The following is a 72089-nucleotide window of genomic DNA, read 5'->3' as shown; positions in this document are numbered from 1 at the left end:
GAAAAACAAGCAAGCAAAAATCAATACGTGCCCTTCGAGCTTTTAAGTATGCGAAGCACCATGCAGCATGTCGTTTCAGGAAGCAGCTGCACAAAAGATAGCAACGTGAAGATAATCTTTCAGCATTTTTAGACGAGCGTCCGTATCGTCTAGGTGTGCGAACAGCCCCCCTGCTCACATCCCCTACGTCAGGATCAGAGAAAGTCAGCGAAAGAGAAATGTAAGCTGGGTAGCTTCTCAGCCATCTGCCAATAGCGTCCCTTGTATGAAATCAACTGGGCAAACCAACTGAGGAAGCATGTACCAGAAATTAAAAGACCAATTGTCCGCAGAAACCCGCGAAGCAGCGAAAAATCCGCGATATATATTTAAATATGCTTACATATAAAGTCCACAATGGAGTGAAGCCGCGAAAGGCGAAGCGCGATATAGCGAGGGGTTACTGTATGGTCTCGGCCACCGTGCTGCAGCTCAGTTTCAGGGTGTTGGCAATCTTCTTATAGCCTAGGCCATCTTTATGTAGAGCAACAATTCTTTTTTCAGATGGTCAGAGAGTTCTTTGCCATAAGGTGCCATGTTGAACTTCTAGTGACCAGTATGAGAGAGTGTGAGAGTGATAACACCAAATTTAACACACGTGCTCCCCATTCACACCTGAGACCTTGTAACACTAACGAGTCACATGGCATCTGGGAGGGAAAATGGCTAATTGGGCACAATTTGGACATTTTTCACTTAGGGGTGTACTCACTTTTGTTGCCTGTAGTTTAGACATTAATGGCTGTGTGTTGAGTTATTTTGAGGGGACAGCAAATTTACACTCTTATACAAGCTGTACTCTGACTACTTTGCATTGTATCAAAGTGTCATATCTTCAGTGCTGTCCCATGAAAAGATATAATAAAATATTTACAAAAATGTGAGGGGTGCACTCATTTTTTTGAGATACTGTAAAAGGACAAAACTAGAATTATTTTGATATGTCATATCTAGTGACAGTAATGTTTGTTTAGTTTAGATGAGCATAATTTTCCATGCTGGGATTGTGCTTTGGCAGATGAGAGCCGTTTGTGGTGTAACACTGGCTGGATGTTCTGGATTTTGGGAGGATGTCCTAGTCAGGACGAAAGAGTTTAGTAGATCCTGCAAGTTAGAGGAATGCTGAAGTGAATTATAGAGCTTAGGGAAAAGACTTTGACTGTCTTTTTTAAAATGCTTTAGGGTGGGGGTGGGTGGGGGCAAGAAGATGTGTAGGCGCAAAAGTTTTACTTTTTTTGTGCACTTTTTAATTATGTAATTATAACTGTTATTTATGATTAAATGATGTCAGATGCCAAGCTATTTTGCTTTTTGCCCTTGTTCTTGAGTTGAGCTCTTAGTTCAGAACTCACCACAGACTTTCCAGTATGCTGAATAAAGTTAATATATTTTTACTTCAACTGTTTGAATGTGGATTTAATAAAGTAATATTTAGTTAATAAAGTAAACGGTTTGTCCTTAACATTTAATGGTGGAGAAAAATGCTCATATGCTGTGTTGTATTTTTTTAAAAGACAAAGTCATGTATGTTTCCCTTAATCTGTTATATTTTATAAAGTAACATTTTAATAAGGCAACAGTGCAGTTTGCACTCACTCACAAGGTGTTGTCTTAAGTGATAGAGATAAAGTACAGACAAGCAAAGTTCTCTCTGTCTGCCTGCTTTGAAGTTTTGTCAAGCACAGAATTCTAACATCAAAAAGAATTCTGCAAATGAGCTTTGCATACCACCCAGAGCTGTGCCATTACTGTTAATCAAGCTCACCTTGAAAAGACTTTACCTTCCAGCTCAGATACAGAATGTCTGCACCTAGAATTGTTCAAAATTTTGTTAGTATGTGGATTTGAAAGCCATTATCAGTTTGTGTTGAAGGAGGGTTTCGTCAGCATGTGTCTGCAAAGAGAAAAAGTATACACAAAATAAAAACAAGGCCTCAACAAACAAAACATACTATTTTTAAGATTGTTTTTTAATATGGCAGCAACTTCAGGGCATTGGTTTGTTTACCAGCATCCATGTCTCTGTTGCTTTGTAATGAAAATCAGTGACTTGGTTGAGTCAGAGTAGTGTTTCTTCTGTTAATGTTAATACATATTTGTTACATTATGTCATTTGACTTTTAAAAACATTTTTGTTTTACAAGTTAATTCTCATTACACTTAAAACATCATTATAATACAAATGTAATCTTCTGTACCAGTGTACAGAAAAATGTAAAACAGTGTCAATTACAGATCACAAAACCTCTGAGTGGCAAAGTTTATATAAAAATGGAAATGATTGTAGGACGTTCCCTGTGTTTTGATTGCCTTACAAACAGGTGTTTTCTTTATTGAAGATCAATGTTGCTAACTTATTCTCCTGTTAAAGCCAACTGTAACAACACGTGTTTGGGTACATTTTTTTTGCCTGCTACAACCATGAACAGAAATGCCACTTGTGTTTAATCTTGTATATGATTCCCCATACTCTGGGAAATTGTTTCTATGAGAACAGCTTTTTAAGTTCAGTCCAAAATACACAGGAGGATTTGAGCCTTAGGTACATTAAAGCAGAATTAGCTTATTCTTAATTGTGCGTCTACCGTTTAGTGTGAAGTGATTTAATATGTATGTTAGATTTTCCCCTTTCTGTGTTATCTTCTTTGGATTTCAGTGTATTTGTTTAGCACAGGAATCCCAAGTCTACGATTTAGAAGTATTGAAACATTTGATTTTTTTTTTCCTCTCCCTTTAGGAATTGGTAAAGTGAAAAGGAAAACAAGCATGAGGGAGACTGCTTCCAACGCTGACGCTGACTATTTCTCGGACAATGGTGAGAGACTGTATGATTTGAACATGCCAGCCGTGGTGAAGTTCAGCTACGCAGCTGAGAGGGAGGACGAGCTGTCCTTGGTGAAAGGAACAAAAGTCATTGTAATGGAAAAGTGCAGTGATGGCTGGTGGAGGGGCAGCTACAATGGACATGTGGGTTGGTTCCCTTCTAATTATGTGGTTGAGGACTCGGATAACACCTTCTCAGAACCTGTCAGCTCACTGACTGAAAAACTAGCAGCAGTGGTTCAAAATGCAGGAAACAGTCGTGTCTTGCACGTAGTGCAGGCACTTTACCCCTTCAGTTCCTCCAATGATGAGGAACTCAACTTTGAGAAGGGGGAGGTGATGGATGTTGTTGAGAAACCAGAAAATGACCCTGAATGGTGGAAGTGTCGTAAAAGCAATGGCCAGGTGGGACTTGTTCCAAAGAACTATGTGAATGTAGTGCAGAACTCGACCAACAGTGCCGGGCCCCCATTGCCAGATTGTGACTACATTCGCCCTGCAACTAGTGGAAAGTTTGCAGGCCGTCAGTGGTACTACGGCAAAGTGACAAGACATCAAGCAGAAGTGGCGCTGAATGAGAGAGGAGATGAGGGGGATTTCCTCATCCGGGACAGCGAGTCCTCGGTAAGTAAAACCATTGTCGTCATCATATGAAGCTAGCACTGACTCATAGAAATGGAATGGCTAGGTAGGGCTGTTACTGTGTTTCTTCCTAGCTCAAGATGAGCACATTTAAATAAAGAAACAGGTTAATCCTCAGGGTAAGCTGTTAGTTTGCTGTCGTCTCTTGCTAATGAATGGCATCTAGTGGTTTGAGCTCCAAGTGGAACCTTGAGTAGCTCCTTGCTGCCGTGATTCATCTGAAATGTGGACTACCTTATTGTGTTTAGAAGCGTTTGAAGACCTGTTTTGTATTTTTCTAAGTGCTAATGGTTGTTGATGCTAGATTCTTTATGTAGTGAAAGTAAGGCTTGTTAGTCTTGTGCTTTATTTACTGAAATGGTGGCTTACTCTTAAAGCCCACAGCACTTTTCTCTTGGTTTGGTAAACTGCTTATAACACTTGTTTCAAACAGCCCTCTTAAGTAATGCACACTCAGTTATGTTGACCTCATTTGTAGCTCACAATGTGGGTAAAAAGCTGTCTGGTAAATGAAGAAAAGTAAATGTAAATACAATGAAAAAGTCTTCTAGTGCACAGTCATTAGACTGGAAGAGTGTTGTGTTTTGCAGCTTCGGAGTTTAGTTCATGTGCAGATGTAAACTGTAAATGATTTCTTATCGGTATTGCCACTTGTTGGTACTGGGCCAGCTGTGAGGCCTCCATATGAGAGACGAATGTCATGCTGATGTAGAGTTGCTTTCTTCTGTAATCTTTGAACTTGCTGACAAGTAATACAGAAAGCAATGATAGGCTTATCTTTGACCACGTCGTTCATGTGCAATTCACATGTTTGTGGCAAATTGTTTTGGGTGAGGTGACTGTTAAACTGTTTTACTAAATCACTGTTACTTGCAAAAGAATGGCACTAAATTGTAACATTTTAGTAGCTGGACAAAAGGATATTGTATGCCTAATAACTTCTAATCTGCAGGGTTTATAGCTAGTGTTGCTTTTGTAGTTTCCTGTGTTTATTCCAGTGCCAATTGTGAAAAAATGTCAAATGAACTTTCTTTTCGGCTGTACTGTTACACTTTCATATGCTTTTATTTAAATGGCTAATTTGTTTCAAACTCTTCTTTAATTGGGTTTAAAAAGATGTGGCGTTTCAGACTTTTGAGGTTAGAGACTCATGTTTCAAGTAATTTTAACTCATGTTCGCTGTTACAGAATACAGTGCCAAGATAGTGTGCATTCAGTAGATTGTCTTATGTGTCATGCTTTACAAGGAGCTATTTACAAAGTAGCACTTCACAAAGTATTCAGCCTAAAGGATTATATGAAGACATGGTGCATATAGAAAGAACCTTCTGTGGGACTTAGAAGCCGAAAGATCCAAAACATCAAGGAATGGATAATTAAAGTTTGTTTTCTTGCCTTGTACATAAAAGTAAACTTTATACTTCCATTTTTCTGAAGTCATTTATTCCATCACATGGTCAGATGGGGTTAAAACCTTTTTCTACAGAATCCATTGCAATGCAGCAACCGATGCTGAATACACCGATACGTCACTCCCAGTCATTTTTATAGTGCCAATTAACACTTGGCAGTTAACATTACACACTTACTCGAAGAAAATCGACAAACAGGAAGAAGATGCAAATTCCACACAGATGATGTCTAGGAGATCAAACCCAGTTTTTTTCTGGAGCTATGAGGCATCCACATTAACTGTGGCACCATCATGGTTTCCTTTTTCCTGTTGTCACATTCTGCATGAATTCTGTCTCTGTCACATTCCTCCAACAAATTTTCATTAGGTTTTCATAAGCTTTACTCAGCTTGTAAAGTACAGTATGTTTAAGGATGCTTCATGGCCAGAGATTGAAATCGGACAAATTGGCATATAACAAAAACTGATATTTTCAGCCCCTGCTTTTCTAAGCTTTACGGTAATTTAGTTGCAATGTTCCTTTATGGAACAAGTTACAGTATTTTTATTTCACATTTAAAGCAAACTTCCTGCAGTGTAAACAAAGAGCAGCAAGTGGAAGCTTGTTTTATCAGTAAATGAGAGACAATTGGTATACTAGCCTTTACATTGGAAGAAAGTGGAGTGATAAACAGAAAAAAAAGTAATTGGAGAAGTCGTCCTGTGCAACTAGGCCATAAGAAAGGAAAACTACTTTAAGGAATTCAGACCTTTATTTTGTCCTTTAAATTAAAACGGAAACCACTTGAGTTTGGAAAGAGTGCTTTTTTAAAATGCAGCAGTTTACACTTTTAATGGAAAAAGAAAAGATAAAGACGTATTAGAAGTTGCTGCTTAGTAAAAAATTTTTTTTTTTTTTTAAGATTTGTACTGTATTTTGTGTTGCTGTGTTCCATACAGCTTGCAATTTGGTAAGAAACAAGTACTACATAATTAAAACTGTCAAGTCAGGTTGGGGAGCATGCACTGGTACAGTGCATTGTCGCACTCACTACACGACAAAACAATTCGGTATCCCGGTTGGCAACCCCCCAGGCAGACACGCGATCCAGTCCAACCCTCTGGAAATGACCCTCTCTGTCACAGCCAGGTGTTATTCGGGCGACCCCTTTGCCTGGTCCAGCCACTCGGTTCCCCAACAATGAGGATCTTACAAGCCGGATCACCCTCGGGGAAATGTGCCACATGGCCATAGTGCCGTAACTGACGGTCCTTCACAATGCAGGTAATGTGCCTCATTCGGGACTCCATGAGCAACCACTCATTCGACACAAAGTCAAACCAACGGTACCCAAGGATTTTCCGGAGAGACACAGTAAAAAAGGAGTCCAGTCTTCGTCTCAGGTCACTGGATAGTGTTCATGTCTCGCAACCATATAGCAAGACAGGAAGCACCAGGACTCTAAAATCTTCGACCTTTGTCCTTCTGCATAGATAAAGGGAACGCCACACACCCCTTTCCAGCGACCTCATGACCCCCCATGCTCTCCCAATCTGTCTACTGACTTCATAGGAAGAGTCACCAGAGACATGAATGTCAATGCCAAGGTAAGTAAACCTCTCGACAAGGTCAACGCTCTCTACGCAGACAGACACACACTGTTGATGGCTGTGCCCAAGAGGTCATTAAAGGCCTGGCGCGTGGTTTTTATCCAAGACACTCACAAGCCCAGACACTCGGACTCCTTGCTCAGTCTATCGAGCGCCCCGATCAAAGCCTACATTGACTCCACGAAGATCACAGCGTCATCAGCAAAGTCAAGATCCGTGAATCTTTCTTCACCAACAAATGCCCCACAGCCGCTGAACCCCACGACCTTGCCCAACACCCAGTCCATACAAGCATTGAACAGAGTAGGGGCAAGAACACACCCCTGATGAACACCAGAATCAACTATAAAAAACGTAGAGGTCCTACCTCCACTCTGCACAGCACTCACAGTACCAGTGTATAGGACGGCCATGATATCCAGCAACCTTGAGGGGATCCCACGAACCCTCGGGTTGTCCCACAGGGCAGTTCGATCAACTAAGTCGAACACTTTACGAAAATCGACAAAGGCTGCAAAGAAACTCTGCCGATTTTCGCATTTGCGCTCCTGTTTTCCAGTCAGTTGGGATGATGCCAGTCTCCCAATGGAAGCAAAGATTGCTTGCAATGCCAGGAGGACAGCCTTACCACCAGCCTGGAGAAGTTCACCCCGGACACCACAGATCCCTGCAGCCTTTCCCCCTTCAGCTGATTCACCACCTGTGCAATCTCAGTGAGATTGGGTGGTTCACAGCTAATTGGAGGATCAGCCTCAAGAACTGTGGACCCAGAGATATCCAACGTCCTAGCCGGAGGATCAGCCTTGAACAACTGTTCAAAGTAGCCAGCTCAGCGGGTCAAAGCTGTAATCCATATTTTATGTGTGTGTGTGTGTGTATGTATGTATGTATGTATGTATATATATATATATATATATATATATATATATATATATATATATATATATATATATATATATACATACACACTGTATATGTGTGTGTGTGTGTGTGTGTGTGTATATATATATATATATATATATATATATATATATATATATATATATATATATATATATACATACATACACACTGTATATGTGTGTGTATAAAAAAAATTTTGGTAGAGAAATGGTGAAACCTGCACTTTTTAATTAAGATAGGTATATTACAGAAAAAAAAAAACTATATAACAGTATGTAATTATGATAAGCATTTTCTTTTATGTCATATGTATTATGGATAAATATTTTTGTACGTTTCATTATTAAATGTTAGTATTTTAAGGAAATTTTATTTTAGTATCTTATGGTCACTGAACTAATACAGAATTTCATTTTTTTAATAAAAAAATTATAAAAATACACTTTAATATAGAGCATAATTATTTTTGTATGGTTATGCAGGAGATTAGTGTAAAAAGTTTTTAAAGGAATAAAGAAAAAATTGGAATCAGAATTGACCGATGAAGTAACATGAAATAGGTGATTGGTATCAGCCTTATTAAACCCTATTGGAGCATTCCTGTGCTCTGCCTCTCCTGTCTTAGGCTAATTGTCTATCCATCCATTCGCTGGACTTCTTCAGTCCAATGCTGGCAGTACCCAACCTTGAGCAGGCTGCTGGTCCATTGCAGGGTGCAGTTACATACTGTACATAACCACACTCACTCCAAGATGTACAGAACCTCCATGTTGGAGAACACATTTTCTGCAATGTATTGGAGCCAGAGACATAGTAGAGTTAAACGTCACTCCACTGTGCACCCCCTTAATGTGTAGTTTAAACATTAAAACAAATTATTCACAGTAGATATATGTGCCTTTGGAAAGTCTTAATTTGTTGTATGAGGAACTGATTTTTTTTTGCTTTGTATACACTTATGAGATCATTGCTTTATCATGGCTGCTCCTATGCACACTAATGCTGACTAAAATGATGCTCAAGTGATTGAACAGTAGAAAGCAGACTGTTGTCTGATAAATGAGAGAGGCTACCTTGATGATCCTATGCTGACAGCTACCATTGCCTGCTGCTTAATGTACTTTTCGGATTCTTTTGCATTGTTAGTTATTTTTTGTCTCTTCTGTTGCAGCCAAATGATTTCTCCATTTCCCTGAAAGCCCAAGGTAAGAACAAGCATTTTAAGGTGCAGCTGAAAGATGCCCTTTACTGCATTGGACAGCGCAAATTCAACTCAATGGATGAGCTGGTAGAGCATTACAAAAAAGCCCCCATCTTCACGAGTGAGCATGGAGACAAACTTTACCTCGTCAAGGCCCTGTCCTGATCAGAGCATCAAAGGTTTGGACAGGACTGTCAGTTGGAGACCGGCATGCAAGCTCAGCCATCGGGTGACAAGGAAATGCCAGCTGTTGCCAGCCAAGGTGACATTCATGCTGACTGCTTGACTCTTTCCATTTGTCCTCGTGTTTCTACATTTGCCACCCGTGCTGTATTTATGAAGCTATACTGGATATACTTCTTATTGTTTTCATAGATTTGATAAATTCTGCATTTATGTTCTGGAAGATCAAAACTGTAATAAATGTCTTGAAGCTGACTAGAAAGCTTGATTTTTACTTGGACGCTCTCTCTGCCTGACTTTTCAGATGGCTACTTGCAGAACACCCTGTGTGCTGCTACTGCTGCTGCTTAATTTTTCAGGATTACCATAGGCTTTTCACTGAAGAAAAAAAATAAATAAATAAGGCACACTAAAATGACACACTGATTCACTGGTGCTGGGAGGGATTGGGCTTCATTTTGTTCTGCTGACCTCTCGTCACTTGTTTATTGAAAACAAGCCTCTGAGAAGATAAATTAGTCTTTTTAAGGAGAGCGGGCGACAGCAGCCCGCATCAAAGCACAGAGCAGCTGTTATCTGTTACTGTCCCAACATTTATTCATTTCCTCCGTCTCAACTCGGCTTTTGAGCAGACTGGATCAATAGCCAAGGGCTGCAGGCGTCACCTCATTTCAGCCTTCCTCTGAGGCAGGCTTTAACAGAGGAAGTGAATTTGGCCGCCTTTCTTTTTTATAGCAGAGTGTGACAGGAAGAGTAGGAGGCGAGGATGCAGTCACCTTCCTCAGTGACAGATTGGAGAAGTACAGAGAGGAGTGAAATTACCACAGTATACATACACAGGGTCTTTTCAGTTCTGTCCCAAGAAATCCCCGTATTTCATCGTTCAGTGTGTTTCTAGTTTAATGTTATTGCTATCGTTCACAACCCAAATGTTTGCTTCTGTGCAGTCTGAAGGAAATGCAAGATTGCAGTTCCACGTGAATATTTCACATAATGCTTAAAACGATGTGATTTACAAATGGTTCCTTTTATGTGTGTTGTTTGTTTTTGTATGTTTTGTCTCTTGGTTCCTCTTACTGTAATAAGTGCTTGACTTGTGGCATGCTTTACGGGGAGTCAGTACAAATGACAGTACTGCACAGATCCTGGCCTAATGGGTAATTTATTTTTCTTTCCAACTTCCTTTACAGCATGCTTTGCCAGAAATCGGAGCCAGTGAAGCCTCAGCACAGTCACTGACTTTGTCATTTCCCTCTTTTGCCTCTGTATGTTCCTGGCTGCTGTTGATCCACCAAGCTGGGTTGTAGCATTTCTAGTACAGAGGCTCGTGTCCATATGCATCATGCATGAAACATCGAAATCTTCTCAAGTGCCATACGTTGGTTAGCCTCTTTCGTAAGTCTCGGACACTTTGATATCAGTGGGCTGTGATGCTGGCACTGTAGCTCATGCTTTCTTCTGTCCCTTCACCCCACACCTACTTGCAGCTGCTTCATAGATTAGGATTCATATGTGAAGCTCATCTTTGAAACATTTTTCGGATCAGTTCGTTCAGTGTCACGGCATTTAATGGTGACCCACATGTTTTTAAAACCAGATAGAGAAAAAAAGTAGTCTTCAAAAATAGACACGCCAAGGGAGAGGTGTGAAATCTTCCAAGGTCTGTTTTTTCCTGGAATGTTAGCGCATTTCCTTTCATTTTGGCAGGAGGCCTCAGATGGTGTCAAGTTTAGAGAGTTTTTTAAAAAATTTTTTGGATTCCAAAAAGCAACTTCTATTTGAGGAAATATCCATCCATCCATCCATTTTCCAACCCGCTGAATCCGAACACAGGGTCACGGGGGTCTGCTGGAGCCAATCCCAGCCAACACAGGGCACAAGGCAGGAAACAATCCCGGGCAGGGTGCCAACCCACCACAGGACACACACAAACACATCCACACACACCAAGCACACACTAGGGCCAATTTAGAATCGCCAATCCACCTAACCTGCATGTCTTTGGACTGTGGGAGGAAACATGGAGCGCCCGGAGGAAACCCACGCAGACACAGGGAGAACATGCAAACTCCACGCAGGGAGGACCCAGGAATCGAACCCAGGTCTCCCAACTGCGAGGCAGCAGCGCTACCCACTGCGCCACCGTGCCGCCCTTGAGGAAATATAGTTTAAGATATCAGGGCTCTAAAATGACACAGAGCTTTGGTTTATCACATGTTAATTGTGGATACAAGAAAGTGAATTTAAAGTGTGATCCCAGTTTGAAGACTGTGTTAACCAGACTGGTTGGTTTGAAAAGTTTCTTTTGGTCACCCCAAATTAAGTATGGGAGCCACTTATCCATCCTGAATCAGGCGTAATGCTGTGTCCTCAGACCAAGAGTACCTTTTTGAAAATGGTTTGGTGTAAAATGGAAGTTGGGTTTAATTGTGAGCCTTTGTTGGAGGTCCTTGCACACAGCAGCTGGTTCTCTGTTGTGACCTGTAATGGTGACTGAGGGATTTTGATTCAAGGAGAAGGGCAGGAGAAAGTTGTGTAGAAAGTGGAAATTGATCAGTGAGATGTGAAAAAAAAAATTAAATTAAAAGTATAGGTACAAAGCCGAGTTTGTATTGGGATCTTGCATAAAAAAGACTTTCACGAGACCACTTTGGCAATGCTCTTGTGCCTTAGCTGCTGCCAAATTAAACCAAAGGACCGACCAGCGTGATGACAAGGAGCTTCTCGTTCCCTGCCCATGCACTCTGGCCAAAATGTTTGCTCTGCTATTATCTTTCAGTTTTTTGTTATATAAACTTTGACATATTTAAATTATTGAGCACGTTTAAGCTCCTAGCTCTTTATCATTATAGTGACTGTTCATCCTTGTTTTAGAGGTCGATCTATTTTGTGTTTCTTTATCCTTACTTAGAAATATGGAAGTCCAATAATGTTCATGTTTAGGATCAAGTGGCTCTTTCCCCCGTCCCCCCTAATATTTCATGCTTCATGTGTGATTTCCATCTAAAATAGGGGACTACATATATTATTTATATAGCAGAAAGACTTTTTTCCTCGTTTTCGTGCTTTACATTATTTGCCACACATTCCAGCTCAAGAATGAACTGTGTCACCTGCTGAGGTTTACCAAATGGAGCCAGCGCAAGTCACACAGCCCTTGGGGGGGTCTGTCAGGGCGAAGGGGGAATGTGTGTGGCTTTCTGAGGAGCTGCGGCACCAACTCACAACTTAATAAATTCAAAGGTGTTGACTTTTGACCACCAAAGGGTGCTTTGTCCATATGCGTATCAAAATGGCCTCTTGTGAATTGTGTGTGTCCTTTATCATTTAAGACTCTTAGTCATTATTTATATAAATCAGAGATATCTTTCTGCAGATTTATAGGATTTTTGTTACTGAAAATATACGTTATTTAGTGCATTTTAATAAGTATAATTTATTTGCAAATTTAAAATATATATTATCTGCAGACGAATTTATACATGGTCAAAAGCAATGCTGAGCGTTCTTTTCAAGGTATTCAGTCCATCAATAGGTCTTTCACATTTGTCAAGTGTATGGAGTGGGAGAGTTGGGCAAACTGAGCGAACATCCTTAACATGACTGGTGAACAAAAGTAAAAAAACAAAACAAATGGCAGAAAACCGGTTCTTGAGCAATGGAAAGGAATGGCCTGTACTGTGAAATTACTGCATTGTATTCTTGTTGTTAAGGGGAATAACTACTCTTGTGATATTTTTCTACAAAAAAAAGTTTTAATTCGTCTTTTTAAATCATAATAAAACATTAACTATTTACATGCCTTTTGGTTGAATTTTGTTTTTGTTTTTTTTGTTTTTTCTAAATGTTTTTATTGTTGATTTACACTGCTGAGTGCCAGCCCTGGGTTTTTAAGTCTGGGGGGATAAGCTGCTGCAATAACGTGTGTTGTTTTTTTTCCTCTCACGTCTTCAGGGTCCTGGGTTCAAATCCTGGCCCTAGGCACTCTGGTTCTCCTTATTGGCCCCGGTACACTGCTTGGTTCGCTCACTGAACCCAGTACTGGCCCAGCCATCCTGAAGTGGACTCAGCAAGTTCAGTAATGGAAAAATGGACGAGTGGTCAAATAGCTGAATGTGACAAATGTAGAAAGGTGGTCGGATGTGTGAGCTTGTGGTGCAGAAGACCATCCAATTCACAGCTAGTCTGGATTGAAATCGGGAGGGAAGCTGAAGCAGGCTGTCCAAGGTTTATTTCACAAGGCCCTTGTGGTAGTCCCTTTTCTGCTTGAGGGTGTGCACCGATATTAAAGCACAGACGGAAACAGGACAGTCACCAAGTATGTACTGTGGATTTTGTTCTTCATATACTTTGAGCTGTCCTACATTAAAAGAACTCGTTAGAACAATAATATTGACACACAGTCTCCCTCTCATCTTGTAGGTGAGCCTCATTGGGATCTGCAGATGCAGCAAAGTGTTTTTCGTCATGGTGGTTTTAATGTACGATATTGTCTCTTATCCAGAAAGCTGACTTGGTGTCTTTTTTTTGTTGTTGTTTTCCTCTGCCCAGCATGTAGATTTAGGCAGTGGCCCCGTGTCATAGCTGGATTGACGTGGCTTCCAGACAGCAGGACTTGGTGGCCTTCTGGTGTAGCCTCATCTGTTCAGAGCTCACTCCAAGGGTTAACTGCTTGGGCCTGCAACACCTCCAGAATCCCAGTGCTGATCTCCTGAGACCTCTGAAAATGTCCTGCTGTGTACTGTTGCCAGTTGGGGGACGCTAGATGGTCTCCACTGGATTTCTGAGATGTCAACTTATCTGCTTGTCATTTCTCAGCCCTTGAATCAAGTGGAGGAACAGCTTCTTTGCCACTGCTGGAATTCTTGAGGCCAGCTGAAATTTTCCAAACGGCTAAATGCGTAGGAAGGCTGAAGTGTCTGGGGTGGGTTTTGGTCCTCGAGCTAATTGGGTACTTGGAGCGGCTTTTGTCATTTTTTTTCTACTGTTCAGTTCCTTTGTACAGAAGGTTATTTCATCTAACTAAAAAGGGGCAGAACTGCATTATTTTGTAGATTGTGTTACATTAATGTAGCAAATACCATTATAGTCAGAGGAAAAAAAAAGTTCTCTTTTTTTAAACAATTTACATTATTTCCCCAATGGAGATGGAAAGCTGTTGTCCCTTCGCAAAATGGTGTCAGTTTGTTTTTTTGTTATTTTTTTTGCCCTGTGACCAGCTTAATACAGCGAGCAATTGCCACCTGCGATAGACGCACACACTGGGCAGATGCTGAATGGAGCTCCTTTGAAAAGGCAGACACAGTGGTGGTGTCAGTGACTGGCCGAATGTTGCTGTACTTGATGCCTTGTGTGGAGGCCTGCTGCACACCCTAAGCCGACAGACAGCGGGGACAGTGCCAGGCCCCACACACGCACACACGTGCAGAGCTGCTGATGGCATGCCTTCTCACCTGACCAGGGATGCCCTTTTCCATTACATCTAGAGACGAGACCCTCTACTTGCCAGTGGCAAGCGACTCTGTCAGACCCTTCTGCTGGAATACGATACTATCCCACAACCACAGACTTTGGCACTGCATTCACCTGAGATGGCAAGCAGTGGTGGCTGCAAGAGGCTGTCATCCGAGGCCCTGGGTGTTGTCAAACACTATTGCTGATGCAGCAGTCATCTGTTTTTGTTGTTTTTATATTGGAGTTTACAAAAACAAGTCAAAGTGACAAAATGATTTAAGTATTCAGTGGGCCAACCACTGACTCCGTTAATTTGCCATAAGTCAGAGCACATCATGGCTATTACTGAGAGTGAGATGAATGAGGTATTGGTACAGTGCAGAGGCAACACATTCACACTCGGCGAGAAGTGCTAGTCAGCCCGGCCGTGTGTCTTTGCATTGCAATTCTCGGGACCTGCAGAAATCAGCAGTGCTTCAAAACCAAACTTCTCACATAAGGCCTGGTTGGGTTTCAAGCACAAATTAAAAAAAAAACAAAATGTGAAGATGATGATGACATCTGGTTGCAGTTCATTTAAAAACAAAAAAGAATGCCTCCAAATACGTATGTTTTACTTCATAAGAAGCTTTACATTTCTAAGATGGGTTGGAGTCTCAGTAATCAACAAAGACCTCAGTGTTGATGTTTGCATTGTGTCATCTATTGGAATATACAGTACTTTATAATGCATGTTGGAATGACAAATGCAATGCATTTTATTACAACAGAGGGTGCATCACAAACAACTGTAGTAATAAAATACAAATATTTGTGAGGCGCCATGAGTTGGAATGACAAGAGCATACAGTATGTCTGTTATATTCTATTTGGTATGGGATTTCTAAAAGCAATAATGTCTGTGATACATTGCATTTGTCATTCTAACAGATGGTGCATTTTATTACTGCTAATGTTTGTGATGCACCATCTGTTGGAATGACATGCATACCATTGGGACAGACAGTTCTTTTATTATAAGGGGGATTCTATATCGTGGAGCACCTTTTTAAATTATCGTTTATTACTAATTTAAAGGCGCTGGTGCTCATTTATTAAAGTACTGAGCTCAAATTCAGTCTTTCAGGGCAAATGCTTTCTTCTGTATATAAAATTCTAAAGTTTGTTAAAAGCAGCCTACCAAACTATCAATGCCTAAGGTGATCCAGGTAGGGTGTGGATGAAGATTTAGACAGAAACCAAAACATTACAAGGGTGAACGTAGGGAATGATGGGAAAGGGGGAGCTCTGAATTAGCATTTCAGAAAAGGAATGGAATCGAGCCATTCCTAACATACACTGCAGATCTGTGTCCCCCCCCGACTACAGATTGTTCATCAATCACATTTATCTAATTTTTAAGACGTACCCAGGGCAAGATCCAACCTGTGAGCGCCGTCATCCAGCTCCAGCATTACTGGGTCGCGAGTCTGGGGATGTCCTACAATTGAACAGTTTGGTTTAGCTCTCGGAGTGTTGGACTGAACATCACTCCTAATGCCTCAACAGCAATAGTACTACGAAAAATCACTTGTGATGTCCTACTCTGTGCTACTGCTCCGCTGGAAAAAGGTGTTGTGCATTGAGAAACATTTTCTTGAAGTGGCTCTATTCAGAATTATTTTTTTTAAACTTGGCATTAATCTAATTCTAAAATGTCCACCCCCAGCCTGTACTCGTCTCTTTTCTATTTGCTGTTTCCTCCTTTACAAAAGAACCCGCACTCCTCCCATCTCCATCCAGGTCGAGGTGGTTATTTTAAAATGACAGTTGGTAGCTTGTTAAGGGGACATTTTGCACAAATACTGGAGTGGAAGCCGTTTCCAAGTAGTGGACTGGATGTTATGTCAGACATTCTGGGCGACTGGGATGGTGCTGAGCCGAGTTCCAATGAGGGCTGTGTGCTGAGTTTCGTGGATACTGCTGTATTTACAATGTTTTCATTTTTATTTATTTTTTTTAATTAGGATGAGTTCTGCTTACAAATAAAGACCTTAAATGTCTTATCTCGGCACTATTGGGTCTCCTTCCTTTTGGACTGGCATTCATGTAAAACTGGCACATGAAGCTTGTATCCTGGGTAGTATGTGAATGCAGCAGAAGAGCGCCTAGCAGCCAGATTTAAACATTTAAGGAGTATTTAAAATTTTTTTTTGGCATACAGTCACTTGAGTATTTGTCCTCTCATTGCACACTCTTGAAGACGTAAATCTGGGAGTATTCACGGCAGCTTCATGGCTACCGCTCGAAAAGGCTGAAAATAAACCACAACTCCATCCTGCATCATTCTTCCTTTGTGGGCGAAGCATGCAATCCTTGTTGTCATTTAAAAAAAAAAAAACATTATTACAGTTTGGTGGCGGCCAATCCTTGGACACGTTTAGACTTTGTGTGCCACCAGGTGAGTTTGTGGAGAAATTCTTGAAGATAGAATTGAGTTCAGCAAACGGAGTAAATCGGACCCCTGGCTGTAACGTTTGTTTCCTCTGCCTGCCCCCTGAATGAGCACAACGCTTTGAGGCTTCAGCCGAGTGCTCACCAAATACTGTAGGTGTTCTGAAGGGCGTCCAGGAGGCCTTCTCTAGAGTAGGGGTCACCAACTCCAGTCCTGGAGGACCTGCACAGTGGCTGCAGGTTTTCATTCTAATCCTTTTCTCAATGAGTGGCTTGTTTTTGCTGCTAATTAACTTCTTTTGAATTCATTTTAATTAACTTGCTCTTGAAGACTCAGACCCATTGATCTTTTCTTTTTCCTTAATTAGCAGCCAAACAAAAATGAGATACAAAATGAGCCAAAACAACTGGTGTCCATCACACAATATCTGACAATAAAGAAAGGTGAAGGTCTCAGGAATGTTGATCTGCTCAGGTCCCCAAAACATTTGAACAGTGCTCTTAGAAATGGGAAAATCAACCATTTTGGAAATGTCTGCTAATGCACTATGAGAGCAGCAACAAGCCACGAAATTAAAGAACGGGTTTAAGTAACGACAAGACTCGGCACCTCATTTAGCAACTGGTTGGAGTCTGAGGCCCTGACTTAGCTGGTCTTCTGTTGGCTCACTCACTTCACGTTTCATTTCTGTTTGGACGCCGTTTAAGGAAAAAAATGAAGCAATTCAATTAAAATGAATTCACAAAAAGTTAATTAGCAGCACAAACGGGGCACTCATTAAGAAAAGGGTTAGAATGAAATCCTGCGGCCACGGTGGTCCTCCACGACCGGAGTTGGTGACCCCTACTCTAGAGGATTTGGTGGTCTAAAAACCATCCTGCCATATCTCTAAAGATGTGTATGTGTGTGATGGAGGTGATGCTTTCTTTTTTTTTTTTTTTTTTTATTAAATTATTCTTTAAAATGTCAGTGCTGGTTCATAAATCAAAGAAGCAGTGGCGGCTTACGCTTTCTTTCTGCATGAACTCCTTCCATTCTTTCTGCTCTTTAAAGAAGCTGTAGGCCATGTCCTCCTGCAGAACTACTTTTGGAGAAGTCAAGTCACATTAGCTGGCATTTCTAAACGGACTGTGAAGGCAGCAGGAGAGCATGGCGGCTGGCTGCGAAATACAGCTTGGCACCCAAGTGACTGCCCTTTACTTGGAGGGCTTGGCTTTCGGTACACATAAAAGTCAAGTTCTCGAAGCTTATTGAGACATCAGAAGGACACAGCAAAGTAAGAATCTGTTGGGGGTGTTTACTCATCCACTTTTGCATTTTAAGGGGGCATTCCGGGCACTGCCAGGTGACTTGTTACATCGCCAGTTTTCTGAAAGAGGGACCCGGCCGGAGCTCAGAGCAGCAGTACTACAATACGGGTGGCACCCCATTCTGGCTCCGTGAAGTGCATTGGCCCTCCTGTTGAAGAAACGAGAAGTTTGGTGGCCAGTGCAGCTCACTCCATGGACCCCAGCGTGGAGTCATCACACTTTGATGCTGTCGCTTCTGTTCTCCCTTGGTATCCCCGCCTAAATGACACCTTAGGCCACTGACTTTACAGTTTATGTCTGTTGTTTATCATTTGATTCAATTTCCTATAATGTGGTTCTGATGAGGGGTCCTGCGATGAAAGGGTTTACGAAACAAAAGTTCTAAAGACATTTGCATTAAGATGAGAATCAATCTACTTTTTTTTCCCCCGGATGGGGTGACAGTAGTGGGCACAAGGCAGGATCCACACCGGCACAGACCCCTGACTGTCAAACGTTAAAAAGCCGTGTGTAAATAATTGAAGTCACCTTGGATAAAGGAGTCCGCCAAAGCTCATCATTTTAAGGAGTAAAGTCTTACCGTAGACTGTGACCCTTTCTCTTCTGTGATGTAAGATATTTTTAGAAATCACTCCGCTGCTAAAAGAGCCTTCCGTCCCTCCCTCCTCCCCCAGCTCCTCTGCGTCACGTCGTCCTCCTCTTCTAGTTCGGCACTGCCATCTGCTGGAGGAAAGAGGGAAAGGCTGATGGAGCAGAGAGTCTCGGCTGTTAGGTCAGCGTCTGCTCTCCACAGCAGCAAACAGAAAGCCGGTGCCATTTTCCCAGATGTTTCTCTTTGGCTTTCCACACTGTTTAATTTGATGTGGTCTTCAGAAGAAGAAGAATAAGGTAGAGTTACCCAAAATCTGCGGCTGGATTGAAATACTGGCGTATACTTAATTCAGTTTCCAAAATGCATAAATATCTTTTGATGTTTAATTGAAATATGATCAAAATATGTTGTAGAAAGAAGCACCACGTGTGCTTTGCTTTGTTTCGTTTTACCTTGGAGCTGACAGCCCCGTCCTTCAGTTGTCACTGATACGTTGAAATGTCTACCTGTAGCTGCTCCAGTTTTTGATCTTAACCCAATTCTGTAATACAGCCGCGGCGTTTCTTAACTAATGAATTAAAAATATAAGCCAAGGCAGGATGAAATGCACTAGCAATGGCCTACAATGGAAAGACGCCTCTTACTACTGTCTGCATAGGTAAGACTCGGGGGGCCATCACAGCTTCAGAGGTGAACGGACTAAAGTGAGAGTTAATGAATACAAATGTCTGCCCTGAACATCACCACGATCCAACTAGCTGCACTGGAGGGCCCAAAGTATACCGTGGAACTCTAACCTCAGCAGCTCTCTTCACTTCCGGAAGACGCTAAAGACATTTGTGCTTCTGCCCGCCCGAGCTGAGGGTTAGCCCCGCGGTCACCATCAGACTGAAGCGGGCGTCAGATCAGCGTGTCCCCTAAAACTCGTCGTCTTGTCCTGCACAGAACTGATTTGAAGGTCTAGTTACAGCTTTAGAGATACTGTACAGTATATGGCCTTCTTGTACTATTATGACTACTAGTACTATTTGTGAATTTCCCCTTGGGATTAATAAAGTATCTATCTATCTATCTATCTATCTATCTATCTATCTATCTATCATAGAGGTACAGTCACTACTGTTGTTATTGGATACTATTGTGTACTTTTAATATAAGTCCAGATATATGTTTAGATGTTTTATTTGGGTGTGGTTTTTACAGGGTCACATATTGAATTTCATTGTGAAGATATTCTGTACAGATATACTGCTGCATCTTCCAACATCTCATTTTTTATTATTATTATTTTTACTTGTGGGTACATTTCATATTTTTAGGAACAATGGGAATCTTACAGACTACAGGCATGTAACGTTCTCAGCGTACATGAGGTTTATGTTACTAACATATCTGAGTAATCTTGCATTCTCCAATATCGGCGTCCCCCTAGGGAGAAGCCAACTGAACATTTTATAAATTATCTGCTCATAAAAAAGTGTCCCACACTGCATTTGCATGTGCAGACCGAGGAAGAGGAGATCCACATCACAAATGAGAAGAAAGATCTGACTTGGAGGTAACATAACCTCTTTGAGGTTTTTCCTCCTACAAACTGTTACGTGCGACTGAACTGTCTGAATTATTATGTTTAGGTGAGTGTGTGGCGGTGATGCAGTGGAATACGACAAGATGGTGCAGGTTGTGAGGACGATGCCATTCTTTGCAGCATTACTGAGAAAGTGTGAAACCTCCTGAACATGAGATGGTGAGTGGATTGGTTTTCAGGCTTCTGTAATGGTAGATTCAGGCAGATGGACTCCCTCCGAGTATTACATGGGTGAAGTGGGCACGTGTTTTTGTAGCAGTCACCTATCCTATGTAAACGTATATACTCAGTTTGCATACATAGAGACTCAAAATGTAAGTTAAGTGATGAGTGGAAGAGGGGAGTCGATGCTTAAGATGACTTGGGCTGTGAGCCAGCGGTCTACGCTCGCCCTCAACTTCTTTTAAATTTTAGACATGGAAGATGTCTAGAGGCGAACTGGACTTCCAAAATGACAATAAGGCCTCAATGACTATAAATATGAATTATTATATCAGTTTTGAAATGCAGAAGCTTTAGAAACTTACTTTTATTCTTTTTAAGTGAATACAATTAATTCAATGAAGTCACAAAAACAGGCCTCACAAAAATCCTTGCACAGCAAATGCCATATGAGATGATAAAATAATATATATATATTTTTTTTTTAGCTGATCCAGCCGTATATTTTAATTTTGACACACGACGCTATGGCTTCAAGCTCAGATACTGTAACCACAGACTTTGGGTAGGGAAAAAATTCCTAGGCTGGGTGACACTATGTGCTGTTGTCCCAGGCCTCGGGCACTGACTTGGTTTATTATGGAAATGATATCAAGCAGAAGATTTGGCAACTTTTCAGATATTACAAGGAGAATAAGGCCTTCATTCATCTCTCCACAATGATCAAAAAAATGCCAAGCCAGGCTTGTTAAGAATGCAAATTCATACAACTTTCAGAATGTGGGAACGGAGCCACCAGCAGCTGGACGCTTCTCTCAGACATGAGGCTGCTTAATCAGGCTTCACAGGCCCCCGTCTTCTTTCTAACCATTTATGCAAAATGGACACAATCAGCGTGCAGTTGAATGTCGGTGGATATTTGCATTTCATTTTTCCCTTACCACCTCTCTTTTTATACCTACAGTAGCGTTCCAAAGTTAAATGCTGAATGTGTCCGTGCGTTTGTGATACCCAGCCAGTTGATACATTGGACGGTTTGCTCATAAACTGAGGTGGCACAGTGACGTACAGGTTAGGTCTGATGTTTCACAGGTCACGTGTCCATGGGAGTTTTCATCATAAAGACGTACTTGTCAGTCAGGCCGACTGGTGACTACAAAGCGCCCTCAGAGCCACCGTTCATAGCGCTAAAGAAGCAGCACCTCAAAAACTGCTTCAACAAGCTTGAGGTACAATGTCGGAAGAAGTTTCAGTACTAAACAGTGCAAAAATGACAAGCTTGAAACAAATGGCATTTCAGTCGCCCCTTTTAGGTCTGCTGGAAATAAACATCTTCAGATATAAATGGCGAGTGAGCTTGTCAGACGCTTGTAACGCACACAAGTACACCTGCTTATGGAATGGATGCAGTCTTATGTCCTAACATTTTGCTCTAGACTAGGGGTCTGCAGCGTCGGTCCCGGAGGGCCATAGTGGCTGCACTTTTTGTTCCAGTTTCTTAATGAGAAGTTAATTAGTGCTGTTAAAGCACTCATTGCTCAAACAACATTTTCATTCTTCATTTTATTTGCCTCACTTGGTAAGACTGCCCATCCTTAATTACTAGTTTGAGTCTTGAATGACTGGATTCACAATTTTTAATGGCCGTCTATTGGCAATAAGATGCATCTGACTAACTTTTTTCCATCTGCGTGTATTCATTGTGAACTGTCTGGTTTAATAAAATATTTGTAAGGAAATTAAAGAGGAAAAAAAGTGAAGGTCTGAGAAGTACTCATTTACTTCAGGATACAAACCATTTGGATGATATCATTGGAATGGAACAAATCTGCAATGCGAGAATGCAATGACATGGCAGAATGAAAACATTAACAAGACATACAATTAAATACGATTTGTTATCGGTAGGGACTGGTTTCTAAATAAGCCACAATAGATCTCCAGGACCAACATGGCAGACCCCCTACTCCAGACCCACAGACAAAAGAAATCTATTGCAGTGGTTCTGAACGTTCAGTCCTCCGGACCCCCTGTTGGCTGTTGGTTTTTTAGCCCAATTCTTTCTTCTCTTAATTGGACTCCCACCTTTAATTAAGCGAGTCACTATTTCAAAGTTTCTGTTTTTTACAACCATCTAGAAATTACAAAATGGTTACGCTACATTTTTACTGAATAAAGCAGGGATTTATATGTGTCAGATGGGTAAGAATTCATTCTTTTTAAATATTTTTTTAATGTTCTAGTTATTTAGACACTTGTTTACTAGTAAGCACACAAAATGGTAACACTGAAGTAGCTGCTTCTTTCGCAGTCATTTGTGCTGGGCTCTGCTCTGCGCATCATTCATTTTCTGCATTCAGATACAACTAAGAACGGAAACTCCACAGAAGAAGTGAATTAAAATAACAAAACAAAGTAGGCATTTAAAGACAGAAAAATAACAAATATGTATTAACTTACTATTCGTGTAAATCTGACACTACTGCACTATTGTAAATGCAAAATGAAGGGAATAGACAGAGCAGCAGATAAACCAATGAGTTCCATTAAAGGTAACAATGACTGACTGATTGAGAAACTGCAGCTACACAGGACTGAATGTCGAGAACCACTGATCTAGAACATCTACTATGTGAACTGCTGTTCATGTCCCTGCTTCATATTGCTGGCAACAATATCAGCAAAAAACAAGATGCAAGGTAATAATAAATAGTAAATACTAGTTTACTGTAAGTTATATGCCTCATGGAAAATAACTAGATCAACTTTGATACTCAGTTGGACTATATGGAGAAACAAAAAAGAAACTCTTCATGAGGTCCTGACAATGATGAACTAATGAGACCTAACCCAAACACGCTCCTCCATCTGTTTTCTTGTCAGTAAATAAAAAACGTATAGACTGTGAAACCTGTAGACCCATTTCACTCTTAAACACTAAAACAACATTTTTGGTAAAAGTACTCACTACTCATTTCAAAACAGGATAGTTTTCTGTTATTTCCCTCAACAGACTGGGTTCATAAAGGGCGCACATTGTTTTTTAAAATGTGACCCGCTAGTTACTGAATTGTGCCCTTCATCCAGGCCTGTTCACCCAGACGTGTCACCATCTATGATCTCCGAGAGCTGATGAAACAGATCTGTGTATTTGCTCAGGTGTCTTGGTTTAGGTTTGAACTGCACTGATCTGCACACGACTGTTGTTCTTTAATCCCAAAGCCTCCATTTGCACAAATTATACAAAGTAAGACATTTTCATTAAGAGACTTTGTAAACACAAGAATGTTCTCTTCTTTCTGTGCTTTTTGTCACCTCAAGTGACAAATGGCACAAGATACGTGACTTTCTTGTTTATTTAAAAAAAAAAAAAAATGGTGAAAACAAAACACACATTGTATTGCTGAAAGAATGTCACACTAACTGTCAAGCACAGTAGTGGAAGAGTTATGAATTTGGAGCTACCAAGTTCGCCATGTATAACAGTATCTTAGAGAAGAGTGTAATGCCATAAGACCAACAGCTAAAGCCTGGCCACAACTAGAGAAGGCAATGGGGTTATGAACACACCAAACAAATCTCTTAAAAAGACACTTGGCAGAACCCAGTGTTCTGAAATGGCCAAGTCACAGCCCAGATGTTAACCCCATTGAGATGCTGTACAAGGTTCACTTTGTGTTTGTGGAAATTTTTCTGAAGCTGTATTTTAAGGAGAAGTGGACTGAACGTCCACTAGATGACTGTTAATAAAACCATAAAATGAAGACCATATACATACTTTATTACATGACTGTCATACTGCATAGCAAATTTGCAAGGAATGGTATTTTGGTAAGAACTGCACATCTCTCAACTGGCACTTGCTTTATTTTCTTACTGTTAGCTCCACAAATTGACCAAGTTCAAGCCTTGGAAATGCACTGTGGAAAGACCACTCCACTTCCGGCGCCATCTGCAAGCCACAATTCTGACAAAATCACCAAAACAAAAATTAATGATTCAAAAAAAAAAGTTTACATCACTTGTATTAAAGAACCATTCAGCATACAAACCACAATCACGCCTTGCCAGGAGACTGACAGAGATAAATGCAGCAGTTAGTCAAGTCTCTCTCAATGCTCCAGCAGTTACCTTCTCCAGAAGCTGTCAGAGTGTGGCAGGTGACGGAAGTCCAAAAGTCAAACATCCAGGGATAAGCAGGTCGACTGTGATGCTCCAGTGGTTGTGGTTATGTGCCAACACTCAGTGTAACTTTACGATAATATTGTTTTAGTATATTAAACCAATGAGTGTCTAACTAGGAGCCTCATCACCCCTCTTTATCACAGTGCAAGAAATACTTTCTCATAATATTTAAAACAAAAGAAGCAGTAAGGCATAATAAAAATGCAAGAGCAATGTAACATAATAGTAGAGAAAAATATGTTAGAATAAAATATTTAAGCATGGTTTAGGAGTGCATTGGGTATTAACTGAACTTTATTGCTGTCTAAATCTATATACTACAGCGCTAAGAGATGTATTCTCAGTCCCGAATCTGTCTAGTTGCTCTCAGAGTTCAAGATACTATGCTATTTTAAAACCTTATTATCTGAAACCATGCAGAAAAGTATCAGATTTTGAATTGCATTAATATTTAATTAATTCAATTCAAAAATATTGCTAACAGGACTCTAGACATCTGCATTCCATCTATGAATGGCTATGAAAATTATAATATGCATAACATTGTGTAAATAACAAGCAGAACAAACCTAGGGTTAGTGCCAGGATATATTTAGCAAGGGCACTGGATTTTCACTATGGAGCCAATTCATGATTACAATACAAATAAACCCCACATTATTTTAAATTTATAAAAAATATACCTGAGAGTGTGTAACCAGTTGATTACAACAAACGGAATTCCATTCTGTCCAACACACCATACTATCCCAACTCGAGAAAAAGCACAGCTATACCAGAATTTTATTTATTGCCTTCAGTTTAGCCTTTAATACAATCTTCCCACAGCAGATAATAGTGAAACTTTCTATTCTCGGATTGAACACCTCACTTTATAAGTGGACATTGGGCTTCTTGTCAGAAAGACAGCAGACAATACGTGTTGGCACCAAGACATTGTGCACCATCAGACTGAGCATTGGGGCCCTTCAGGGCTGCATGCTCAGTCCACTGCTCTTCACTCTAACATGACTGTACGGCCAAATCCAGCACAAATCAACTCATTAAGTTTGCTGATGATACATCAGTAGTGGGACTCATCAGTAATAAAGATGAAACACAGCAGAGGTGGAACAGTTAGTGAGCTGGTGTGGGGACAACAATCTGTCCCTTAATGTCAACAGGACAAAAGACTACTACACACTAGGTCAAGAAAGCTCAGCAGAGGTTGCACTTCCTTAGGAGGGTGAAGCGAGTGAGAATCCCTCCTCCCATCTTCACCCCCCTTCTAATGGGGCTCTATTGAGAGTGTCCTGACGAGATGCATCACATTTTGGTTGAAGACTTGAAGACTCTGCCAAGTGTGGTGAGGATAGCTGAGAAGGTTATCAGTGTCTCTCTCCACTCCACTGCGGACATTTTTAAGGGCAGATGCAAGAAGAAAGCCCTCTGCATTGTGAGAGACTCCTCACACCCCTCTCATAGACTTTTTGATCAATGCCATCTAGTAGGAGATATCGCTCCATAAAATGGAGAACAGCCAGAATGTGCAGTAGCTTCTTTCCACATGCAATAAGACTGCTAAACTCTCTGTAACATGCACATAACAAGCCAGTTTTTATAAACATAATTATTTTTAGCCGTAGTATTTAATTGAATATTTTACAAAAGTATTGGCTGGACATTGTGACTATTAGCTCTGTGTTGGTTTACTTTTTTGTGGTTTTTCCCTTCTCCTTTTGAAACATTTTCTGGTCTTGAGTAACACAATTTCATCCCACTGTATTTTAGATATGGCTGGAATGACAAATAAAACTTGATCTTAAAGGATCTCAGTGCAAGAAGCAAAGGCAAGGTTGTACCTGTTAAACATATGTAAGGTGGCACCGGTAGTGTTTGCTTTTTGAATATTTGCTGAAAGTTCCATTGTTTATTGCCTCTATTGATTGAGTTCCTAATAGTAACAAACTGAAAATACTTTCCTCTGTTGCCTTTTTTAGCTGCATTTTGGACCTTGTTGGGTGAAACTCAACTTCAGGTATTGTGATAGTGAAGAAATGGTAACAGCGAGAAACTCAAGTGGGGTTCCCACTAGTTAGCCACACACATTCTCATAAAATACATATAATTGGGACATGGAAGGAAAACCAAAGGTTTCTGGCAAGAATAAGGAAAACAAAATTGGAAAATGTGCAAATTTCCCACAGAGACTGGATGAAATTGAATTCAAACACGGGAATCTGTAGCTGTGAGGCAGCAGGGATAACTACAGTAATACATTTACATTTCTAGTAAAAACCCTGTAGTTCAAAATTCAGTAAGATTCAGTAATAATAGGCATAATTTTGCATTTTTTCCATTGTCCATTGAGCCTTTTTATCATACTTTTCACCTTCTTAAAATACCCAAAATTTCCAAAGCAATGAAACCCCTTTATATAAGACACTTTTGCATCAGGTGAACCGCTCTGTTCTAGATATGACTTTCACAGAAATGCCACTTTTTTATTACCTGCCAATTACACGTTTTGTTCATTGGTTTAAGTACTATGAACTCACAGTTGATAAAGTATTCTAAAGCCAAACAAGTAATCTTTAAATGATACCAAAACCTACAGAACTGCTCATCCTTACTCAAAAACAATCACAGATAATGAAAGAATGTATTCTTCTTGTATTTTTACCAAACACAGACTGATATAGATTTGTACACTCTTCAGCCCCCGAGTCTCTAAAAAAACAAACCAAATAACAGATTTGCCACCAACCACCAGCCGCCCTTAGCCACATGGTATGGCTTTACTCTCAACGGAGACTTTATCGGACATGTATTTTAATGATTCTATCAACAGCCGGTTGAATTTTAGTAGACTCTCTTCCAGCAATTGGTCATTTTAGAATTATTCCACCTGGAACACCCATTTTCTAGAACTATTCATGCACTGGCCTCTATTGTGTTGGTGCTATACTACTGTATATGAAACTGTAAAAAAAAATACAAATTTGTGTTTTTCAGCAGCTTTACAGGACTCAGCTACCTTCTCTGTATGCTGCTCTTCCTAGAACAATCTTAGATTGTTCATTTATGTTCAATGCTTATACTATTTATTTTGTCAATTAAAATGCTTATACACAGTGTTACTGTAGCGGGTCTATCGGGGAGTGGGAAAATGAAAGGATTGGATTTGTCAAAGGTGGTCAAATAACACTACATATCATATTAAGGATACACTCATTGTAATGCACCTAAAAAAATAAAAACCTTTATTAATTTAAAAGAAAGAATGACTCTAACAAACAATATAGTGAGTGGATTTTTTTTTTATCTAGGGCAAACATTAATAGCCTGAGTCAATGTTTGAAAAATTCTACACTCCTTTTATTGTTTCCTGAAGAACTGATAAATGTACTTGTAAGTTTGCAGTTAGTCTGGTTTAACAATTAGCCAGCCTTTGAGACTGTTTCAAGGGCACTGGACACAGCATACCGTATTGCGAGTCACGTTTGTTTCATTATGTAATTTGATCAGAGCTGAACTTGAAGCAGGTAGGATAGTGTGTATGACTCTCTGAGTCCAGGATATAAAGGAAAGCAGTCAAGACTGCAGACAGTCCTTGAAGCCATGGATATCATTTTGCCACTAACAGACTAAATATTTTCCTCATCTTACTCACTCATGCCAGACCAGGAATGAGAAGAAGATAATGCATTCTTTGACAATTGCAGTTATTTTGTAGGGTGTTTGGGCATGCAGTTATATGCTTTAGCAGTCTTTTTAAACAGATATATTACTCTTTCTGAAGATAGACTCTATTCGTATTCTTCTTAAAGTTCATCTTCCAGGTACTTAAAATGAGTGACTCGCTCAATTTGCTCACTGGTGAGGCCTGGTGGATGTACCAAATCAGTTTTTTTGTCTTCCTAATATGTAATATCTTTGTGAAACAATTCTTTATTTGTACTTCACTCTTATATAGATTATGCTTACTTGAATCATGCACATTACCAGGAACCTGTCACTTTTTTTCTGTTCAATGTGAGAACACACACAAAAAAAAAAAAAAACAATTAGTAGAGTTAGTAGCCATATCTAGAAATTTTTTTTTTCTGTTTGGTATGCTTCAGGCATTTTTCTTGAAATCATTTTCAAACTGTGTGAACTAATACTTGGTTATATATACTTTTGCTATTACTGATATGTACTAAAGATTTCTACTGAGCATTTCTTTCACCAAGGGCGGCACGGTGGCGCAGTGGTAGCGCTGCTGCCTCGCAGTTAGGAGACCCGGGTTCACTTCCCGGGTCCTCCCTGCATGGAGTTTGCATGTTCTCCCCGTGTCTGCGTGGGTTTCCTCCAGGCGCTCTGGTTTCCTCCCACAGTCCAAAGATGTGCAGGTTAGGTGGATTGGTGATTCTAAATTGTCCCTAGTGTGTGCTTGGTGTGTGGGTGTGTTTGTGTGTGTCCTGCGGTGGGTTGGCACCCTGCCCGGGATTGCTTCCTGCCTTGTGCCCTGTGTTGGCTGGGATTGGCTCCAGCAGACCCCCCGTGACCCTGTGTTCAGATTCAGCGGGTTGGAAAATGGATGGATGGATGGATTTCTTTCACCACAAGCTGCTAGTATATTTAGTGTGAAATTGCCTTTAACAGATAGTCTGTCCCCATGCCAAGTTTCCAAATAACATTTGGCAAAAAAGCAAATAAAAAAACATGCAGGTTGCAGCACAACGTGGTTTCCAGTTACATGCAATGAACAGTATAACAATTTTCTTAGTCCTTCTATACTTCTGATTGAAACGCATCATGACTGTTGTGATGACGGGGATGTTCAGTTGCTAAATTTTAGGGTTCAATTTTTAAGTTTTAATTATGATTTTTTTTAATGGTAGTTCCTGAGAAGGATTTACAGCCTAGTATGATTTTTTTTTAAATGAAAGTGTCCATCTATAACACCATGTGTTTTCATGATACAAAGAATATTGTTATAAATTGAATACTACTCTCTAAAAACAGGAAATCCCTCCTGAAAAACAGTTTTCTTACTGAAGCTCAAGCTTTTAATTTGCTTCAATATTTTTTCTCTTGCATGGAGTTATTTTTATCTTCTAATGTTCTGCATGCAGACAATACTAATTTAACAATTCAAACCAAAGGAAAAATGGCATAACAAAATCTCATGTTATTTAAATAAAATTTATTATAACAATTAGCCAAAAAAGTGAACACCATTGATAATCATGATAGCTTATTTTTTATTTTTGCCATATGTTTTAAACATTGAGCTGAAATTCAAACTTAAACTGCAAATTTCAAAACAATTCCACAAGCTACAAGTATTGTAAAAGGTGGCATTTCTTTTTAAATATTTGACTTAAAGATGCATCAAATTAATCAGAGCCAACATAGATCAAATGCTGGCATAACATAATATTACCAAGCCCATTTATTAAATTTTGGCTCATCAGTTAGAATTGGGAAAAAAATATTTTAATAAATATACAGCCTATCTGAAATGGCAGCAGGCAGATGTGTCATGGCTTGTATTCGAACCCACCAATAAGCTTCCATTGGGGTGTAGCGGGTATAGGGGTAACAAGAGGTAACTGCATCTGTGATGTCTTTAATTACCAATGCTGTATCTCTTAACCCACTATTGCAATATGATTTCATCACTGAACAAAGGTGATCAAAATTTGTTTTACCATAGTCCTCTTTAACATCTTCAGGGGCTTCTTCCCACAGTTTGTCACAAGTTGCTATTACACTGTCGCGAGGCATAATTCCTGTTGCAGCAATGAAATTTCCAGGTTCGATAACAATGACTTTCACTCCCCAACGGTGCATCTCATATCGTAAGCAATCTGAAAAGGCCTCTACTCCATACTTACTAATACAGTATGCAGATCGTGATGTATTACACATCCGGCCAAACATGCTGGAAATATTTACAACTCGACCTGTTGACAAAACAAACCCCAGTGAAGAAAAGCATGAAAGTCTAATTTAATGATGTCTTATTTTTACTGGTATTCTATCATGCTATAAACTAGAGTACTTTCACTACAGACACTTTCTTATCTCCACAAATTGGGAATCTCCATATAAATTATCCAAGTTTGGAAAACCCTCTAAAAATATATATATAATTTAGAGAGAGAGAGAGAGGCAGGTATTGTTTTCCCATTATACCCTATGTATTTAATTACAGTTATTTAAAATTCCTTATCTGAAATATCACACTGAATATGTATTATTCATTATATTATTCATACATTGATAAATTACTGCTTAATTAAGTATCATGCAAATAGTTTTTTATGTTATGCTATTTAGAGCATTTCCCCAGTTTGGATGGACCACAAAAACTTGGCAGAAGACACTGAGTAAGTTGGATGAAATATAACAACTAAGTATAAAAGACAAGTATGATTCTGCAAAAGGTGGATAAAAATGATTGTCATTGGTATTCCCACATTAGTTTAAGAAAATTTGCCAGAAATGTAGGTGTTATTAGACGCATTTTCTTTAGATTTGCAAAAACAGCAACACTAAGGCAAGCAAAACTGGTTACTGTCATGCATAAGCACTAGGACATGTCAACATACTACATTTACTCTGTTAAGAACTGATTACAAGGTATCTTGCTGCCAGTTGAACTTTCTACAATTATGAATGCTTTTACAGCAATTCACAATGATCACATGCAGATTTTTTTAATATTAACAGAACAAAATTACCCTTTTGCAGTTTTACACTATAAAATTTAATCCATAAACATCTAAATCAGTGCTTCCCAAACTTGGTCCTGGGGGCCCACTGTGGCTGCAGGTTTTTATTCCAACCAGATTCCTAATCAGTGACAACACCTGATAAGACTGATCTCAATTAATTAGCTGGCATTTTACTTTTTCTCTTCTCATATTCTACATTAAGAAAGCACAGAGGCATGTTTTTTACATTTATAAGACATTTAGAAATATCTTTGCTTTTTCTATAGATTTAAATGTTTAATTCTATTTTGTTGATTTCATTATATTTTGCCCTTTCTCTGTGTAGTTTTCCCCCTTTGTTGTATCATATTAATGACAATTAAAAATGAGCAGAGCAAACACACTGGCAAATAACACAAAATAATCAAAGGCTGCAACTACTTTTGCATCAGACCCACTAATTAGTAAATAATGGATTAATTAAACAATTAGAACCCCTGGAAAATCCATCCATCCATCCATTACCCAACCCGCTTTATCCTAACTACAGGGTCACAGCGTGTCTGCTGGAGCCAATCCCAGCCAACACAGGACGCAAGGCAGGAAACAAACCCCAGGCAGGGCCCCAGCCCACTGCAGACCCCTGGAAAAGTAGAATGAAAATATTTCTAAAAAGAAAAAATCACATTATTCCCATATAACTGCTTGGTATATTTTAATATATTTTATATATATATATATATATATATATATTTCTAATTTCTATATTGTTCCCAAAACACAGAACTTGGGAGATAACAGTTCATGCAATTAGCTTAGGAGTCCAATTAAAAACAGAAGCTGGTTGGAGCAAAAATGTGCAGCCACAGTGGGTATGTTCACTAAAGATGCTGCTGGAGAATTAAATTGTACATTATTATTTGATGAGATTCTATACAGTATTTTTGTTAACAATACACCTCCGACTTTGGTTTTAACTGATCACTCATCTTCTATAAAAAGTCAATTCAGAAAGTATTTCTCCTTGATGACATTTAATCCTTTGTCCAAGCAACTGTTCCTAGCTCTGGGCACAGAAACAAGAGAATTCCTGTTAATCAGAACTTGCTCCATTGCCACAAACATCACCACCATAGTTTTGAATGTATTCTACTAGAATGTACAGGGAGAGCGAGGTGGCCTTTTAACTTACGTTTATTGGCAATTTACTTTATATAATGAATATATGCATAAAGGGTTTGTTTTTTCTCCTTCTATACACTCACCCTTGCTTTAGTTTGTTTACTTCAAGTGTACAGTACACATATGGGAAAACAAGGCAAGTGTTATATACTTCAGGTAAAATCACATTATTAACGTTAATTAATGTCTCATAACCTCTTTGTTATTACTCACCTTTAGCTCTCCGAATAAGGGGGAGGAAAGCCTTAGTCACTCTGATGGTACCCCAGAGATTCACATCTGTTACAGTCCTATAAGTCTCCAAACTTAAAAGCTCAATTTCTCCAAATGTAGAGATTCCAGCATTGTTCACTACAGCCCAGAGACCTGCAGATACAATTATTCCATGTGTATCACTTTCATTACATGAATATTTATTGTACATTTTTGTTTAACATAAAAACATACATGGACAATAATGCATCATTTGTTACTCATTTCCAAATTGTTTTTTGCCTGATGTGATGAATCAGAACAATAAAGACATTTATGTGAGCATAGCAATTGCAAGTAGTACTTTCCCCAAGCTATGAAATTTATCAGCTTAGCATCTTGATTTCAGGTAGTTAAATTGGTTGTTTGAGAGTTGTGGAGCATTGTTGTTGCTGCTTTTCTTTCCTTGTATGCATTGATGTGTTATATGTTTGAGCTTCATTAATTAAAATTCCTTGAAAATGGTGCTATGGCAGTAATTAATTTTACATCTGGAAAAAAGGGCAAAAGTTCAATATGAAAAAATAAGGTTACAAACCTAATATTTTTGCTATTAAGCCATTATCATTATTAAAATACGACACAGCTGATGAAAATTTAAAGGAATTCCCCATCCAAAAAGTGTCTGTTCCCCAAGTAGTCTGTAGTGATGGCTGAGAAAACCTCTTAATCTCATATTTTCCAACAGAACAGAGAAAAAAAGCTTCTGACAGAACAGAGGTCTATGGTGACCATCATTCCACAAAAGCAAGCAATTTTAAAATGTTCAATCATTCATTGGTTACACGTCCAGCCCAGTAACAGCTTACTAACTGTCTACTACTGCATTTCACATGATATTAACTGCACAAGGTTCACTGAGGGGGCATGTAAAACTGAAGATTAAAAGTTAAATAAAAGCAAGTGAAAACATTATCAGGACGAGAATATGCCTTGTACTTGTACATATCCAACAAGCTTCAACAAGTAGGAGGTCAATTCACCCATGCAGATTATTAAATAATCATAAGGTACTCCAGCTGTGATGATGAAAGTAGGTCTACATTTCAAATGCATATTCCCATACAATTGCATTCCATTTTAGTTCATAAGTGTGTTTTCCAGAAGTGACTTATTTAACAATATTTTAGTAAAAATACATGTAACAGTGTTTAGGACACTGTAAGCATACATCTGAAGGACTTCACATACGGATTATTCAACCAGATTAATGGGAGATTTTTTATGGGTGTTTTGATATTATTTGCTATTTTCTAACAAAGGTTACCACAGACGTCTACTCTATCGTAGACTATTTTATTTCCATTTTGCATGGAAACATGAGATTATAATTTTTCTTTTCTGTCATCACTAAAAACTACATAGACTAAGAAACATTTCAAAAGAATTATCAGTTTTGTGTGGAGAATTTCTTAAACAGAAAAATGTGCTCCTTACCTTGTTTTATCCATCCATCCATCCATCCATTTTCCAACCCGCTGAATCCGAACACAGGGTCACGGGGGTCTGCTGGAGCCAATCCCAGCCAACACAGGGCACAAGGCAGGAACCAATCCTGGGCAGGGTGCCAACCCACCGCAGGACACACACAAACACACCCACACACCAAGCACACACTAGGGACAATTTAGAATCGCCAATCCACCTAACCTGCATGTCTTTGGACTGTGGGAGGAAACCGGAGCGCCCGGAGGAAACCCACGCAGACACGGGGAGAACATGCAAACTCCACGCAGGGTGGACCCGAGAAGCGAACCCGGGTCTCCTAACTGCGAGGCAGCAGCGCTACCACTGCGCCACCGTGCCGCCCACCTTGTTTTATTTATTATGAAAATAACCTTTACCTACTTTTAACTTTTGTACACTAATATCAGTCTTTTACAATTTTTCATTATGCAATGTTGCAAACTGGATAGTACTACTGCATTATAGCTTCAGGGACCTAGGCTGAATTCCCAATTAGCTCATGGTTGGTGTGGACATTTTTCCTCTGCCGTCTAAGTTTCCTCTAGGTGCTTTGGCTTCATCTGTATAATAAAGATGTGCGTGTTAAATCAATTATTAAAAAGGTAGGAATGGGTGTTGGTGATTGTACCCTGTGTTGGGGAGCATAACTTTTAAAAGTAACTTAGTTATATTACTCATTACTAACTAAAAAAATAAATATGTACTTAGTTACTTATTATAAAAAGTAATGTATTACAGCGTGTTACTTTTTCTTTTGTATGAAACATTAAAGATTTCACTGGCCAGCACTTGTTATTAAATCATAAACCCATATATGAACCTTCATGAAACTGAACAGAAACACGGCCATATTTTATAATGTTCTTGTGTTTTAAAAATATGTTTAGTACTTCATGTGCTGTGAAGAAAATAACATCATTCCCAAGCCCCTGAAGATTTGCGGTACACTGGCTGCTGCACCACCAGATCACACTGCTTCAACATATCTATAGCTAACGGCAAGATGAAAACTAAACTGACACTTTATTTATAGGTTTCTGTTACTTGATTGCAAACAGTGATCTTAAACTGGGCAGATAAAATTTAACCCTAAGCACATGCAGTATTTAATGTATACTTACAACTTTTGTTCAGTTTTTGTCAGTTGATTGCACACCACTCACGTGCTTAAACTTTTCCTCACTAATGGTCACTAGGTAACCAGGGAATTTGTGTGCATGATGTTACCAAATAAATGCAATATTTCTGCAAAATAACAGAGTAATTTTTTGTTCTGTTTTTTGAAATGTGGTAATAAGCTACAGTAGTAACACATCTACACTTCACAAGAATGAATAAATGAATGTTTTCTGTCATGAACAGATGTCAATTTATTTATAAGAAGTTAATGGAAAATGCTTATTACATGAACAATTTACTTTCATCTGATTTCACACACTCAAATACTGATGTCTCTCTTTCTCATTACTGTTATGATTATATACATTTAGGGCAGTTTACTTTTAATAATGCATTGAAATATACTATAAGATATACTCGTATAGTTTTAAGATATACTACTTAGGATCTTGGGCTAACGGAGTATGGTATAATGAACATTAAATTGAACAGTTAATTCTAACTATTATGCACTTAATGATATTATGTTTTGCACAATGATCACCACTTGCAAATAAGAATTTTACTGTACTCCATAAATATTGTTATAATGACCCTATAGAAATTTACTTTGCCTTAATTAGACTCTTTGGAGTTATGCTTACCCAATGAAAAATGAAGAAAACATGTTATTACATGTAACAGAAACATCAAAATATCAACATAATTACAGTAGTAAAGGTTTAAGTACATGTCCTTTGTGATTTGCTTCAAAACAGCTACCCACGCATGGCCGAATGTCACAATCGAGACAGCACAAGTGTGTTTCTTTGTGTATTGTCCTTATAACATTTTTTTTCTGTTGCTTATTCATGACAGGGTAGAATGACCGTGCCTGAACTGCATGATTGCCCCTTGTGTTACTTTCACATTTCTGTCATGAACAACAGTTGCTGTATTGTGAACAGTGCTAAGGCGGTTAATATCTTTGTTGTCTTTCTACTTGACTGCAACCAGTTTGCCTTTACCTCACAACTACTGGCACCATGGTGAGCCTACAGGTGGCCAGATTCACTAGGCATATCACCGTGGCTTGGTCATACAGTGCATCAGTATTGCTATGTCATTGTCTGATCCCCAATTCACACTGTCAACACTGTAGCTTGATTCAGCTAATGGTTAAGTGTTAGTTTTTTCTTAAACTGGCTTTACAGCATCTCATTTACATGCAACTGGTTGAAGGCTCTGCCCCACTCATAAATATTGAATTATCTTGGGAGTAGAAAAACACAGATATAGTCATGATTTTTGCAGCATAATGTTATTTTATTCACTAGATAGCAACTGAGTACTACCCCAAGAGTTATTCAGGCTTTACACTGTAAACAGATTATTAAATGTCACCCTGAGTTTGTCTTGAAATTACATAACAATTCAAAGCCAGAGTCATGCTTAGGGTTAACACCAAGGAGGTTAAATACAGAAAAACAATTAAATTGTTTCAGCCAATCTTGTACCCCAAAGCATAAGGATTTTTTTAATAATCCTTTAAATAATGCAGCAGAGCTCACCACATAATGGTTTGGCAATTATACTATACTCAATGTGCCAGTAGTTACGGTACCTTCAACAAATTCTTTTAAATGTTGTATTATTTGTGATATTCGCTGATCACTATTGAACCAGTCTTTTTCTGTATCTTCTGCAGCCACAAACGCTTCCTGCCTTTTCATGCCCTGACACCACGGATTGAAAACGAGTTATTTGGAACAAAAGTGCACCTACTGAATGTATATATTTACATGTAGACAAAACAGACCTTTATTTTATATAGCATGTTTACAGAGTGAACACCATCCCATTGGTGCTTTAAAACTACAAAATATTACACAATTGTTCACATATATTTACATGTATTACAACTGGAGCACAGGCTGGTAAATTGATTTGCTGTGGGTTGTATAGTACAGTATCTCACAAAAGTGAGTACACCCCTCACATTTTTGTAAATATTTTATTATATCTTTTCATGGGACAACACTGAAGATATGACACTTTGATACAGTGTAAAGCAGTCAGTGTACAGGTTGTTTAACAGTGTAAATTTGCTGTGCCCTCAAAATAACTCAACACACAGCCATTAATGTCTAAACCGCTGGCAACAAAAGTGAGTACATCCCTAAGTGAAAAATGTCCAAATCGCTCTCACACTCTCTCATACTGGTCACTGGAAGTTCAACATGGCACCTCATGGCAAAGAACTCTCTGAGCATCTGAAAAAAGAATTGTAGCCGTACATAAAAATGGCCTAGGCTATAAGAAGATTGCCAACACCCTGAAACTGAGCTGCAGCACGGTGGCCGAGACCATACAGCGGTTTAACAGGACAGGTTCCACTCAGAACAGGCCTTGCCATGGTCGACCAAAGAAGTTGGGTGCACGTGCTCAGCGTCATATCCAGAGGTTGTCTTTTGAAAATAGATGTACGAGTGCTGCCAGCATTGCTGCAGAGGTTGAAGGGGGGGGGGGTGTCATCCTGTCAGTGCTCAGACCATACGAGTTGAGTTTAATCCTGTAACAGAGCAGGAAGTCTTAACTTTAATTTCTTAAATGAAGCCCACTACTTGTTCCCTAGATCCAGTACCAACAAAACTAGTAAAAAGTTCAATGGATGTTCTTGCAGCGCCTATTCTAAACATTATCAGTAGTTAATTATTGCATGGCACAGTACCTGATACTCTGAAAGTGTCAGTCATTAAACCATTACTTAAAAAGTCAGACCTAGACCCACACATACTAAATAATTATAGGCCTATTTCAAATCTACCGTTTCTCTCTAAAATACTAGAAAAAGTAGTCGCCAGTCAGCTTCAGACACACCTTATGCATTACAATTTATTTGAGAAGTTCCAGTCTGGTTTTTGCACTGGTCATAGTACAGAAACAGCACTAAAGCGGGTTGTAAACGACATTCTGATATCCTCTGATGAAAGAAACTCCACTGTAATTATGTTGTTGGACTTAAGTGCAGCATTTGACACCATCGACCATTCTATTTTACTGCACAGGCTAGAAAATGATGTTGGGCTTATTGGCACCGTTGTCGCTTGGTTTAGTTCTTACTTATCAAATCGATTCCAATATGTACGGAAATGTGCTGACAGTACTCCATCATTATACACAGAAGTTCAATATGGTGTCTCGCAGGGCTCAGTACTGGGACCTTTATTGTTTTCACTTTACATGCTTCCACTGGGATCTCTCATTAGGAAACATAATGTTAATTTTCACTCATATGCAGATGACACCCAGTTATACCTTCCATTTAAATCAAATGAAGTTTCTCCGATGTTGTTAATTAGTTGTGTTAGCAAATTAAAGGAGTGGATGAATGAGAACTACTTGTCTTTAAATACAGATAAAACAGAGATGTTAATTGTTGGAGGGAATGACGCTGATCATAACAATATTTTGTCATCATTTAACTCAGTTGGAATCACCATTAATTTTACTGAATCAGCCCGAAATCTAGGAGTTATCTTTGACTCTAGCATGTCATTTAAAGCGCATATTGCAAAGTTGTCCAAAACATGTTTCTTCCATCTTAAAAATGAAAAGAAATTAAGGCGCTTTCTACATAAACAGGATTCTGAGAAATTAATTCATGCATTTATTTCTAGTAGGATTGACTACTGCAATGCAGTGTTCATTGGATGTTCAAACTGTTCTCTATACAGCCTCCAGTTAATCCAAAATGCGGCTGCAAGAATTATTACAAGAACAAGAAAATACAAACACATAACTCCAGTTCTTAAATCCTTACACTAGCTCCCGGTTAAGTTTAGGGCGGATTTTAAAATCCTCCTTTTAACATGTAAAGCATTAAATAGCCAAAGACCGGCTTACTTGTCTGAACTTATCATGACTTACAAACCAGAGCGCACATTAAGATCTCAAGATGCCGGTCTGCTTATGGTTCCTAGGATTAATAAAATAACAATGGGAGGATGAGCTTTTAGTTACAGGGCCCCTAAATTGTGGAATGGTCTGCCTGCTACTATAAGAGATGCCCCTTCAGTCTCAGCTTTTAAATCCCGGCTGAAGACTCACTACTTCAGTTTAGCATATCCTTACTAGAGCTGCCGATTAACTGTACAGACTGCATCTCTGTTGTTAGTTATTAGCACTAAAATATAAGTAACATGATAGTTATAATTTGTTACTAACCTCACCTCTTCCGTTTCTCTTCTCGGTACTCAAATGTGGCACTTGGTGCCACGGCCCACCTGCCAAGTTGTTTTGCCTGCCTAAGGTAAAGTCATCCCTGATGGAGGATCGCAGGAATCATGGGAAAGAGGGGTCCTTTCATTGGATTGGCTGGCCCAGTACTGTTTCAGCCGTGGAATGGCCAAATGGGGGAGGCAGCTTGATGGATGAGGGCTCCAGGACTCTAAAAATATCCAAATCTTATTATATGATATCATTTACTGTTAAATTGTGCTCTGTACTTCTAAAATTTTTATTTTATTTTTTTTTTTTATTTTACTTCTAAAATAACTTTTTATTTTATACTGTATTGAGGATTTGTTCTGTTCTGTGTATTGTATTGTATTGACCCCCTTCTTTTGACACCCACTGCACGCCCAACCTACCTGGAAAGGGGTCTCTCTTTGAACTGCCTTTCCCAAGGTTTCTTCCCTTTTTCTCCTACAAGGTTTTTTTTTGGGAGTTTTCCTTGTCTTCTTAGAGAGTCAAGGCTGGGGGGCTGTCAAGAGGCAGGGCCTGTTACAGCCCATTGCGGCACTTCCTGTGTGGACTGGCCAAGCATGTCTCCAGACCTAAACCCTACTGACCATCTGTGGGGCATCCTCAAACGGAAGGTGGAGGAGTGCAAGGTCTCTAACATCCACCAGCTCTGTGATGTCGTCATGGAGGAGTGGAAGAGGATTCCAGTGGCAACCTGTGAAGCTCTAGTGAACTCCATGCCCAAGAGAGTTAAGGCAGTGCTGAAAAATAAATGGTGGCCACACAAAATATTGACGCTTTGGGCACAATTTGGACATTTTTCACTTAGGGACGTACTCACTTTTGTTCCCAGCGGTTTAGACATTAATGGCAGTGTGTTGAGTTATTTTGAATGGACAGCAAATTTACACTGTTATACAAGCTGTACACTGACTACTTTACATTGTATCAAAGTGTCATATCTTCAGTGTTGTCCCATGAAAAGATACAATAAAATATTTACAAAAATGTGAGGGGTGTACTCACTTTTGTGAGATACTGTATGTCAGGGACTGAACCAAAAGCCAGGGGGTTAGCAGTCTACTATCAAGTCAAATAATTTTACATTGATATTAAAATGCTAGGCTTAACTTGTACTCCTACCATGCAGATAGCTATCGCCTGTCAGAAAATTAATCACCTTTACACTTTGTACAGAATGTAATGAAATTCAATTGAGCTAACAACCCAAACTGGCTTACCAGCCTCAGGTTCCTTTAAGTGCATCTTCACAAACTCAACAGCCTTCTTTATCTCTTCGTCATTGCACACATTAATCTGCACAACCTTCATCCTCTCTGATTTCAAACCCTCCAATTCCATGGCTCCAGGACCATTTGTATCCTGCCAAAGGCAAACCAAATTTTTATCCAACCCTGTCAAGTTATGGAGAGCATACATCATTTTTTAATTATCTCTGCTTTGTAATATCAGCAAAAAAGCTTTTCATCTCCTGTTTGCAGAAAGTACCAGTGACAGGAAAACAATCAGAAACAGAATTTTGGCTTTTACTAGCCTGGCTAATAAGGCTGCTATGATGCTAACAAAGTGACCTTACAAACAGAATGAGAATAAATAATTATTTTTTAATACATTTTCTTCCATGTCTTGTTGGATAAGAAAGAGTATACATTTTACTTTCAATTAACAGCAATCTGAGAATTTTTAAACATATTTTGTTGGAAATGTAAATAATTTACAGCAATTCAAACCACTACCTGCCTTATGTAACATCATACTAACATGACAAATGTTTCAAATATTTTCTAATAAAGGGTAATATGTGGTTAAACAAAGAGAGCTATACAGAAATAAATTGAACTGAATGTTATATAATTTGGAAACCTGGCACTGTTAACAAGCTACAATCTGTTTAAGTTAGAAAAATACAACCCTGGCAGAGAAGGTTGCGTAGATTGTTCCACATTCTCACCTTGTACAACCATAGTATTGGAAAAAGGCACTTGCTATTCCAAGAAAAATTATGATGATTAAAAACAGTGAACAAGCTCAAAACATTCATTATCCAGTTTCCATTTCCCCGTTATCTGGCATAGTGCCTTTCCTGACTACAGGAGACTGATGAAAGGAAGTTTAAAAGTTTTTCATTATTCACAACAATATAAGCAAATAACAATATTATTAAACAGGATTAAAACCTGCACTTAAAACTAGCTGTAATCAAGGGAGTGTAAAATGATTAAAAAAAAGTAATGAGAAAAAAGTTTAAGTCAAACTAAACACAAACTAATCATCCCCCTTCTTCTGCATTACATTTGGAAATGTCGAACAATCTTTGAAATACAGTAGTTGTGACAATGACAGAGAAATGTATCCAACTGCCTGTATTACACAATCTTTAAACCTCCCCAACTGCACCAGTGTGGTGGAGAAAACAGAGCTTTGTGTTGTGCAAAGTGTGAAGCAATAACCTGCTTGGACTTCACACCCACTTGCCAGAGCCAAAATTCAAGAAAACATAATAGTCCTGTTTTTTTTCTTCTTTTTTTGTAGTACATAGGTGCTTCAAAGAGATGTACACGTACAATTTATACTTGTAAGGTTCTGATTTAGAAGAACAGCAGTTACTTTTTGGTTAAAGAAAATGCTTATACCAAGGAATTAGCTTGTTTAATTTTTGGCAAGAATGTTTTGCTCTTCTCCTCCAGTAATCAATAACACAGTTCACAGTGATATACAAGATCTCTCACGGTATGGATGTCTTGGTAGGAGGATTGCCTGTCAACTCATAAGAGGAAATATGTATGAAGTGTGTTCTTGCCTCCTGGCCAGTCTGTTTGGCTTTCTAAAAAGTTCACAGTCTCCTTTGTTACATTTTTCATTTCATTATTGTGCCAAATGTTTTTAATAGGTGTCGGGTCTGGACTGCAGGCACGTCAGTTAGCACCCCAGACTCTTTTACCACCGAGCCATGCTGCTGTAATCAGGGCCGGATTCACAAAGAGGCCAACCTAGGCCATTGCCTCAGGGCGCCACAGTTTAGACAAAATTTTTTTTTTTTAAGTAATGTGATTTCGGTTAAATTTCATTTTTATAGTAATAAATAATAAAAAAGGGGCACCAGATGAATATTGCCTAGGGGAGATGAAAACTCAAATCCAGGCCTGGCTGTAATACATGAAGAATGTGATTCGCTATTGTCTCTCTGAAATAAGCAATGCCTTCCTTGAAAAAGACGTTGCTTGGATGGCAGCAAATATTGCTCCAAAACCTGTATATATTGTCCAGCATTAATGGTGCCTTCCCAGATGTTTAGGTTATCAATGCCATGTGCACTAAGGCACGCACATGCCATCATGGATGTTTTCTTTTGAACTTTGCGTTGATAACAAATCCCTCTCATCTTTAGTCTGGAGGAAGTGCATCCATGTTTTCCAAAATGCCAGTAGGGACTCTGCTCTGTTGGGCCCTTGAGCAAGGCCCTTAACCATCAATTGCTGAGCATTTGAGTAGTGAGAAAAGCGCTATATAAATGCAAAGAATTATTATTATTATTAAGAAGAATTTCAAATTTTGATCTGTCAGACCACAGGACAATTTTCAGGACCAGAAAAGGCAGCTGTGTTTCTAGATCATGTTTATATATAGCTTCATCTTTGCATGGTAGAGTTTTAACTTGCATTTGTGGATGCAGTGACATACTGTGTTCATAGACAATGTTTTTTGGCAAGTAATCCTGAGCCCATGCAGTGACTACCACTACAGAATCACGTTCGTTTTTAATGCAGTGTAAGCTGAAGACCACGGCTATCCAATATTGTTTTTTGGCCTTTTCCCTTGTGTACAGAGATTTCCCCAGCTTCTCCGAATCTCTTAATATTATGTACCATAGATGATGAAATCTATAATCCTCTGCAACTTCACATTAAGGAACATTATTCTTAAATGATTGCACTATTTGCCTGTGCATTCTTTCACAAAGTGATGAACTCCTCCCCATCATTACTTCTGAGAAACTCTGCCTCTGTGGAATGCTCTTTTTTTATACCCAACCATTTTATTGACCTGTTGCCAATTAACCTAATTAGTTGTGAGATGTTCCACTAGGTGTTTTTTTTTTTTGCACAACTTTGCCAGTCTTTTGTTGCTTGCGACAGCTTTTTTGAAACATGTTATTGGCATCAGATTCAAAACGTGCAAACATTTTTCATAAAACAACAAAATTTTTACATTTGATATGTTGTCTCTTTCTATTTTCAATTAAATGTGGATTAAAATGATTTGTAAATCATAGCATTGTTTTTATTTAAAATTTACACAGTGTCCCAACTTTTTTGGAAACAGGGTTGTATACAGCACTAGACTGGGCTATATCCATGCACACCTTACAGTAAAATGCAGAACTTAGAACTTGGCAGCACAAAGGACACTTTTAATTGACAACTGTTTACTCAAAAAACAGATGTCAAAGTTTAGAAGGAACATGATAAACGGCAAAAAGTTAAACCAAAGATATGTACTGTATGTGAAAAAGATCTGAACTTGCTTCTGTTTTGCAAAGCTTAAGTGAAATATGTTAAAGACTTGGCTTCCTGTCACTTACAGTAAATGAAGAAACTAAAGAATGAGCTTTTGATCAATAGGCATAAGAATGAGGGGGTCTTTGTGTTGTTTCCACAGTAATGTAGTTATAGCCATTGCTAATGCTGAACTGTATTGTTTAAAAAAAAAAAGCAAAAACCAGTGAAGAAATAGGCAAATTACCAATGCAACCCTATTTTTTTTTTGTGTGTTTTGTACACTGTATCCCAGAGGGATATTAAAACCAATCATTTTGCTATTAGTTGTGGATGCAAGTACTTTAAAAAGTCCTTAGGAAGAGCTGAAAGGATTAATAAAGAAACATTCTGAGGCTGTTGCTGTTAATCACATTTGGAAATAATTCTATATCAATGGTCTCCCAAAAATTATTTGGAATAAAAATTTAAAAAGTTGCGAGTTTTTCTGGACTCTTTACTAAGGCAATGCTAAACTACTGGACAGAGTAACGTGATGTTAAATTTATACCATAATGATGTTTCATTTAGTCTTAACTATTAGTTTTCTGAAATTCCAACCTCAATACATTTCAAAAATACAGGAGCTATGATCAAAGTTTAGTGTAAATGTTGATGTCAGCATAAAAGCAAGTACAGAAGGCACAGAATCACTAGGGCAATCCTCATTAAATGGAGAGTAGGGTAAAGGGGCATTGCTAGCCAAGGGAAAATAGTGATTGTAGATTCAGAAGAACAACCCTGAACTAATACATTTGATGTTTTCCCACTAGAGGTTTCATTGAACTATGACTGGTTAAATTTAATGTTTTTTTTTTGGCCATCTGGCAAAAACAAGAATGTAATTTCAGACAAGGCTTAGAACATACTGTCTATTCACTGCCATTGAACTTTATACCATGTTGAAGATTAACTGAGTGGTAAGGAAAGGCTTTCCAAGTTTTTATATATAATATATATATATATATATAAAATAAATTTTATTTATAGGGTACTTTACATTAACAGTAAATCTCAAAGTGCTACATAAAAAGTTTAAACAAAGGCAAAGCAAGACAAAAACAGAGATAAAACAACAATAATGATAGCTTTCTTGTTAATAAGCTTTCCTAAATAGAAAAGTCTTTAGCAGTTTATATATATATATATATATATATATATATATATATATATATATATATACATATATTTTCTTTTTTGTTAGAAAACATTTAGTTAACAAATGTACATCAGGTGTCTCTGAGAACAATGTTTTCATAGAAGTATCTTTTTACTTTATTATTGACTATAATGTCCACTGTTTTACAAAGAACAAAAGAATGCTCCATGATATGCTTCATCTCTGTTGTGCAGACTGGAGTTTTATTTGCAACTTTCCAGTCATAATGCAACTCTCCTGCACTATGCCAATGTTTTGGGTGTCGACTTGTCATAAGAATTTTGGAGGAAAAAAATTATAGGTTACAATATACTATAAATAAAGATGATTAAATTTGGCCACATTAATCAATACATTATGTTAATAGTAGGTTACTAAGGTTGAGGGAGTGGTCATTGGTATTGAATGACTGAGCAGCAGAGAATCAGTAACTTTTATTTAAAGAAGCATTAAAAAACGTCATGCTTGAGAAGCCTGGTGTTTGATAAATAACAAAGTAGGGATATTGAATACTTGCTGAAAGTCACCATAGGCTAACTTTGGTATTTTTCCACCATTTTCAATTTACAGGAAATATTCATGGAATTCAGAATAACAAGACTGAGGCAAATTCTTTACTTGAAATATGTAACCGTAGTACTTAATTTTTGCATAAAACAACGAAGGCAACTATAATGCTGATAACATTAATAAATAACCCAACTGGAGAAGCATGTGACGCACAGACTGAAGCAAAATAAAACTAAACATCATCATGACAAAAATGACTATAGCACTAGGGTTTAAAAGCAGTGCCAAAAGATTTAATTCAAAGTTCAAAATATAAGCATCTCCCAAATGGGCTTATATTAAATCTGACAAATAATATGCTCCTTTGTTGTTCATTATCATCTATGAATTGATTGAGAACACTTTTTACATTGTGAGACTTGCCCGGACACCACCAGACAGAGACTGCATCTTTATATAAAACTCTTGTTTATTTTTCTCTTCTTCAACAAACAACACAACTGTCCCGCACAACACACTGTGCTCCCAGCCCCAATCACCGTTACTCTTGGCCTCCCTGTCACTGTCCATGGGCCACCTGTCCTCTCTCTCCAAGAGCTTCGTCCTGCTCCTGCTCCCGATTCCAGCTCGCTGATTGGAGGGAGGCAGCCCCTTTTATCCTTACCCGGATGAGCTCCAGGTGCTCTGCCTGACGTCACTTCCTGGTATGGCGGAAGCGTCAGGAGAGCACCTGGAAGCACTCCAGGTGTCCCTGGAAGGATCATCCTCCAGGAGTGTGGCAGAAGTAAATATGTCCCGGGCTCCATGAGGTTCGGGGCGCCCCCTGGCGGTGGATACGGGCCCCAACGAGCTTGAGCCTCCCTGCTCCCCTTCTGTGGCCCTCTTCTGCCCCAGGGCGGTTGCCCCCTCATGGACCAGAGGACAAATGTGCCACCTCTCGGTCCTTCCAGGCATCCCGGCCGGGTCTGACCCCCAGCCTTGTACGACAACATTTGCTCCTGGCTCTAAAAAGTTGTCTATAGTCAGAAGCTCTTCTAAAAAAAGAAACTCTCCAATGTTGTATATTGAGCGTATACAGATACCGTATCCTCTGCATATATTAGCATGGACACAGTAAATGGGAATTTTGGGTCAGTCTAAGAAGAAAATCATATTTTAAATGCGTCCAATTTTGTGACTTTTATTTTGCTAGTCATTTTATTTCACAGGCTTAAATTTATTTTTATGAGGCTACTTTGGTAAGAGTATAATTTTGCTGTTAGCATCACCTCAGACTGCAGGCTAGGCTGATAGGTCAAGTACTGCTTAGTGTTTGTAAGCATACATGTGGCATCACATACTTCTTAACTCAGTTTTACCATCACAACTTTTCTTCAGCATTGCTCCAGAAATATCTGCATTTACTTATTTTCTCTTTTTCCTGGAGATATGAATATTTTCTATATATCTAGGACTTTTTTTCATTATTTATTTCTGTTCCTCAGAAATAGTTGTGCTTAGCTTCCACTGTAGTACTTTTTTGATCTTACATATACTATAGCGCCAGCAGTCATACCACATGCACTTCAGAACAGGTTATCCACCTGAAGCTAAGCATGCTTGAGCCTGGCCAGTGTTTGGATAGCAGACCAACCAGGAAAAAGCTTGGGTTGGTGCTGGAAGAGGTGTTGGTGAGGTCAGCAGTGGGGCACCTATGCTGTAGTATGAATGTTGATCCCAATGCCCCAGTGCAGCCATGGAGACACTGTGCTGTAAAAATGGCGCTGTCCTTTAGATGAGCTGTAAACCAAGATCCTGACTCTCTGTGGTCATTAAAGATCCATGGGCATCTTTTGTGTAATGTGTAGGGTGTATCTTGATGTCCTGGTTGAATTGTCCACCATGGCTTGGTCATTCTAGCCCCCTAATCATTCCCCGTCTCTGATTGGCTAACTCTCACCCCTTCACCACCTAATAGCTAATGTGTGGTGAGCGTACTGGTGGCACAAAATGTCAGCTGTTGCATTGTCCACAATAGTCGTTATTGAAGTGGCTCCCCACTCACTGTGTAAAGTGTTTGGAGTACTTTGAAAAGTGCTAAACAAAGGTAATGAATTATAAATTATTATTACATATTCCAGTTTCTTATATTACTTATTTCTGGTATGTTTTGCTCCATTATTCATTTCAGCTTAGTGTTTAAACTCACTGATTCTATGAATGAATAGGGTGATTTTTATTTCTGATCTAGATCAACATTTTACTTTTACAATTATCCTGCCCTTGTATCAAATGTACAATGTCAATTATCAGTGCGCTTTGTTAGTATTTATTTTACCATTCCACCAATTGTGGCTTCATTTTCTAATAATTGACAAATGGCACAGCTTATCTTTGCTGATTGTCTTCCTCGAACAGACAACATAAGAAATTTAATAACAGAGAACATTCAAATCCATCAAGCTTGTTTAACTATTATCTAAAGTGTCCAAATATATTAGCCACATAGTTCTTAAAGCCCTTCCTGACTTCAGTCCTAATTACATTTTTCCTTGATTCCATCCATCCATTATCCAACCTGCTAGATCTCCATGTATGTGGTTCACTGTTCAGCTGAAAGAATTCTGCTGGATCTGTCAATCAGTGCCTCTGAAGAGTTTGATGACATGGATTATATCCCTGCATAGTCCCCACTGCTTGAGACTAAAAGGTTTTAATTCTCTGAGCCTGTCACAGTAGGAAATGTCCTTATGTCTTTTAATGCATCTCCTCTGCAATGTTTAAAATGCTACTATATCTTTCTTGTAGTGTGGTGACCAGAATTGCGCACAATACTCCAGATGCAGTCTCAGTAGTTCATTTTAAATTCTGATCACAACATCCTTTAATTTACATTCAGTTTTTACAATATACACAAATTTGCATTTTTAATTTTTTTTACATTACTCAGACAATGTAAATGTGTCAATATTAACCACTAAATCTTTTTTAGTGGATCCTTCCTCAAATCTAAAATTGTACCACACTGTGATCACTGTTGCTTAAAGTATCTAGAAATGCTTCACTAGTCAAGCCTCAAAAATGTTTTCTTGTAAGACAGAGTTCACAGTAACAAGCATGTTACTGATAAAAGCAGAAAACCTTTTTTTTTTGTTCTGAACTTACCAGGATCATTTTGAGTTTTTCTTAAGTTTGCATGGGACGGCGCTGTGTGTCCAGTGTCTGTAAGAGTAGGATGCAATGGCTGTATTTGTCTCAGTTTGAGGGGCCATCAAACTGAGTTTGTTAATGGACACATCACAACCTCATCCCGGTTGATCAAACAGCTGTCCCATGTCTCGCGCATGTGTGTGTGTGTTACACCAATGACCTGGAGTTCCAGCCGATGAAGGTGTGCAGTATTATAGCGTGTACAGCAGTTTGGCCATACACAATATATGGTATGGATCTGAGTGAATCTGTATCTGCAAGTGAGGCTGTCTGGGCACACATAGAAGCCTTATATGGCAAAGCATATAATAGTGGGCAATACACATCTGGAATGGTTGGACTAAAATCAAAATGCATTGAATCTACTTGAGGACGGAGTTGAAAAGACTACTCTCTCATTCTGAGGCATAAAGAGAGTATGAAAGCCTTTGGAAAGGTTAAAGCCTTTTGTTTGTTTTTGTCACTGGTCTAGTCTACATAATTTTTTTTTGTTATTATGGTGCAATAAAATCACTTTTTCACAAACCCACTGATGTTTCTGGACTCATTTGTACTTGGTTCTTTCATCTAGGCATCTTGTTCCTGCTAGAACTAAGTGAAAGTACAAAGAGCGTCGCAAAAGCCACTTCCATTTATTCTTTTGTATTTACAATTGGGACTTCCTTATCCATTTTTGCAAAGTTAGTCACCCATGATCTCTATGTGCTCTTTTTTTGCACATCTTATTTGATTAAATAATATGCTATTGCCCAAAGTATCAGAATTTTGCAGCTGGTATTAACCTCCAACCTCGATATTTCTGGCTTTATTCCATGCTAGTTTCACCCACAGTGATATTGATGTGTTCCATTCTTTCACATTGAATTTCTGGGTCTGAATATTATTTTTAATACATAGTGCAACACCTCCTTCCTTGTCTGTCTTTCCTAAAGCACGTATAGCTACTCATTATATTCCTCTTCATCACTTTCATATAGCCATGACTCCGTAATTCCTACCGTATCATAGTCCCAAATACTGTTGCCTCTAGTTTGTGCATTTTCTTTTTAATGCTCCTCGCATTAAAGAGTAAGCATTTTAAATGAGGGAAGATACTTACTGCATTTTGTTCACATTTTCCTTAGGAAGGGTCAGCTGTTTTTTTGTCTTCATCAGTCCATTTTTACTCAAACATTCCATGAAACATTATATTTTGTAGTCAATGATAGGAAAGCAAGTTAATTTCACTAGTTTTCTCCCTTTCTATTACTTAAGAAAGATATTGCTTATATTCTATCCTGTTAATTACATTCATATTCAGTAAACAATGATCCTGTGAGTAAAATAATAATGATCAAGGTAGTGTAGTACTCCCAGGTTCTTGATTAATGATGTTTGCTATTTGGATATTTGCTTTCATTTCATTTATTTTGTATCATTTGCATGCTGTCATTCAGTGTTCTAGATAGAATTGGTTTCTTCGGTTGTTAATGCTCTTCCTTCACAACATACTATCAATTGCCACAGTTTCAAGAATCTGTTATCAGAGTCTTCAGCTGGGTCAAATGCCATGACAAATAACCACTGAGCAAACTCAATAAAGATCATTTACTGTCAGAGATAAAAATTACATTCAAATATCTCTTGCTGGTTTATAAAACTAAATTCCAGCCCATGATTTCCAGCTATATTACTTGCTTTCATAAACTTGTGGCACTTGCTTTTATGCTGTACTCTTCTCAAAACATCTAAAGTAACATGTATTAAGCAACAAGCACAGTGGTTACTACTCTCCCCGTGCAGTATCTGTGAAGCTACTTCAAATAGTTTTCAAGGCTTAACTATGCTTTCAAATGTACAGATTATATTCCTACATAATTACCATAACCTCCAATTACTAAAATCTCTTTTTTTTTAAAGTCATGTGATAGTGCTGACATTGTATACCTTGCCCTTTAAAAAGACTGACACAAAAGCTCACTAAAGGGCTGCAACAATATAAACAAGATGACAATCCAGAAACATTGAACAAATTAAAATATTTCTTTAATATAGTAACTCAAAATCACAGTGGTTTATTTAGCATCATGTCAGAAAAGGACCTATGTTTTCTTTATTATATATGGTTACACAGTAATCTTGGTTTGTAGGAAGTCTGCTCAAATACACAGAAACAGAATGACACCTGAATGCAGAAACTATGTCCTAGAAAGAGTGCTTGATAACTTTCATGGTAAATCAGGGTTACTTTAGTTCAAGTCTAAATAATACACTATTAGTTTTATGCTTCAGTGACTTGCATTGAAAAAAAGACCAATGAATAACCTTATACAGCAAAATCTGGCAACTGGCTAATTCATGTGACTATTTTAGCAATCCATTTTACAGGGTTCTAAACAGAACTTCTAAATAAACTACTTTACAATACAATTTATGTTTCAAATGTTACTTTTCTATCTAATAGATGCTTAGCTATTTGAAAAGTGATATATATTATTTAATAATGACATAAAGCACTAAAAAGTCCTAATTTACTTTGTAAATTGTAAAAGAATACTAGATAGAAATCTGCATGTTTATCAAATACATACCTCCATACCTAACAAGGATTTTTTTAAACCAGTGCTTTTAAATGCTAAACTGGAGTTTTTAAAAATCTGGAATATCAGAAAGTACTTTTTCTAAATGTTTCAGGTTTTCACTTTTTATAGCCCCAAAGACTAAAGAATAGTCAAGTGTGTCTGCTCACATTTCAAAAATAAAAAAGTAATGTAAGCAGAGTAATTACACTGAAAGTATGCTTGTATGGGGGATATTTACTTATACAATACTACTGACTCGATTTCTTGAAACTTACCTTCAGAAGGCAACCTGCAAATATTGTAAATCCCAATGTATGTAGGTATTTTGCCAAATCCAGTCCAAATCCGCTGTCACAACCTGTGATGAATACAGTCTTTCCTTCAATCTGCTCAAGGAAAAAAGAAAAACACATTTTCTAATCTTCTGCTCAGAAGGTGGGAAATGAGTGCTAATTAAACACACTTGAAACTGTATCATTTTCATGGTGCATACCAGGCAACTTTTATTTGTTTAACAAGTTTATTCATACTGATAATACATGCAAAGTTTGAATTTACTAATTATAGTATATAGAATGACACTGGAATTTTCATTTTTCTCCATATGCAGCTCAAGCCCTGTCTGTCTCTCTTTCACATACAAGTCATAATGGAATAGATTAATCAACAAATTAAAAACAATTTCCTAAATAAAAGGAATCAGATGACTTACTTTTGTCAACTTTTTTATTTAATATGCTGTAAAACAATGTGCATACTTTCACTAACATAAGTGTTCTATAACTACAGTATATATTTGTATGACCTAAAAACTTTAAATATTATGCATCCTATAATTCATCTCTGTGGTCCCGGGCCAGCTGCCACCGACTGTGCTCTACTCCCATTCAGATAACTTAGCCCGTAGTACTCTTTTCAAACAAAGTTTGTTTTTTTTTTTATTCATGCTTTTATCAAGCATTAGTGTTACAAAGACATTCTTCCATCCATCCATCCATTTTCCAACCCGCCGAATCCGAACACAGGGTCACGGGGGTCTGCTGGAGCCAATCCCAGCCAACACAGGGCACAAGGCAGGGAACCAATCCCGGGCAGGGTGCCAACCCACCGCAGGACACACACAAACACATCCACACACCAAGCACACACTAGGGACAATTTAGAATCGCCAATCCACCTAACCTGCATGTCTTTGGACTGTGGGAGGAAACCGGAGCGCCCGGAGGAAACCCACGCAGACACGGGGAGAACATGCAAACTCCACGCAGGGAGGACCCGGGGAGCGAACCCAGGTCCCCAGATCTCCCAACTGCGAGGCAGCAGCGCTACCCACTGTGCCACCGTGCCGCCCAAAGACATTCTTAAAAAAAAAAAAAAACTCATCAATCATCTTCAGCATTTCCTGTTTTCTTTTTCTTAAATTAATTTTTTACAGTACTGTGTAAAAAGTGCCCCCTTCCCAATTTCCAGTTATTGGAAATTTTATCTCTGAATGTTTTAAGGCCGTCAATCAACATTTTGAAGACTTAATATTAGACAAAAGGCATCTGAGGGCACAAGAAACTTTTTTTACTCATTGTATTTAATAAACAAATTTATTAAAAACACTAAATGGCACCATCTGAAAACATGTATTCATTAAATGATCTCAATTGTTGGCTCAGATGACACCCTACTATCACTCTATTATAAAATAAAAATCTTGGGAGGGAGACTAGGGAGACGAGACGTGATCTTCTCGGAAGACAATTTGACGTCCCGTGAGAGACACTTTAACATCACGCGAGACAAGGCAGTGAGACAACAGTTAAAACAAGTTCACGGACATCTAACCTAGCAGTTGTTGGAATGCTTTTGGCAGACACACTTCATGTGCTCTCAGCTCTTAAAACAACAACAAGTGAGAAGCAGAACACGCCGCTCGCCAGCAACAACAAGCCAGCAGATGATCTGATGGTATCTCCTTAGCTTATGTTCAGCTGCTGCCCCTTTCACATCGCCAGCAGCGTTATACGTCCTGCGAGAAAGAGATTTAACCACGCTCTGTGCCGGAAATAAAGGACAAGTATTGTTTTTACAAAAGTTTTAAAGTAAAACTGAAAATAATGCATATGTAACAATTCCCATGAAAATAACAATCTCTTTAAATTGTGTATGCGGTAAACCAAACCTGGGGGTGGGCGAGCGAAGTGAGCAGGGGGCAGAGCCCCCTAGTGATTAACAACTGAGATAAATTACTAAAACTAATAATTCTGAATAACAAAAACAAACTTTAAGATAGACCAATGACAAATGAATGAGAAGGTTGGATGGAGTTTTAGGGAACACTTTTTATTTGTTGAACAATTCAATTACTATATAAATGCATTTTAAGCTACCGAAACACACTAAAGCACTATGGGGAAACATGCTCTGAAAAGATTAGTAGAGGGCTAATATCACCTTTTCTACAGCAGCTGTATAAAGTATGAAAATAAGCACTACAGTTACAGTAATGCATGACTGAATGGAGAGCTCTTCCTTCCTAGGAACATTCTAAAGGTGGTGGATCATCCACAAAAGGATAAAAAAATCACCAGGGGCCTCATGTATAAACGGTGCGTATGCACAAAAATGTTGTGTAAGAATGTTTCCACGTTCAAATCGCAATGTATGAAACCTAAACTTGGCATAAAGCCACGCACATTTCCACAGTACTTCCAACCCTGGCGTACGTAAGTTTTCCACTCGGTTTTGCAAACTGGCAGCACCCAGTGTCAAAACAGTGCTACTATTCTTGTGTGGTTACCCTTTCTTTTTTAGATCTACATCCCTGACACGGCTTTATAAATACACTGAAATTAACCACATATTGTCCATCCATCCATCCATTTTCCAACCCGCTGAATCCGAACACAGGGTCACGGGGGTCTGCTGGAGCCAATCCCAGCCAACACAGGGCACAAGGCAGGGAACTAATCCCGGGCATGGTGCCAACCCACCGCAGGACACACACAAACACACCCACACACCAAGCACACACTAGGGCCAATTTAGAATCGCCAATCCACCTAACCTGCATGTCTTTGGACTGTGGGAGGAAACCCACGCAGACACGGGGAGAACATGCAAACTCCACGCAGGGAGGACCCGGGGAGTGAACCCGGGTCCCCAGATCTCCCAACTGCGAGGCAGCAGCGCTACCCACTGCGCCACCGTGCCGCCCACCACATATTGTTTATTAGTTTAATACATCTGATTGTAATTAACCTGTAACTATATAATGGTCCACAGAATGGTCAAACTATTCAAAATACAATAGCTGCTTTAGCGTTGTTACTCTCACTGCACCTTCTTCTTCTTCTTTCAGCTGCTCCCGTTAGGGGTTGCCACAGTGGATCATCTTTTTCCATATTACTCTCACTGCACCACTCGGAGTATTTATATCACTGTATCTGAGTGGGGAATCACAGCTGTACAGCAGCTGATCAGAAAGAGACTTATTGGTATACAGCATCTAGCACACGCTGCTTCAGCCATGCTGTCTATTAAACTGCTCTCATACGGCAAACGCTTCAGAGCCTTTCCTGTACGGACCTCGCAGTTCAGAAACAGTTTCATCCCAAGAACTATAAACGCACTCAATCAGTCCATCAAGTGCTCCTTGTAGAACTGTTTGTACTTATTAGTACAACTACCTCACTGTAAACTTGCGATACAGTTATAATATTGCACAACCTGAGCCACTTTATAAAGCGCATATTTATAGTACATATGATGACGATATCATCTTTAAGATGAAATGCAGCAAAATATGTTTATTATATTATATAGATAAAACTTTAACTTCATTTAAATAATCTATATTGTTAATAATTAAACATGTGAGGACACAGTGCCACAGTGCTAGTGAGGCATTGGCGCTCCGTTCATTGATTGTTCCTGCCTCACGCTATATTCTTGCTGGTGCTGGAAGGATAGATGGATAAAATAATTAAACAGTACTATGAAGATATTTCAAAGTTCCTTAAAAGAATCAGCGTTCTAAGCTTACAGATGGCTTAACGTCTATTACAGAGCTGATTGTGTGGCGATTGGGTATTTGGAGAAAGAAAAGTAAGGACAGGAATTGGGGGTTAGTATGTTTGAAAGAGACAGTACTGCTACAATAAAGTATTTCATTGTAGGTCGTGCATGGCGCAGCAAGCATCTTGCGTGAGACATGAACAAGCACTGCGCCACCGTGTTCCCATATTTAATAACATGCTTTAACTCCAATCATCATGAAAATGATATCACGTATACATCTCAGTATTTTAATTATTCAGAAAGCTGTAATATTATGAATGTAATGGATTCTGTGTCCTGTCGGAGGAAGAGAAAGCCCAGAAGCACGTAGTGATTCACACACACAGAGCACATAGAAGATCAAATACAAAACAAAGCATTTAACGTGCTACTTTAATTATGATGGGATTTGAGAAACTAAACATTAAACATTTAAAGATGAAGTTTATGATATTCTACTTTAATGTCAAAATAAACTACGTGATTAAAGTGGAAATTTTGAGATTGAAGTTGACATTTCGTGCTTTTTCCCCACTGTGTGCCTTTTTTTTTTGTCTGTACTCTAATAAGCTTTCATATGACACTCAGACGGTGGGCTATGACTCGCTTTTTCATGGCGACTTTGATATTTGACAACTTCTTTTTTATTTCGGGCACTGTGTGACTTTGTGAACTTGAGCTTTCAAGTTTCTCTGACATGCTATGTCACTCGATTAACTTCCTTTTGTTATTTATACCACTGTTTAAACCAACAAAGTACGTTTTCCTTGCCTCCACTTGGTGTTCGCTGAAATCCTTCTATTTTTCCTTGTGCTTTTGCCATTGTCTTTTCACAGAAGGCTGATCTTAAGGGCTGTTTATATTGATTTGCATATTCAAAGAGGCATAATTCTGGGAGGAGTTGGGGTGGGACAGCAGGTGTGTGCACGTGCATTACTTTTCACGCTGACCGGGATTTATGGAGCGGAAGAACGTGGAAGTAGGCGTTTGCACAGATTTATGCATCTGGATTTTTTTGTGCGTAAGCACATTTCCGATTTTGTGCTTACGTCATGTTATAGTGCAAATTCTACACACTGCGTTATGCATGAGGCCCCAGGTGATTTCCTTTCACCATTTTACTAACATGCATGGCATAGCAATTTACAGGCTTTTATGGTATATCTCCTGATCAACATAATTCACAGAAATGTGAAGGTAACAGCAAGCAGAGCACAACAAAATAGAAGACTTTCAGTAAATGATTCCTTAAAATATTTTCAATACTGTAGCAAAAAACAGTGAATTGGCAGAAATCTGACCCATAAGAGATGCATGTAAACTATAAAACTCCCATAATTCAGAATTCAGGGGGAAAGAGTAAAGGCAAAAATCTCAGTTTATACTTTACACAAAACTAGTGTTAACTGGCAGCCAGATATGGCACTGTAAGTCCAACAACAAACTGGCACCATGTCCAGAGTTTGTTCCCATCTTGTAACCAGCACTGTTGTGTTATAATAAATACCATCACTTATACTGAACTTTGTATAATTGTCAGGTTTTTTTTTTAGTAAAAGTTGACTTAGGATTGTGAAAAGATAAATCTAACAAACTAGTAACAAGGAAACTCTGGACAGTAAACTCACACTTGACAGCATTCAAAATTCTCTCTCACACACACATATACAAAAATAACCTAAGCAGCTGTCAATTTTGCTTCCCCCGATTTAAAAATATCCTGTACAGTTTGTTGTAATTGCTCAGCTGGATTAACCTTTCATTTGGCTTTCTGTTCCCATTGCTAAAGAGTTTCACCATGTTCAAAATACTACTGTCCACTTTCTGACATTTACCAAACCCAACAAACACCTCAGCTGGCTTAACTACACTTGCTTGTTGTTAATTTTAAAATCCAAATTATTCAGTCTCATTTCTTACCATAAACCTATGTAACTAGACATGAATTCCTTTAACAATAACCTTTTCACCCATCCAAATTAGAAGTATAAAACTCTTTGGCACTGTGCAGTTATTTTGTGGCTACTACCGTCTGGAATGCAATGTCAGTCTACCCGTGAAGTTCCATCAGTGAGCACATTCAGTAAAAACTCCCTTTTTCCTGAACTTTAAGTAAGTAAATAAGGTACACCTACATTTCCATTCTTCAGTTTATTCTTCACTAATGTATTCTCAATTTAATGAATACTCAGATGTACTATGAGTTTATCTTTAATTCCATACACATTTCAAGCCCAGGATTCTTCAAATAAAACAAATTTGGTGTCCATGTACTGCAGATTTTCCCTGGTTCCCTTTGTAAAACACCTTCTGATGTGCCTGGTCAATACAAAATAAAATTGGACTAAAAATAAAGTTCTCTTGCAAGGCCCTCTCTCCATATATGAGTTTATCTTACTTCATCATTATTAAACTTCTCAACGATTTCACTGAGAATATCTTACAAACACTACTAAACGTGACCTTTCAGCCTAAATCACTTTTTATCCAACCTTTGCTTCCTGTAAGTTTAACAAATTATCCAGACGAATAAATAATGTTAGGTAATACGAGTCAAACGTTAATTTCAGCTTCTCCTAATAAAGGAACAAAAAGAAAGATAAAGAGTAGCAAGTAATTAAACTGCACCGATCACTTAATTACAAAGCTTTATATAGAGAGCTTAAAATTTACTGATCGAACAATTAACAGAACAGTGTCCAACACACAAACAACACGTTAATGCGAAAGCCTATAGTAAAGTCGTATATTTTAATACTATATAGTAGGTATTGCTCACACAACAAGTTGACGTTATAAGTACACTAAATGAGCACAGTGCATCTAAGTTGCTAATACTTCAACAGTAGAACTGCCGCTGCCAGTACGATAGGGGAAAATCCCAAACACATAATTCTATTTACGATGTCAAGTCCATTCCTTTGATTAACACCTTACAGAATTCGGCAAAGTTTCTCCAAACACAACACATTTTTTGTTGCTACTCCGTCATTTATTAATATTATAAGACTGCTTCCGCTGTATTTCTTTACATGATCGGGCATGAAAAGTACGAAACGGAAGCACTTGCACAAGAAAACGTAAAAACAATATAAACGGCGCCTCTGCCCACATGTGGGCACACTGCGGTGTAATTCCAAGCAATGCCGCAACTGTTCATTAAGCAAGAAGTAAAGTTGCAGTGATGAATCGGGTTCATTAAAATAAGGACTGCGTTTTGTTGTGATGGGGGAGTGCACGTAAGAGGCGAGCTCGCCTCAAGCCAGGTGCACCGTGAAATGCACAGCCCACGGTTCCGTCAGCAGGGCCTCGGCTACGCTCACATTCTTTGCCCATCACTTTCCTTGCTAGCCGGATGTAATGAGAAGTCAAGCAAAACGACACCTTTTACTGGTTAACTAAAAAGATTACAATATACAAGCTTTCGAGGCAATTCAGGCCCCTTCTTCTGGCAAGATGTAAAGTAAAACGCAGAACCAGCATTCAACTGCCACCGAGTATCTTGCGTCCCAATTAAGAAATTACAAATACCCAGTTAAATAAAAATACCTAAAGGAAACCATGAAAATATACAAAAAGAAATCTAGGATTGCCTGTATCTATGCACAAAAACGCATGTCTTTGGGGTGCACGGCTGCCTAAATTTAAATTGGCGGTAAGTAAGCATCACCGCACACTTCCACTTTAAGACTCTTTGGAAAAGTAAACATGCTCACATGGAATAAGGAAATCGGCTTCGAAAATCCACCGCTTTTTCTCACAATAAAACACAATTCACAATAAAAGGGTGCGCAACAAGAACTGAGGAAATTTTACTCACTTTTACAGATCCCCTTGGCAGTGCTGGCACCGCCACACATAGCACAAACACCAAATAAACCAAGACAATGCCGTATGTCACCGAAGCCCCGCTGAAGCCGCAAAGCTTTGCGCAAAAAATCAAGGCTTCTGGCAGCCAGAGTCCCAAGACCAATGTCAGAAGCAAAGAAAACAGCACCAGTAATGCCATTTTCTTTGCAGAGATGCGGTTAGACATTGTCACAGATCGCTTTTGCGTCACAGACGAAGACAATGACACTCCAGCCTACACGGGAGCTTGTTTGGAGTACTGAAGTGGGGCGCCCTTGGATTGAGGCAGGTTATGCGCAGCCAAAGCAGCTGATTGGCTAGCGTGTCTTAGCCAGGCAATAAGCTTCTAGGAGATGTGTACAGTTGCGCAGTGTAAAAACGCCCACTGAGCGTGCATGTGAGCACGTGCTTTAACAAAATACAATATTCGATGGATGCCACAAACATCCACTTGTTCAGTTTTCATAGAGGCAGTTGTATCTAAAATAAATAGGCCAAAGTTCAGGTTTGTTTGGTGTTTGCCACGGTTTCAATTTTTAATTTGCTTTCAGTTTGCGTAAGACTATTTAGGGCATCAGTGAATATGGGAACATTCCTAAAAAAAAGCGTCTCAATCAAATAAACCACAACGGTATTATTTACTGTTTAACATGTGAGTATCAATTTAACTTTTTTTTTTTTTTTTTAACCGTGACCCATTAATGGGAGCTTACATTGTGCCGTATAACGGTTATCATTTTGAATTCTGGTCTTTGCTTGTATAGGGTTTTCCATAAGTTATCTGGTTCTCCTTCCATATCCCACACAAACAGCGTATTAGCTCTGCATTGTCTGCCCAACCCTGCAGAGATACACTCAGGCCCTTTTTAGCCCTTAAATTAATTAAGCAGCTTTCAGAGTGAATGGATGAAATTATTACATTGCCTTTTTATTACTCAGAAACATCTTGAATTATTTACAGAGGGCTCTCCTGCCTTACACTTTGAGAATTAACAGGCTAGGTGGCAAAGCGCCTTGAGCATGGGAAAGGTGCTATATAAATAAAATGTATTATTATTATTATTATTATTATTATTATTTCACAGGTAATTGAAATATCTTTTATACAGGAACTGCATAAATTAAAATGTTATATTAATAATTCATTTTCACTTTTCATTCAACATGCAGATATTCCTTCAAAAATAAAGCCTTTTGATTTTGACTTTTGAAAGAGTCTTTTGTTCTAGAACATACATTAGAATTTAACTTTCCTCCAGGGCTTTCCAAGCTTTGTCAAAGTACTCTAGATCAGGGGTTCCCAAGTTCAGTTCTGGCTGTGGGTTTTAATTCCAACCAGTAGCACAAATAAATGGTTCAGCCTAACATCTAAATGATTTAATTGTTTAATTAGTCTTGTGTGTCTTTTACATTTGGAAATATGTGGTAGTATACTTAAATGTAAACAAAATTTTGAAGTTTACATTCTTTGCCATATCTTTAAATGTTAACTTTCTTTGACCATTTTCTTTTTAATTCACCTTTTTTCTGTGGAGTTTACTCCCTTAACTGTATCCAAATGCTGACAATTAGTGATGTGCAGTACAGACACTAGTGCAAATTACACTGAATGTTAAAGCAGAGCTGCTACTTCAATGCTACATGTGTTTATATGCTAATTAGTAATAAATCATTTAACTAAGTGGTCTTCAAGTTCAGTTCTGTGCCTACCTTAACTGCATGTGTTCATCCCAGCCACTGCTTTTAACTGGACTCCTGCATTTATTAAATAAGTTGTTATTTCCTAGTCTCTACCTTTTTGTGTCAATCCAGAAATTAGAAAATTTGGGTTTGGGAATGTAGGTACCATTTGTGTGTGTGACATCAAATAATGTTCTTTTTCTTGCTCTTTAAGATTTTGATCTTTTTATGTTCTGGTCATTTAGGCCTTTTCTTAGCTCACAAGTGAATTTTATACTGAAGTAGCTGTCTTCCTTTGGTGTTCAGAGTCAGTTGCACATATGCAATTTAGGGATCCCTGAAGTACCTTTAAATTAATGTTTTGGTCTGTGTATTATGATGTGAGTCTGTGGTCATGATTACTTAAAAACTAAGATCTTAATCCAGATGAAACCTGGTTTGGTCATTAGTATTATAAATGCATTTCAATTTTTTTTTTATTTATTACTAATATTATTTATTCTTTTGTGTCCCAAATGTAGTACAATTGGGGAAGAATGTTATAAATATTTCCAACAAGGTCCAATATAATTTTTCTCTTATATTCAGTTTTATTAGAAATATTAGTCTCCAATATTAATTATTATTAAGTTATGTGCTGGACACATCAGATTTTTTTAAGAACAGGGAACCATTTCTTTTTAGCAAAATCCATATTAGAAGAACTTTGAGACCTGAGGCAACACCAGACATTAACTAAAGCAGTCTTTTTAGTATTTGTAATATGGAGTTTTAATTTTTTATGGTGTAACAAACTGTGTTATTATATCAAACCTTCTTATTTTCTGAATTATATGGCTATAAATAATAAATAATATTATAATATAATTATAATAATTATTATTATAATAATAATACTAATATTAATATTAGTATAATAATTATTATAATTACAATAATTATATAATATATTATAATTTATAATATAAATAATGGCTATTCCTGACCATGATAGTATACATTTCTGTTGTATATTTATGAAGTACATTTTCAAATTAAAATTTTAATTGTGAAAACTCAGTGTTATTTTAAAAACAAAACTTATGTAAAAAATGGTAAATTAGATGCGTTTACTGCAAAAAAAATAGTTTTGGTTTTTGAAATCATTTTTACTTTGTGGTGGAGTATATGGAATTTGATTTCAGATACCCATACAGCATTATTCAGTATACATTTGGTACAGCGAACAAACTTAAATGCTGTATTCTTTGTAGTATTCAAACTCTTCTTTTTTCACTAACAGAACTTATGATTTTGACCTGCCCACCATACATTTATGCTGAATGACATAATCTGGGATCTGGGCAGTAATGTAAAGCTTGACAGGGAAACTCATAATTTTAGAGATGAAAATTAAATTCAGCATTTTCAGAATTGTTTGTATCTTAGATTGGTTCCTACAAGACCACTAAAGGACAACTACATCACTATTTAAAAGACTATAACCTGCATTTTTGTAGAAGTTATACTTAAAAAATCAACTGTGAGCACTGGTATAAAATGATCTAAATTACACAGGACATAATAAAAGTTTTGGGTATACTGTTATTTATCATAACAGGACTAAAGATGACATGAACATGAGCACTGATTTTATTACCTTTACCCTGCTGCCCTCTAAAGGTAGGCTTTGTGAAATTTCTAACACTTTGGCTGGAGAAATTACTTACTATACATCCATCTGTTTATTTCCTGATTACAACGTTTCTATTTTAGGTATACAGGGAGCTAAATGTACCCGGGCACCATCAGATTCAAGACAGGAATGACACCTGTGAAGGATGCCAGCTCATCACAAAGTCCACTCATACATATACGTACAGTCTTTCTAGTCTAATTAAGCAAACTTTGAAAGCATATATACTGTGTACATATGTACTGTATGTACAGTATATATATACACAGCACTCACCTCACTAGTCACTTTGGCTGGAGAGGCTAAGCAGTTTAGTGCATACCCCTCCACTGGTGTACATAATTTCAGCTTACACTACTTCTGTTGACCCAGTTTAGAAGTTCTTACCCTTAAACTGAACAGAAGCTGCCAAAAACTCTGCTTAATGAAGCAGTAGAAAGAAATAGCTAAAAATTTCCAATTTACTAAGTCTTCAGTGTCACTAGAAAATGAAAACTTTTAAAATATGCCCTCTCGCTCATGAAACTATCTGTTTTGCTGTGCTCAAGTTGGCTCAATAAATATATATATATTTATATTGTTAAAGAACACACAAAACAAAGGAAAAAGTTTGCCGATCCACCCTGTATACCTGAAAAAAGGTTGGGTAGGTTGATGGTTGCCACATATAGCTGATAGACTGGAAGTGACATGATGGAATTCAGAGAACTGGAAATGACATCAGGTGGAGGTGGGATCTTGAAGACCGGAAGAGGAGGTGATGTCGGCTGGCTTCTGAGGACGGGAAAAGGAAGTGATATAGGCTGGCTTTTGAGGACTGGAAGTGATTTTAAGAGGAGGTTTTGTCAGCTGGTCTGTAGGGAAGAGGGGCAGCACCAACCCCCGGTCTGATGGGAACATATACTGTATGTATTCAAGCCCATAACTTGTTTCCCAAGCACATCCATCCATTATCCAACCCGCTGTATCCTAACTACAGGGTCAGTCTGCTGGAGCCAATCCCAGCCAACACAGGGCGCAAGGCAGGAACAAACCCCGGGCAGGGCGCCAGCCCACCGCAGGGCACACACACAGACACACCCACAACACACTAGGGACAATTCAGAATCACCAATGCACCTAACCTGAATGTCTTTGGACTGTGGGAGGAAACCCATGCAGACACGGGGAGAACATGCAAATTCCACGCAGGGAGGACCCAGGAAGCAAACCCAGGGTTATGTTTATTTACTGTAAATTTGCTATAGCACCTATCCATCCTCTTCCGCTTATCTGAAATCGGGTCACGGGGGCAGCAGCTTCAGCAGAGATACCCAGACTTCCCTCTCCCCGGCCACTTCTTCTAGCTCTTCCGGGGGAATCCCGAGGCATTTCCAGGCCAGCTGAGAGACATAGTCCCTCCAGCGTGTCCTGGGTCTTCCCCAGGGCCTCCTCCCGCTTGGACGTGCCCGGAACACCTCACCAGGGAGGTGTCCAGGAGGTATCCTGATCAGATGCCCGAGCCACCTCATCTGACTCCTCTCAATGCGGAGGAGCAGCGGCTCTACTCTGAGCCCCTCCCGGATGAGTGAGCTTCTCACCCTATCTTTAAGGGAAAGCCCAGACACCCTGCAGAGGAGACTCATTTCAGCTGCTTGTATTCGCGATCTCGTTCTTTCGGTCACTACCCATAGCTCATGACCATAAGTGAGGGTAGGAACATAGATCAACTGGTAAATTGAGAGCTTTGCCTTATGGCTCAGCTCCTTTTTCACCACGACAGACTGATGCAGAGCCCGCATCAATACGGATGCCACACCGATCCGCCTGTCGATCTCACGCTCCATTCTTCCCTCACTCATGAACAAGACCCCGAGATACTTGAACTCCTCCACCTGGGGCAGGATCTCGCTCCCAACCCTGAGAGGGCACTCCACCCTTTTCCGGCTGAGGACCATAGTCTTGGATTTGGAGGTGCTGATTCCCATCCCAGCCACTTCACACTCAGCTGTGAACCGATCCAGAGAGAGCTGAAGATCACGGCCTGATGAAGCAAACAGGACAACATCATCTGCAAAAAGCAGTGACCCAATCCTGAGTCCACCAAACTGGACGCCCTCAACACCCTGGCTGTGCCTAGAAATTCTGTCCATAAAAGTTATGAACAGAATCGGTGACAAAGGGCAGCCCTGGCAGAGTCCAACTCACACTGGAAACGGGTTCGACTTACTGCCGGCAATGCGGACCAAGCTCTGACACCAGTTGTACAGGGACCGAACAGCCCTTATCAGGGGGTCCAGTACCCCCAAACTCTCGGAGTACCCCCCACAGGATTCTCCAAGGGACACGGTCGAACGCCTTTTCCAAGTCCACAAAACACATGTAGACTGGTTGGGCAAACTCCCATGCACCCTTCAGAACCCTGCTAAGGGTGTAGAGCTGATCCACTGTTCTGCGGCCAGGACGAAAACCACACTGTTCCTCCTGAATCCGAGGTTCGACTATCCGATGGACCCTCCTCTCCAGGACCCCCGAATAGACTTTTCCAGGGAGGCTGAGGAGTGTGATCCCTCTGTAGTTGGAACACACCCTCCAGTCCCCCTTTTTAAAGAGGGGGACCACCACCCCGGTCTGCCAATCCAGAGGTACTGTCCCTGATGTCCATACGATGTTGCAGAGGCGTGTCAACCAAGACAGTTCTACAACATCCAGAGCCTTGAGGAACTCCGGAAGTATCTCATCCACCCCCGGAGCCCTGCCACCAAGGAGTTTTTTGACCACCTCGGTGACCTCAGTCCCAGAGATGGGGGAACCCACCTCCAAGTCCCCAGGCTCTGCTTCCTCATTGGAAGGCATGTTAGTGGGATTGAGGAGGTCTTCGAAGTACTCCCCCCACCGACCCACAACGTCCCGAGTCGAGGTCAGCAGCACACCATCCCCACCATATACAGTGTTGACACTGCACTGCTTCCCCCTCCTGAGACGCCGGATGGTGAACAAGAAACAGTTAGGACCCATCCCCCCACCTGAAGGCGGAGGGAGGCTACCCTCTCGTCCACTGGGGTAAACCCCAATGAACAGGCTCCAAGTCGGGGGCAATAAGTATGCCCACACCTGCTCGGCGCCTCTCACCGGGGTCAATTCCAGAGTGGTAGAGAGTCCAGCCCCTCTCAAGGAGATTGGTTCCAGTGTCCAAGCTGTGCATCGAGGTGAGCCCAACTATATCTAGCCGGAACCTCTCGACCTTGTGCACTAGCTCAGGCTCCTTCCCCTTAAGAGAGGTGACATTCCACATCCCAAGAGCCAGCTTCTGTAGCCAAGGATCAGACCGCCAAGGTCCCTGCCTTCGGCCACCACCCAACTCACACTGCACCCGACCTCCTTGACCCCTCCCATAGGTGGTGAGCCCATGGGAAGGGGGACCCACGTTGCCTCTTTGGGCTGTGCCCGCCCGAGCCCCATGGGTGCAGGCCCAGCCACCAGGCGCTTGCCATCGAGCCCCACCTCCAGGCCTGGCTCCAGAGGGGGGCCCCGGTGACCTGCGTCCGGGCAAGAGAAAACACCGTCCAAATTTTTTGTTCTTCATAGGAGGTTTGCTGAACCTCTCTTTGTCTCATCCCTCACCTAGTACCAGTTTGCCTTGGGTGGCCCTACCAGGGGCATAAAGCCACGGACAACAGAGCTCCTCGGATCATTGGGACACGCAAACCCCTCCACCACAATAAGGTAAGGGTTCGAGGAGGGGCTGCTATAGCACACTAAAAGTAATTAGACTTGCTTTATATGATCCACATTTATCAAGCGTTAATCTTACAGTTTACCCAGAAAAACACTGGCAACCTGAACACAATATTTCAAAAAACATTTGGATTTTAAAGATTACATTTAAGGGAGCTATTAAAAAATTCTATTATTTCAAAATGACTTTTCCCTTGGTGTTTGTGTGTGTCCTGCAGTGGGTTGGCACCCTGCCCGGGATTGGTTCCTGCCTTGTGCCCTGTGTTGGCTGGGATTGACTCCAGCAGACCCCCGTGACCCTGTGTTTGGATTCAGCGGGTTGGAAAATGTATGGATGGATGGACTTTTCCTTTACAAAAGGCCAATACTATCTAATGTGGAAAAATGGACGGATCATATCTTGTTGAAAAATGTATACTGCCCTCCCAACTAATAGCAATTAATTTTTTTCAGCTTTCAACTTTTGAAATGCATTTGCAATTTTCAAATGTTTAAATATGTTATATTTCATTCAGACCGAGTGATTGCACTTTTGTGTTTGTCAATCCTGTAACCTACCATCTTTAAGTATATCCACAGATGTTCTATGAGGTTTAACTTGAGGACAGTCAAAGACACCCCAGTGTTATCTTGGTTGTGTGGATCAGGTCATTGTCTTGCTGAAAGGTGAACTGCCACCCTAGTCTGAGTATGCACTCTGGAACAGGTTTTCTTTCAAGGACCTCTCAATATTTGGCTTCATTCATTCTTCCTTCAGTTCTGACCAGTTTCCTTGTCCCTGCTGCTAATAAGCACAGCCATAGCATGATGCTGCCTCCACCATGCTTCACCAAAGGGATGGTATTAGGCAGGTGATAGGCACTGCCTGGCCTTTGCAAAACAATAATGCTTGGAGTTCTGCCCAAAGACTTCAGTTTTTATTTCATTAAATCAAAGAAACTTTTTCCTCATTCTCTCAGAGTCCTTTAAATGTCTTTTACTGAAGAATGGCTTCTGTCTAGCTGCTCTACCATAAGTGCCCGATTGATAGATTGCTGTTAAAATGGTGGTCCTTCCAAAAGATTCTTCCATATGAGCAGAGAACTTCTGAAGCTCTGTTAGAGGGACCATTGGGTTCTTGGACACCTATCTGACCAAGGCCCTTCTTATCCAGTTACTCATTTTGGCCAGATGGCTAACTCTAGGAAGAGTCATGGTGGATCCAAACGTCTTTCATTTCACAATTATAGAGCCACTGTACTCCTTGGAGCACACAAAGCTTTTGAAATGGTTTTATACCCTTGCCCTGACCTATGCTTCACCACAATTTTATTACAAAGGTCTACGGAGATCTCCTTGGATTTCATGGCTTTTTTTATTCTGATGTGCACTGTGAATTGTGGGGCCTTATATACACAATTTATTGTTTTTATAAATTTTCAAACCTTTCTGAAAATATACTTTCACTTTGCAGTTAATGTTTATTAAATGTAGATTGATAGCAAAAAGGGCAAATGTATCCATTTAAAGTATCAGAATGTTATGCAATCCGTGAGAACAGAAAACACTGTACAATTGTAGAACTTGGTGTAGATGGCCAGAGTCATCCAGTCTTTTCTCAAACATCAGAAGATATAATGCTGTTGTTAAGCCTTCTTAATGACATCTGCAAAGTATTGTCCCCACTTCAGGTCATTAGTGACAGTGATGGTATAAGATTTAAAGTTGCTGACTCTCTAAACAGTATACCCTTTGATGCTGTGTTCTGCTTCCTTAAGTCTATTAACAACTCCTTGATTTTTCTGACATTAAGAGATGATTGCTGTCTAGGTTCTGCTGTATTAGTAATCATATTTCTTCTCTGTAAGCTGTCTCATCATTATTGGTAATCAGGCTTGTGATGGTGTCATTAGCATTTTTAATAATGGAGTTTGGGCTGTATTTGGCAAAACAGTCATTGCCAAATAAGGAGTACTAGCCAACCCGCGGCGTAGCATACACCGCATAATTATGTATTGATGGGTGAACACTTCCTGAAAGACACAGTTGTCCAAATGGGGTGGGTTTGAGGATACGACTGTAAGTGAATGCAAAGATGGAACTCTGGAGAGAGGGCGGGGAAGCGGGCCCAAGAGGTTTTGGGTCCTAACCGTCCAACAACGGGTCGGCACAACCAGTAACGATCCTTTCGCAGGTTCACCTACGGAACCCGTGTTAGGACATTTACATCCTCTAGACAGGCAAGTTCGATCGTCTGACGCCCAATCCGCCCCCGCCATTCTAGTCTGCTGATTTCATAGTCATCTCTTAGTCATTGTTCAGTACGCACTGCCTGCTCATGTGTCCGCCCCCAACTCCTCACCTGAATTGCTCTCGTCTGTGTACAGTCCACATGCACTTGTGAGTCACGTTGACTGTTCATTTGCCACACACCGCCTCAGTCGCATGCACCTGTGAGCCATGTTTGGGCCGGGTGAGGTTTCCCGTGTCAAATTAAGCCACAGGCTCCACACCTGGTGGTGCCCTTCTGTCAATTCCTTTCAGTTTCAGCTTTGCAACCATACTCCCCCCGGAACCCAAAGACTTTGGTTACCCGGTTGGCTGAATGTCAGGTAATATAGTAACAGATGTAACTGATATTTTTTATCATTCTTTGCCTGCCAAAACTTTTAAATAAAATTAGACTATATGTGAACAGCTTCATTCAAAATGTTATATAAACATTAACAATAACAGACTTCCAGAATCAAAGATATGTTCATTCCATGCATTCTTACCCAATGATGTGCTTTTTGATTTCAAGCAATTGCAATATCCTGTGCAAATAGCACTTGCTATGAATAGAAACAAGGCTCCAAGGCATTCGTTTCAAGTAAGCAGACATTAACTGAGAAAATCCATGATTTTCTGTGTGCAGCTGTATGTATTTAGACCTCTAGTGAGTAGAACAAATGTATTAAATCTTGCACCTAACAGAAAAAAACATGTTTATCAGAAAGCATTGCAATATTAAATGTAACAGTAGTAAGAAATGATAAATGATTAATAAACACAGTGGCGCTGTATAAGAAGGGCCAGAGCATTCTGCACTTGTTAAGGAGATTCAATGTCTTTTGATGTGTGCAACAAGCTACTGGAAATGTTCTATCAGTCCATAGTGTGGTGTTCTATGCTGTGGTCTTCTGGGGAAGCTATTTGAGCTCATTAGATGCATAATGCCATAATAAACTTATAAGGAAAGCCTATGCAATCACAGGACGAAAAGTGGACACACTGGAAGCTATTCTACAAAAGAGGATGGTGGCAAAATTGGATGCCATCATGAAAAATTCCCTTCATCCCCTCCAGGTGGTGCTGTCTTGGAACACTTTTAGCCACATACTCACTCCGCCACCATATGCTAAGAAGGGCCTCTGGGGGACTTTTCTGCCCACTGATATCAGGTAATTCAGTGTTTCCTCCTGAGGCACTTGTTACGTTTATTTTGAAGTACCATTTTGAAATAGCTGAACAATATGTATATGTATTTATTTATCTTGATTGATTGATTGATTGGCTGTATTATTTATCCTGAGAGTCTGTATTCTTGTTTTTATGTTTCTGCTTTTGTATGCATGTGAATTTCCCCTAGGGATTAATAAAGTTTTTCTAATCTAATTTAAGCACTTTGAGCTACATTATTTGTATGAAAATATGCTATATAAGTAAATGTTGTTGTTGTAATCTAGTCTAAATTATATTTACAGTACTATATAATACAATTTACTTCTTTCCTATTTTGATATTACTACTTAAGCTTCAGATAATAAATTTGTTTAATTAATGTTCACCAATTTTTTTAAATGTGTCCTATTGTAAAATGTTTCCATCCTTTTTTGATAATATGTTCATATTTCCAGGGAAAAAAGTTGTATATTATCAAGATATAATCAGAAATAATGAACAGCCTGTATGTGGAACAACACATATCAGGGGATCACAAAGCGGGAACCTCATCTGTAGCATATACATGTTTTTATTATTACTGAGAATTTAATCAAAAACTATTTTCTGTTTAATTTTGTTTTGTGCAATATGCTATTTTAGCTATCCATGACAGAGTTAATCAGTTGAAAAACCAAGAGTATGTCTTATACTGAAATACTACAGTATATCATTAATGATTATTATTTAACTATTGTAAATCTCTCCAAACTCGAATTTTAAGCAAGTCTGCCTTGTGTTTTCATTTTTTAGGGAAACTAATTTGACAAAAGAATAAACATTTAGCCAATTTGTGGCTAAAATGGAACAAACTGTTGCAAAAGGTAATAGCATAGCCATGTTTCCTGGTGTTGCCCAGGTGTTATTTGAAAATGTTGTAGTACATTTTACTTTTCACTCATCTGAGCAAGAGACATACAGTATACTGTCCATGAGAAAAGCAGTATGAACAGAGGTTAATAGTTGTATATTATATATTCATAGAGAACTGCAGCCATTTAAAATGTACAAAGCAATCTGATGAGGTAATAGGAATCCCCAGTATAAACACGAAGATCATGGTCTCTCATTCTTCCCCCAAGACACCCCAGTTGAGGATATTCACCAAGCCTTCCCCACCCCTTCACCGAGATGACATATAACCCATATTTTAAGTGAAGACTATTTCTGAGTTGCTGTGTAATTTTCATGTGATGTTTATGAGCAGTTGTTCATGTCATCCAGGCACTTGTAAGTAATGGTGGGAAGCCCAGCATTCATTTAAAATTTCAAGAAAAAGGAAACGGGAATACTGATACAACCACTAACACCTAACTAATATTCAACTATAACTTTTATGCAGAAGAGAATAGTGTGAAGTGCCTGGTTCAATGCCTACAGTGTTGTGGAGCATGATATGAACTCAGGGCTCCCAGTACTACAATACATACATACATACATACAAACACATGCCAAGTCACCCTTTTTATGTACATATAACCTAGCTTTGCCTGGGTATTATTTAAAAAGTCTGCTGTAAATTTAAAGTGGGAAAATGACTGTGTTCAGACTAAATATGATTGGCAATCCCAATTCATTATGAGATTTGATACAACTATGGGGATATGAACACGTGAAGTGGTTGGCAGAGTACAGGTTCAAATAAGAAAGAAAAATTATATGGGCAGGTTTTGATTGTATTGCAATAAATAACTTGAAACAATATGGCCCCACATGGGGCATTGTGGGACTATGACAAACTATGAGGGGAAATCTTTGATTAAATAAAAAGTTAAATGTAATGGGCAGGCGTTGATTCAAAATTCTCGGCTTAAAATGTAAGTGTATAACCACTAAAGTAATGCTTCAGGCTGAGTGGCACAGTTTCTCTGTTGATTGATGATATTGTAGAATTCCTGACCTATGGCACTGATTGCTAAAAAGAAGGAGCTACTTCAATGACATGTTCATTTGTGTAATCGTTAGCAATAACTGGCTGAAATCAGTGGTTCTCTTAAGTTATTCTTGCGGACTACCTTATTTCACCCTGTCTAACTTCTGCAGAAGTAGCTGTTCTTTGTTAGCAGTGTTGTTTGCACCTGTGTTTGCACTGCTTGTCACTATTTGTTGGTATTTGAATATAATTAAGGCAAAAGCCTTCACATAAGAGGCTGAATTAAAAAGATATGGGAAAGAATATTGACATTTAAAACTATGGCAAAAAAAATACTAAATTTATTTTACATGTAAATATA

The 72089-nt window shown here is 39.1% G+C and overlaps 2 protein-coding genes across 5 annotated transcripts in view; one reads left to right on the top strand and one right to left on the bottom strand.

The window, feature by feature from the left end:
* Positions 1-12592, top strand: part of nck1a (NCK adaptor protein 1a) — a 222688-nt gene extending 210096 nt beyond the window's left edge. For all 4 annotated transcript variants that reach the window (XM_051923043.1, XM_028794699.2, XM_051923042.1 and 1 more), the window contains 2 exons: positions 2777-3486; positions 8583-12592. In XM_051923043.1, the coding sequence (XP_051779003.1) occupies positions 2777-3486; positions 8583-8777 (905 nt within the window). In that variant the 3' untranslated portion in view covers positions 8778-12592. The remainder of the gene's footprint in view (positions 1-2776; positions 3487-8582) is intronic.
* Positions 12593-29675: 17083 nt separating this feature from the next.
* Positions 29676-59597, bottom strand: bdh1 (3-hydroxybutyrate dehydrogenase, type 1). The gene is made up of 5 exons (XM_028794698.2): positions 59293-59597; positions 51701-51811; positions 40692-40833; positions 32602-32754; positions 29676-30453 (listed from the first exon to the last, which is right to left on the bottom strand). Exons 1-5 carry the CDS (start codon positions 59506-59508, stop codon positions 29984-29986), a joined length of 1092 nt encoding a protein of 363 aa, XP_028650531.1. The 5' UTR covers positions 59509-59597; the 3' UTR covers positions 29676-29983.
* Between the last annotated feature and the right edge of the window lie 12492 nt (positions 59598-72089).

This window comes from Erpetoichthys calabaricus, chromosome 2 (assembly GCF_900747795.2).
Source record: "Erpetoichthys calabaricus chromosome 2, fErpCal1.3, whole genome shotgun sequence".
Taxonomy (NCBI): domain Eukaryota; kingdom Metazoa; phylum Chordata; class Cladistia; order Polypteriformes; family Polypteridae; genus Erpetoichthys; species Erpetoichthys calabaricus.
This window is presented reverse-complemented; position numbering and strand designations above follow the sequence as displayed.

Coding starts and splice junctions, on each gene's coding strand:
- bdh1 (XM_028794698.2), bottom strand. CDS start 59,508: ATGTCTAACCGCATCTCTGCAAAGAAAATGGCATTACTGGTGCTGTTT. Junction 51,812..59,292: donor TGCCAAGGGGATCTGTAAAA/GTGAGTAAAATT, acceptor TTCCTTGAGCAG/ATTGAAGGAAAGACTGTATT. Junction 30,454..32,601: donor CCTTATTCGGAGAGCTAAAG/GTGAGTAATAAC, acceptor TTTTGTCAACAG/GTCGAGTTGTAAATATTTCC.